This window comes from Cricetulus griseus, chromosome 2 (genome assembly GCF_003668045.3).
Source record: "Cricetulus griseus strain 17A/GY chromosome 2, alternate assembly CriGri-PICRH-1.0, whole genome shotgun sequence".
NCBI lineage: Eukaryota > Metazoa > Chordata > Mammalia > Rodentia > Cricetidae > Cricetulus > Cricetulus griseus.
In genome coordinates, this window is record NC_048595.1 from 150,519,173 (window position 1) to 150,591,261 (window position 72,089).

At 38.4% G+C, this 72,089-nt stretch overlaps 1 protein-coding gene across 2 annotated transcripts; it reads left to right on the top strand.

Moving 5' to 3' along the window:
- The first annotated feature begins 696 nt into the window (after positions 1 to 696).
- On the top strand, positions 697 to 36,605 carry Mybl1 (MYB proto-oncogene like 1). Of its 2 annotated transcripts, XM_027398872.2 has the most exons (16): positions 697 to 1,002; positions 9,919 to 10,024; positions 10,665 to 10,736; positions 12,062 to 12,154; positions 14,175 to 14,395; positions 16,182 to 16,356; positions 18,910 to 18,981; positions 20,153 to 20,257; positions 26,350 to 26,583; positions 27,668 to 28,036; positions 29,245 to 29,387; positions 29,815 to 29,929; positions 31,011 to 31,127; positions 31,358 to 31,462; positions 31,910 to 32,089; positions 33,982 to 36,605. In XM_027398872.2, the coding sequence occupies exons 1-16, from the start codon at positions 983 to 985 to the stop codon at positions 34,108 to 34,110; spliced, it is 2,256 nt and encodes a 751-aa protein (XP_027254673.1). In that variant the 5' UTR covers positions 697 to 982; the 3' UTR covers positions 34,111 to 36,605. The 2 variants fall into 2 exon arrangements, with proteins under 2 accessions (XP_027254673.1, XP_027254674.1); XM_027398873.2 differs by lacking the exon at positions 31,910 to 32,089.
- Positions 36,606 to 72,089: the final 35,484 nt, after the last annotated feature.

The following is a 72,089-nucleotide window of genomic DNA, read 5'->3' on the forward strand; positions in this document are numbered from 1 at the left end:
AAAACAAGTGATGATGCCACAGGGTCTTGGCCACTTTCCTTGTCATTTCTGAGCAAAACTAGTTCACACATGCTTTAAAAATAACGGCTGCGCCAGCTCTCTGGCTAGAAGGTTAAGTGGAAGACCGCGCCCCCTAAGTGGCGCGCGAACGAGGGCCCGCGAGGTCCTCCGCCGCCCAGGACCCCGAGCGTCCGTGTCCCAGGGGTACGACCCGCACCGCTCCGGAGGTGGCGGTGGCGGGATCGGTCCCCGGGCCGCTTCCGGCCCACGCCCCGGAGCGCAGAAACTCGTCTTCCCGGCAACCTCCGCGCGGGGCGTCCCCACCGCCGTGTGGCTCAGACAGCGTTCCGGGTCCTGTCAGCAGCCGGGCCCGCGAACCGGGCCTCGCGCTTCCCTCGGGCTCCGCGGCGCGGCTCCCCGACTCCCGCGAGTTCCAGCCCCGGCTCCCAGCCCGCCCCTCCGGCCCGCCCCTCCGCCCTCCGCCGCGCGCGCGCGCTCCGCCCCGCCCCCCCCCTCGCGCAGCCGCCCCAGCCAATGAGCGTCGGGGCCGCGTGCGCAGATTCAAACGGCGGCTCTTGAGGGAGGCTAGGCGCGAGATTCGGCGGTGCGGACAAAACCCTGCAGGAGGCTGCGAGTGCTGCAGAGCTGCTCGCTGCGGGGAGAGGGCGGGGGTCGGCGCCCGGGACGGACTCCGAGGCGGAGGCGGAGGCGGAGGCGGCGGGAGGGGCGGCGGAGGGCGGGAGCACGCCTCCTGACATGGTGAGGGCATCCCTGGCCGGGCCGGGCCGCGGCTAGGAGCAGCGGGTCTTGGTCCGCCCCTCTGTCCCCCAGTGCCGCCTGGCCCTGACCTGACCGGGCCTGCGTTCCTGAGGGCAGGAGCGGCGGAGGCGGCGGGAGGGTCTAGGAGAGAGAGCATTCGTCTGAGGCTGGAGGAGGCTGACCCGCGTCCCCGCCCAGCCCGCGCCTATGCGGTACTTGAAGGATGGCGAAGAGGTCGCGCAGGTGGGTGGCATCCCCTCGACCCGGGCCTAGCGGCCCTGTCCGGGCTCCCGCCCTCTGTCCTTTCCCGCTGGTCCCCACTCAGGCCCTCTCAGGCCTGGGCACAGGTTTTCCTTCCCGCTGCCCCACTCCCGCTTCGGTCGCGCTGGCCCGAGTCAGGACCGCTGTGTGGGGGGAGAGTGACACATGCTCAGGTTGCTCCTCTGCTTGGGTTCTCCCACAGCGCACAGCCACTCACTCACTCACAGGGAGATTTCCAGTCAGGTAAGTGTGCACTTTTAGGGGATTCGCCACACCAGAAGTGGTTGTGTTTGTCTGGATGACTTGAAACTGGGGTTCTCTCCTCTGACTTGCCGTGCCAATCAAAACAGGATCTCCGTGACAAACCTGGGTGGGCACGGTTCTGGGAAACTCTCCTGAGAGGGGAACCTGCTAAATCTCTTCTGGCATCCCCATACTGCTGTTCTGAGGTTTTTTTTTTTTTTTCTTTTTCTTTCTTTTTTTTTTTTCTTTTTTCTTCTCAGTAGCTTCTGAGAAGATTGTTACGTTGTTACCATCGGCTGGGTAAACTTGATACTAAAACAGTGTGTTGTAGTTACTTTGTGTTCTGAGTGTTCATGGTTGATTCTGACTGTATCTGTGTTGTAACAAGTAGGACACAGTTTTGTTGTTGTTGAAAGATGTACTATGAACCTTTTATTTTAATACCATTGTAATAGCTACTTCTAAGTTGTGTGGAATAATCAGATGACAACAATCCAGTGTATTGATTTTTAGTATTAAGGAAAACTGCAAAGCATTTGGCAGAATTTCCAAATATTTCCGTTTATCTAGATCCGCAGCCTCAAAATCTCAAGAGTTGTATTTCCTGAGTTGAAATTTAGTATTGGGAGTCATTCATTGCAGACTTAGCTTTAAAATAACTACACATAAAATACTTTGTTTTATTCATTTATTATGGTCCTGCAGATATCAACATAAATTTTATTAAGACATAATTGCCTTATCTGTAGCAGTTACAGAATAGATTGGTCATTGAAGTGGAACAAATGTGCATACACCGACAGGCACACAACCTTGACACTGTTATTATTTTGGGTTAGATAGTTGTAGGATTTTTGCAGCATCTTTACCTCTACTCAGTAGAAGACAGTAGCCCTTTTTCCCCAGTCTGGACAACTAACAATATTTACGGATGGTGCCACTTATCTTTTGGGGGATGGAAACAGGAGCATGCAGGTAAGAACTGCTGGTCTTCAACTTCAAGGACATAACATTGCAATCTTTAAAAAAACGTGGTGATTTAAAATAATTAAGATTGCTGGAGTATTGCTTTAGGTTTTTTGAATTTTTAAGTCTAACAGTGTTTTTAAATGATGTAAACTGAAAAGTTAATGTATCAAGCCAGTAAGAGAACCTTGTGTGTATCTACTGTGTGCCATTATCTACTTAGAATCATTGTTAATCTTTCATGAAACAGTATGTTGGCTAATTCTGTCATCATCTTTTAGTGAAAAGTTACTGTTAAATACTGATATATATGAATGCCACATTCTCAGTTTTGTTGTTGTTGTTGTTGTTTTGTCACACAGTTGATCTTGCTTTCTAATAGTAGGCCAAGGAGAAATGACTTAACAATTACTTACTGCAAATTATTTTATTATCAGTCCTGGGAGTTTGTTCTCTAAACATTAATTGTACTGCTGACTTTTATTTCTTGCCAGTTAATTGAAACAATATAGAATGGTGTAAAGAGTTATAAGTCTGGAGTAATTGTGATGCAATGAAACTACACTTCTGCAGGGGGCGGGTATGGGGAGAGGATGTCGTGAAAAATCATCTCTGGTGTGCTTCTTTGGGTTTTCTTCAGTGAGTTTCATGGGCTGTTAAATTTCTTGCATATTTAAAAATGACTCGTGTATATTAGAGGATAATAGAATGAAATGTTTGAGGGTAAAATATTATTCATTGGGCACTCTTCTTTTGGTGAGAATCTTAGTATAGCTGAATTTATAACAGAGAAACAAAGTCATTCAGTATTTTGAGATCTCCAACACACAAACATTTATTAATGTGAATGAAAAATTTTATAAGGATAGAGGCATAAATTCTATAGAAGACACTATGTGATCTGAAAAAAACAGCTAAGATTAGAAAATGTTTACTGTAAATATGAAATAACTGAAAGATATTGGTTCTTTTTATTTTTTTAATAGCTGCAGAGTCTCACTGAGATTTGCATATAGGAAAAGGTCATGTAGTATTGTGACTCAAAATAGCTTTAGAACCCAATGGAGGTTTGAATGATGTAATTTACAGCTAATTCTTATATTGGGATGTCAGTTTACAACACAAATTTGGTTTTTAAGCATTTTTACGTAAAAATAAGTGTAGTTTTATTTTAGTAATTAAAATTTTTATTTTTTCATGTGTGTGCATGCCTGCCTGCCTGCCAAGGTGTGTGCAAGGTAAAAGGGCAGTTATCTGGAATTAGTTCACTCCTTGTGCTATGTGTGTCCTGAGGATCAAATTCAGGTCAACAGGCTTGGCAACAAACACTTGTTGAGCCATCTTTACTGTCCCAGTTTAGTTTTTAAAAGCTAATTAAACACTTAAAAGCAATTATACTTACAGTATTTCTGATGCTGCAAAGCCTGCTTACTAGGTACAGATTAAGATATTTATACTTAAGATGACCAATGATTAAATTAAAACGATAAGATGAAAGCTAGATTCTACACAGAAAGTTTTTCCTTGGTAGTATATATGCATTTGTGTGTGTGTGTGTGGGGGGGGGGGCAACTTCACTTTGTTTCCAGAAACATGAGTAGAAAGAAGTGAATGTATGTAAAACTATGAGAAAGATTTTTTTTTAGTCAAAGCAGATATAATGTATTTCAGTTTTTATTTGTTAATACAAGGGGTTTGGACTTTTTAGTCTGAAAGGTAGCTTATAACATTAATGTGTTTCCTTTTTGAGAAATTTTGTTACCATTTTTTTTTTTTTAGTATATATTTTCTAAATGAATTAGAAATATTGTCCATTGTTTTTGTTTATGGATAGTTACATTGAACTCTTTTCAGTATTCATTTCAGTGTTTATATTACTAATGGTACAGATTATCTGAAGTCAAACTTTGTCCTACTCTAATAATAACTAGTTTTCAGTCTAGAGGTGGAAGCCAGTATTCATGCATGCAGTACAGCATATTAACCACTGGGTGGCCTGATTTCACTTTGTTAAATCAGCTTGGTAAATTCTCATAATTTGAATGCAGTTGAACTGAAAGTAATTATATATTCAGTTGCCCTGACCTCAAAAAGTATAACAAAGATTGACAAGGTCTCTCTATGTAGTACTGGATAGCCTCAAATTCACTATCTCACTATGTAACCTGGGCTGGACTTGAATTCATGAAAATCTTTCAAACTCAGCCTCCCAAGTGTTGAAATTACATATATGAACCATTGCAGATATGAGCTATTATGATCAGCTTTGTATTTTTATTATGATTATTATTTGAGATTTGAGGAAATTTTAATTAAAAATGTAATAAAGTTGAAGCAGGTTTACTAGAACAAATTCTTTAATTTCTCTAATTTCAAACTAGAGGTTCCTTTTTCAGTAAAAATAAATTATATTTTTCTTTGCTTAACTCATCTTTATTAGATTGACTGTTATTCTGTACATCTCCCAAACATTTTATCTTAAAAACCAAGTGTAAATTTATGCACTGATTCAAGTGAAGTCATGGCTCTCAGTATTCTTATCAGTTTATACCCCAATGTAAAATTACTCTAACCCATTTTCCTGGCCTAACATGTTACAGATATTTTTATGCTTCTTTTTGTTGTTTCATCATCTTTATCACTTCATTTAACCATAAAACAGTTTCTAGTCAGTTGTGGCAGTGCACATCTGTAATGCTCGATCTTGGAAGACAGGAAGGAGGATCATTAGTTCAAGGCCAGTCTAGATTACATAGTGAATTCAAGGTTACCTTGAGATAGTCAGAGGTTGTATCAAAAACAAAACAAAACAAAACCAAGCAAAAAGGAAAATAACAACTAAGCATGAAACACTAACTTTAAAAAAAGAATTTCTCTTGGCTTAAATAAGAACAGTAGCTGTGATTATGGAAACCAAATCTTAGGTTAGTGAGACTTTTGGTTTATACCTAGAATAATATTTTACCTACTTCTGTTATCCTCTAGGTTAATCATGCTAGAGTAGAAATAATTAATTTATTTTACTACATAGTAGAAAGCTCAGTTTTACTGAGTCATTACATATCACCAGCACTGATTTCTGCAGTACAAAAACGCCTTTAAATGCTGTAAAACATTGAAAACATTGATTAGCTCTGTCTATAGTTTCTAACGCCTGCTGTTGAGCAGTAGCATCTTTTCACTGTTAAATGGTGAATGTGGAACGACAAGGTTACATGTGAAGATAAATTCTTTTCCTTTAAAATTATTTTTTATACTTGTATATGTATATGTTTGTTTGTATGCATGTGCAGATTCTCTTGTGCTGTGGTCAGAGAGTTGTTCTCAGGAATCAGTTCTTTGCTTCCACCATGTAGGTCTTGAAGATCAAACATAGGTTGTCAGGCCTACACAACTGTCTCTGAATCATCTTGTTGGCTCCATCACTCCCCCCTTTTTCTTAGTAAATTATAAGCAGAGTTAGGCATTTTCTTGTTATAATTAGTAAAGTTGATACATTTATAGACTTGTTATGTTACTAGAAATTGTATCATGCTTTCAACAACCAGGTATACATAGAAATAACTTGGGGCTAGGGATGTAGCTTCATGGTATGATGTTGTCTAGCATAGATGAAGGCTCTGAGTTTAACACTCATCTCTGAAAACAAAATTAAAATAAAAGAAGCCCATGCACAAAAAGTTTAAGCTAAAATTAAAAAGTAGATTAGTCAAATGCTAGGAAAGTTCCAGTGGTAGAGATGATTCTAAGAATCCTACTTTAATGTTCCCTTGTCCTTACCCTCACCCATTCAACCCAGTTTCCTGAGTGCTGAGTGGACTGTATAGCTCAGTATGTGAAACTGATAACCATGTTAGGTGCAAAATAGAATACAACCTTATGAAGAAATAGAAATTTCTCACTGAGTATGCAGGCAAAAAATAAAGAACATAGTTTTAAAGTTAACAAAGTTTTAGAAAAATTACACCTTGGTGACTAGTCTTTTTGACAAAAGTAACACTTTTGTAATCCTTAAAATATTTTGCTAAGAACCTTAAGGTGGATTTTGTACAGATAAGATATGATACAGGTATTTTTTGTGATTATTAAAGATCTATACTGACACATTTCTAAATTACAATTTGTTTTGGCATAGAGATAGCCTAGTTAAAAAGTTTTGTTGTGATGGAAGCTCTTGAGACCAGAGAGGAATAAGGACTAAGAGAACTTGTGAGAAGCATGCCTGACAGCTTTTTGGGGTGTCAGGAAGTGGTAGTACTGTTGGGGCATTTCCAGGAAAGGTTAGGCTAGATTTAGATACCTTCAATTAACCCCTTGTGTGCTGAATTTCCTTTAAGAGTTTGTTTTAGCAGGCTCTGCTTCTTAAAACTCTACCACTTGGAGGTACATTTGTATTTTAACAAAAAGAATATCTTCCTCGTCTTTCTAGAGCAGTGATTCTCAACTTTCCTAATGCTGCAAACCTTTAATACCCCAACCATAAAATTATTTTGTTGCTACTTCATAACTGTAATATTGATATTGTTGTGAATATTTACTGTTGTAAATATCTGATATGTTACCCCCAAAGGGGTCATGACTCTCAGGTTGAGAGTTCTAGAGTTCGTCCCCTGCCCAACCCTTTCTTGTATCTACTTTGAGATATTGGTATTAAGGAAGGCAAACATTTTTTCCTTTTTTAAAATTTAAATTAGAAACAATCTTATTTTATATATCAATCCCTGTTCCTTCTCCCTCCTATTCTCCCATGCCCCCCACCGGCCCCCATTCCATCCCTCTTCTGATCCATAGAAAGGGTGAGGCCTTCAATGGGGAAATCATCAAAGTCTGTCATATCATTTGGGACAGGGCCTAGGCCCTCCCCCTTGTGTCTAGGCTGAGAGAGTATCCCTCTCTATGGGGAATGGGTTCCCAGTGTCCATCGGTACACTAGATATAAATGCTGTTCCATTACCAGGGGCCCCATAGACTGCCCAGGCCTCCTGACACCCACGTGCAGGGGGGAAGGCAGGCATTTTTGGATGGGTTGAAATGGAATTCTGCAAATTTTTTAGTATAAAGCAGTTAGAGGAGGAGGAAGAATAAGGAAATCATTCATTGATCTTACAGATATTTGAATGGCAGGTATTGTGCTTGGTTTGGGAGATGAACATGGTAACCTTGGTCTTTACATTGTTGAGCTGTTGAGCTTACTGTTTGGTTTGGAAGTTTGGCAAATGTGATTAGCATTAAGATAAGAAAAGAGCAGATACTACAGTATGGAGCATTGTTCAGTTAAGGAGCTTACTTAGAAACTTGAAATCCCTTGACCTTGTATCATCTCCATGTTGTTGTGTGCTCTTGGTTAATCCCATGATATTTCTGATAGTAGATGTTGGCTGCTAGTAGTAGGTATTTTCTTTAATTAAGCCCGTGTGTTGGTTTGAGGCATGGCTCAACAACAATATCAAGGACTAACAGAGTATTATTATAATATAGGCATCACAGAGACTAGAAGAGTTTGATGTTTTATCTGCCCAAATATGAAAAATTTCAGTCAAATGAATTTGACAAGTTGGAGGAAACAAAGGGTATGTTATGTGCTCACGAAATCCAGAGCTTACTTTTAATTTTTTGTAAGATCAAATTTGTATTTAGGCGTGGTGGTGCTCGCCTTTAATCCCAGCACTCAGGAGGCAGAGGTAGGCAGATCTCTGTGAGTTCGAGGCCAGCCTGGTCTCTAGAGCGAGTGCCAGGATAGGCTCCAAAGCTACACAGAGAAACCCTGTCTCGAAAAAAAAAAACCAAAAAAAAAAAAAAGTCATTCATATATTGCACTAAGTATACTCAAATCTTCAGACTTGATATTTAAAATCAGAATGATTTTTTTAGGAGTTAAATTTAGTAAGGAAAAATAGTTTTAAACACCATTAGATGATCTATTTACATAATACTGAATCATCTTTTCTTAAAGGTAGGTGATATTATAGTCGTCTTACAGTCCTGAGGGATTAGTATGTTTAGGGTTATAAAGTTACAACTTGAATCTTGTTCTCATTTCAGAAGGCACTGGAGGTTTGCCTTTGGTAACTTGCAGTTTCTTACTATTCGTTCCCCATTTTTCCAATGGGTTATATATACTGAGTGGACAGTGATCTTTAGAACTCAGCCATGCCTTATTTGGTGAGACTTTGGGAAGAAATTACTTTTTTTTTTTTTACATTTATAAACATAAATTGTATTTCTTTTTTTCTTTTATTTTCTCCCTTTTTTATTTAAATTAGAAACAAGATTGTTAAGAAATTACTCTTCTAAGTCCAAGTTTTTTTTTTTTTTTAACTCCGGAAAATGGCAATAGTGGTAATACTTTCTCTTATAGTAGTGAAATTTGTTTTCTTTTAATGATTTATTTAATTTTTTTTTAAAGACAGAATCTCACTATGTAGCTATACTTGCTCTGTAATTCCCTATTTAGACCAGGCTGGTATCAAACAGAGATCTATCTGTTTCTGCCTCCTGAGGGCTGGGATTAAAGACCTGTGCCATCATGCTTAGCCAGATTTCTTGTGTGTGTGTATGAGTGTTTTCCTGTGCACGTGTGTGTGTAAGCCTGGTGCTTGGGGAGACCAGAAAAGGGTGTTGGGTCCTCTAGAATACACAGTTGTGAACCAACTTGTGGGCTCTGGGACCCAAACCCAGGCCCCCTGTAAGATCTGCAAGTATGAATAACCCTTAAAGGAGCTCTGCAGCCCCTGTTGTGAAATTTTTAGAGGGAAATTTAATAGATTGCCATAATCTTTGGTACTTAAAAAGGTTTTTTTTTTTTTTTTTTTTTTTTTTTTTTGGAGGGGGTGGGGCAGTGTTTCGAGGCAGGGTTTCTCTGTGGCTTTTGAGGTTGTCCTGGAACTAGCTCCTGGAGACCAGGATGGTCTCGAACTCACAGAGATCCTCCTGCTTCTGCCTCCTGAGTGCTGGGATTAAAGGCGTGCACGTGCACCACCACCACCACCACCACCACCACCACCGCCTGGCCATTACTTAGAAAGTTTTAAATAAGTGATAGTGAGTGTTATTTCACATGCTCACTACTTTTTTCAATCCTCTGGCTACTCAGTATCATTTAATTCAGATTATTATGGAGGCTTGCCTCTTTTTGGGGCTTTATTCTTTAAGATTCCCTTTTCTTTTTTTTTTTTTCACTATATAAACTCAGGCTCTGATTTTTTTTCACTATATCAATTTTCTTGGATCATCTCATGTCCTCAAATATTACTTTTAATTTTATTCTCTCTCTCTCTCTCTCTCTCTCTCTCTCTCTCTCTGTGTGTGTGTGTGTGTGTGTGTGTGTGTGTATGCATGTGCTTGTAGAGGCCAGAACACAATCTGGATGTTTTCCTCAGTAAACTCTTATTTTTTGAGATAGTGTCTCTCAGTGAACCTGTAGCTTGCTGATTTACCTTTGCTTATCTTTCCTCACAGGTCTCCTTACTTTCCCCAAATAGTACCTTTTGCTTTCATGTCACACAAATTCCAATAGGGTACTGTTTACATCTTCCGCTTTAGGAGTTAATTTTCTATACTTTGATTAATTTTGAGACTATATTGTTCATTCTGAGTGGCTTCTTTAGTCATGTCTTCATATACAGACTCAGTGCTTGAATTAAATAATTTAAATAAAAAATTGAGCTTGCATATTATGTTCTTTTGTAGTGAGGATGAGGATGACGACCTTCAATATGCTGATCATGATTATGAAGTACCTCAACAAAAAGGACTGAAAAAACTCTGGAACAGAGTAAAATGGACAAGAGATGAGGTAGTTACCTGGCATAATTTACTAATCTCATATTTATCAATTAATATTATTATAGTTATGAATGGTATTATAATAAAAACAGTGTGAGGACAAATTATCTGCTTTTGTACATGCTTTTAAGAAAAAAAAATCAATGACATTGCAAGGCAGTGGTGATGCAGGGAGGAAGAGGCAGGTGGATCTCTGTGTTCAAGGTCACCTTGGTCTACAGAGTGAGTTTCAGGGCTATACAGAGAAACGCTGTCTCATAAAACAAAACGACTTAAAACAACAACACTGACAAAAACCCCTCAAAAACCAAAAAACAAGCCGGGAGGTGGTGGTGCACACTTTTAATCCCAGCACTCGGGAGTTTGAGACCAGCCTGGTCTACAAGAGCTAGTTCCAGGACAGCCTCCAAAGCCATAGAGAAACCCTGCCTCAACCCACTCCCAAAACAAAACAAAAAAACAAAAAACAAATCAATGACACAACTGGTTGTTTAGGATTTACTGAGTTAGTATAGTAAATGGAGGAATTTGTGTAATAGTGACTTTAGTTCTTCTCAAAGTGAGTACCAAATATGACTTGAGAGAATGAGAATATCATCTGTATACCAGAGGTGGGGAAAGAGTTTTAATTTTTCTGCCTCTCTTAATAGGATGACAAGTTAAAGAAGTTGGTTGAACAACATGGAACTGATGATTGGACTCTAATTGCTAGTCATCTTCAAGTAAGTGAGATGTGACATGTATTTCTGTAATAACATGACTCACTTAAGGCATTAGTTTACACATTCTACTTTTTCAGAAATGTGTTTGTACAGTTTTGGTTTCATTCCTTAAAACATCTGGTTAACTTTTTTCTGATATGTTTGTAGTTGTTGCTAATGGTTTAGACAGTAATTTTCTAGTACAGGTTGAGTACCTCAAATCCTGAAATCTGAAGTGCTTCAGAATTCACAACTTTTTTGAGTACTGAGGTAGAGCTACAGTAGAATGTTTTACACTTGACTTAATGTAATATGTCACAGTAAAAATGCCAGGTGTACTTAAGATGTATAAAATTATTAGATTATGTATATAAATGAGTTTCATCTGTAGACTTCTGTCCTGTCTCAAGATGTATCATTATATATATGTAAATGTTTGAAAATTTCAAAAACCCTGAAATCTGAAACATTTTTAGTCTCAAGAATTTTGGATAAAGCATACTCAACCTTTACAGTATTTATCCAGGGGCCTAAAAAGACAACTACTATAAAACAAAAATGCCATTAGGTTTGTATGGGACTTCACAAATATTTGTGATTTTTTTTTTTGTATGTTGGGAATTGAACCTAGGGTTTTGTACATTTAGGCAAACACTTTTCCATTAATCTATATCCTCAACTGTTGTATATGTTAAAATATTTCAAAAGAATTTTACTATTAAGATATTTGACAGATAACCAACAAAATAAAGAAAATTGTTAGATTTATCATCTAATGCATGTTTTTAAATCTTTTTTATTGATTTTTTTTTGAAATGGGAGTGTCACTGTGTATTTCTAGTTATCCTGGAACTCACCATATAAATCAGGCTGGCTTCGGACTCATAGATAGATATCTGCTTGCCTCTTTCTCCTGAGTGATGGGATTAAAGGTGTGCAGTACCACACCTGGTATTTCTGTATTTTTTAAAAATTATGCTTGTTCATCATACCAATATTCACATATCTGTTGGCATAAAATTTTATAAAATATAGAAGTAGTTTTGCATGTACTCTTTTGTTTCTTAGAGCATTGTGGGTAATTAAGTTACCTGTATTTTAAATTTCAGTGTTGCCTACTTTGATTTTAGAAACAATGTTACCTGTGTTTTTTCCATATCATAGTATCTCTCAGTGTAACCTGAAAACTGAGATCAAATAATGGGGGAAGAAAACATATTGTGGAGTTAGTTGAAATTGCATTCAAATGTCAGCTGTGTTAATTTAGAAAAGTTACTTAACCTCTTTGACTAATTTGCTTCCTGGGAGACATTTATTCAGTAATAAAAATGTCCAAATTCTTTCAGAATCGTTCTGATTTTCAATGCCAACATCGATGGCAGAAGGTTTTAAACCCAGAATTGATAAAGGGTCCTTGGACTAAAGAAGAAGACCAGAGGGTAACATGTTCTTTTGAAAAAAAATTTAAGTATTTATTTGTGTGTATGTGTTTGGACACATGTATGTGCATACATGCTCATGCTACAGCTCATATGTGGAGATCAAAGGATAATTTGTAGGAGCTAGTTCTCTCCTTCCGTCCACCATTTGAGTCTTCAGGGATTAAACTCAGTTCATCAGGCTTAATGACAAGAGCTGCTGAGCCATTCACTTGCCCTATGTTCATATTCTTTATGCTCACTATGTATTAGATGAATTAGATTATTTTTTAGAAGATTTATTTTATTTATTTACTGTTTGTTTTTCAAGATGGGGTTTCTCTGTGTAGCCTGGCTGTCCTGGAACTCACTTGATTGCTTGCACTTCCTGTTTACTCTGAGGGAGTTGACGACTAGACAGTATAGTTATAATTTTCATTGTTTAACAGGCTCAGAAAAAAATTCAGTAAAGATGTGTAAAGTGTAAAAGGCTGAGAGACTTTAAAAGATAATTTGATAATAAAAATTAGAATAGAAAGTAAATTAAGTACAAGACTTTGGACTCACTAAGATAGAATAGATAATGGAGTATTTTCTCTGAATTTGTCAAATGCAAATGGACTAGACATTGTTGACTACCTTGTTGCCTGTATATATTATATATACTAATTGTACTTATTGTATACAGTTTTTCTTATTTTAGTTATAGCCTTCTTTTTGTATTAGACAAAAAAGGGGGAATTGTGGTGATATATTATTTATGGTTTAATAAAGATTGCCTGAAGTATCAGAAAGCAAAGCCAGCCATACTAGATAACTGTAGAACTTAGGCAGTGGTGGCACACACGGTTAATCCCAGGACTCAGGATACAGAGGTAGATGGATCTCTCTGTGAGTTCAAGGCCACCCAGATGCACACAAGATTGAATCAAAAGAGAATTAGAGCTCATGGCTTTAATCCCAGCCCTAGAGAGGTATACAAAAGACAGGAGCCCAGCATTCTGAGATTTAGTCTCCAGCCATGCTGAGGAGGAGAGTCAGCAGTCGGAGGCTTTGTGGAGAGCTCATGGAGCTCTTTCAATCTGAGCCCTTTCAATCTGAGGTAGAGGTAAGGGCTAGTGGCTGGGGCTTTGCTTATCTGACCCTCAGCTTTGAACCCAATATCTGTCTCTGGGTCTTTTATTTTTCGTGTTACATCCAGTCTCAAAATAGAAAGCAAGAAAAGAACTGGGAATAGAGTTTGATGATAGAACACTTATTAAACATACCTAGTACCAGGTAAACAACCACAAAACAATAACTGCACATTTAATCTTTAAGGCTTATTTTCCATATATGACAAGTAGATACCTATCATGAAAATATTGATATATGTTAAATAATCCACCAATACAGGATGATTATGATGTGTTATTTAACAGTGGGTTAGAGTAACAGTGAAGTAAGGCAGGGCGAGGAGGTAAACTGTTATTCAAATTTTAGGTAAACTAAAAACAAATTTAAAATGTACAAAAATATATACAAACTGTATTTTTTCAGTTCAATAGGGAGGAAATGAAAAGCCAGTAATTATAGATCTTTTCTGCTTCCTAATGGACTTAGTTGGCTTTTTGTTGAAGCTTTGTTTCTCTCTTTTTTTAGAGATGTAAAAGTAGAAAAGACAAATCTTGAAATTTTTATAGTTAACTTTGCATTAACTTTGTATGAAAATGGTTTAATTTACGAGTTACTTTAATTAGCCCCTTGAATTTTTTGATTCATTGGGAATTGATTTTTGAACTTGCTGAAGGATTAACTATTAGTAAAATTACTTTTTGTGATTTATATTTATAGCTGAAATTTAATGTATTTATTTTAAATGGAATTCTTAATTTAGAGTTTTCCCCTTTTTGTTGTTGTTGCTGAGGTGCTTCAGATCAAACCTAGGGCCTTGTGCACACTCAGCAAATGCTCTGTGACTACCCCAGCCTTGACATGCTTGAGCTACATTTTCCAATTCTCTCATGGTAATGATTTTTCAACCTTTGTTTTTGCTTCTTAGGTTATTGAATTAGTTCAGAAATATGGACCAAAAAGATGGTCTTTAATTGCAAAACATTTAAAAGGAAGAATAGGCAAGCAGTGCAGAGAGAGATGGCATAATCACTTGAATCCTGAAGTAAAGAAATCTTCTTGGACAGAAGAAGAAGACAGGATCATATATGAAGCACATAAGCGGCTGGGAAACCGTTGGGCAGAAATTGCTAAATTGCTTCCTGGAAGGTGCTTATATAGATGAATATACATTGTTTTTCTGCACTTCAACATGTTCTTTACTACTTTACTATTGAATATATTTGCAAGGACCCCCTTTCTTTTATTTATAATTCAAATTTAGACTGCATAATACAAGCAACTATTTGGGACCATTTGTAATAAATTCTGTGGTAAGGAATATGATTAATTTATGCAATAAAATCCTCAGACCTTTAAGTTATGTAAACAGCATTTACTCTACAAGTCATATTTCCATATCATTGCCAGTCAGGCAGAACCTTGTACAAGTTGGTGAAGTGAAATCTAAATTAGAGATCTCTTTCAAATAGGTACTGTGCACTAGTCTAGGGGATTGCAAATACACTGCTTGAAATAAATGATGGTGAAAGTATGTTAAGGAAATTCAGTACTTAAATATGATGTACTTTAAGCTGTGAAAGTAGTACTTCAGTCCATGTAACTGAAGTATAGCATTTTCCTCAAAGGTGTGATGTGCTAAGTACTGTCTTCATTGTATTGCTCAGATACTTTCTGACAGTTGCTAGCAAGTACAGCAGGCCACCTCTACCTTGGGCAACTTCCTATCTCACTCAGAATATACATGCTCTAAAGCTGTAATCTCTATGTAGTACTTCATAGTAACTTATATGCTTTCATATGTATTCCTTCTTCATCTTTGTATACTTTGGAAATATGTAAATGGAAACATTAATGTCTTTGTTTCATAGGAAATTAAGACACAGTATTACATGTTCTTTTATCCAAGTTACTAACTCTGGGCTGTGAACTTCTGATATATTCAGTTTTTAAGCACCTTTTTCTTTGTGTAGAACTTGCCTTAGTGCTTTAGCAGAGTAGGTTTCTAGTGTCTATTTTATGCAGAATGGAACTTAGGCTACAAATAGCTGTAGGTTCATCTTTTTTTTTTTTTCTCCTCTTCTCTTGCTCTTATTGTAGCAGCTCCTCCCCCCGCCCCTCATGCCCCCAATTAGTTCGGGAGTTCATGCCACTTCCATTCCTGGGGACCATTTATTGTAGGTTCATCTTTATAAAAAGAACCTTGGATAAAAAGGGAGCTGATGAACTCATTTGCAATCTGTAATTTGTATTTTTCTTTCTTTCTTTCTTTCTTTCTTTCTTTCTTTCTTTCTTTCTTTCTTTCTTTCTCTCTCTCTCTCTCTGTGTGTGTGTGTGTCTCTCTCTCTTTCTTTCTTTCTTTCTTTCTTTCTTTCTTTCTTTCTTTCTTTCTTTCTTTCTTTCTTTCTTTCTTTGAAATGGAATTGAGGATTGTACTCAGGATCTCATTTATGATAGACTGCTAGGCAAGCACTTTACCACTGAGCTATATCTCTAGCTCTACACTTTTTTTAGTAGTTCCCCCCCCCTTTTCATGCTGTGAGGCTTTTGTACTGTGTATGCCTTTTATCCAGAAAGCTCTTTCTTCTGCTTTTATTTTTGAGCAGGTTCTTGCTGTCTTATCCAGACTATCCTTGAGTTTCTATCCTGCTACCTCAGCCTCCCAAGTACTGAAACTACAGGCTGATGACTCCACTTACTCTCTTCTCATCCTATTTTAGTTATCCACACTGCAATGATAATTTTCCTATTTCTTTGTTTGTCTTCCCAGTTGCCATGCTTTCAGTAAGAATTTAGGCTCTGTGACAGCAGGGACCTTCTAAATACTTATTTTACTAGTTGCAAACATGTGTTTTATGTATTTTGTTCAAGTTAGACAGTGCTAATATTTGTGGAATCCCTTTTCCTTTTAAAATGATATACTTTTATTTCTTAGGACTGATAATTCTATCAAAAATCATTGGAATTCTACGATGCGAAGAAAAGTAGAGCAGGAGGGCTACTTACAAGATGGAATAAAATCAGAGCGATCTTCATCAAAACTTCAACATAAACCTTGTGCGGCTATGGACCATTTGCAAACCCAGAATCAGTTTTACATACCTGTTCAGGCACATAATTTTAATATCTTTATTACTTAAAAACCATGTCTTTAGTTGCTCTATGGGAAAGGATTTTGTTTTTTTTAAACAAGTAAAATTTGTATTGGGCAGTGACACAGATAGACATTTAAGTTTTCAACTGGAAAAGAAAGCCATAAATTTAACAAATATTTCAGTACAAATTTCATTTAAAATTTCCTTTTATATGTGATTTTCACATTAAGAAATGTAGTATGTGTATATCGCAGTACTCTTTAATTCTTTGTAGTTATGGTCCAATGGACATAAGATGTGCTTTCACATCTACTGTAGTTTCTCCTCAAACATTGTTCTGTTTAATTGTAATATTGCCTGTCTCACAGGTGTGTATAAAACATTTAAAGGAGAAATAGTAAGACATTTAAACATTCCTTTGGGGAACAGTAAATAGTTGATTTTTAATGTTGTTCCTTTTTTTTTTTTTTATTTGGGTGATTTCAACCTTCATTAAGAACCCAAGTTCAAATAGTAAAAAATTTGTTTAGGAGTCTTCATAAGACTTGCTTTATCTTTTCCTGTCTGTCTGTCTCTTACATGTTTATGATGAGCAATTCTTAGTTTTTTTTCTCATAAAATATTAAGACTGTTGGGACCAAGTAGTATCTCACAAAAGATAAAATTGGGTATAGTGTTAAAAAGGTTGCTTCTGAGCCTTGGGTTTTATTTCATGTTGCTTTTTATGGGCATCACCAAGTTTTGTTAGACATACTTTAAAAAAAAATCTGTTGGATGTTTGGGGGTTTCACATCATGCACCCCAGTTCTGTTTGTTCTCTCCCCAGTCCCCCCATATTCTCTCCTCATCCCTATTGTATCTCCTCCCTATGAAAGAAAACAAAACAAAGTAAGCAAGCAAGCAAACAAAAGCAAGAACAGAAAAAAAAGGAATAAAGAAAAAAGAAAAAATCCATTAAACCAAAACAACAGCAACAACAAAAAAACCCACACCCGAAAGAGCAAAATCTCTGCTTCTTCTCTCCTGCCTCTCCATCACCTCTTGCATCCTGATGGCATTGGAGGCTATGGTGTGGTTGGACTACTTAAAGTAGTGACATCTTAGTTTATAAATAGGAAAACATGGGGCAGTAGAGTAGTTACCGGTTGACACTTGACTTTAAGGATTTTAATGTTTTGTTTTTTTTTTAAACATCAGAGTCCTGGATTTCAATAGCATAAACTACAAGGTTCTGCTTCTGTCTTAGAAAAATTACCAAAGTTTTTTTGACTTATAGAAAGATAATATTAAAAATTAGTTGTTGCTAAGGGATTGTTTGACAATCTCAATCAGAATATGTTGGAAAGATAAATTTTTTTTAATATTTTAAGAGTTGCTTCTGATTTGATAATTTAGAAAGCTTTATATATTTAAAATGTAAACTATTAAGATAATTATAATTTTTCTTAAGAAGTATGACATGAAGAAAAAAATACTTTGGTTTGAAATACTATAGCATATTTTCATTGAAAAGTTTGAGAAAAATAAGCTTCTGATTTATTGGAGTTACCAAGTTGAGTGATACATGATTCTAATTGAGTATTATCAAAGTTAAGTTCTAGATTAGAGTTAGGTGTAATGATTTTGCATTAGATAATGATTTAGGTAGACTTACACAATATAGACAGATTATATTTATTTGTATTTGATTACCAGATTTTTTACAAACATATCATATATTTTACTAGTGCTCACTAAATTCTAATATAGTTGTACAATTCTTATTACAGATGTTTTAGAAATGAGGCAGATGATAGTATATTGTCAGAGTGTCTGTTAAGAATACATGAGTGATTCTGATTGTTTTTTACGGGTAACAGAAAAATCCTTTTTTTTTTTTTTTTTTTTTTTTTTTTTTTTTTTAACTTAGAGATTGATATTAGGTGGTGATAGGAGTAGAAGGGAAACCCTCAAAAGCTGACTTTTAAAAATATATGGTAGGTAGGTAATGTTGGTAACAGACTGACTGATACTACTAGGCTTAGAAGCCAGGTGTGGTGATATATACCTGCAATTTCAGTTCTGGGGAGGCTGAGGCAGGAGGATCAGAACTATGAGACCAGCCCAGGTACATCGTTAACTCCAGACTGCTTGGGCTACATATCAAAACCCTGTTTCACAAAACAAAAGACAAAACACAAATCTAAAATACAGATTTTTTTCCCCCTACAATTATGGTTTTATCAGTATATTCTAGGGACAGTTGATATAAAAGTAAAACTAAAAAAAAAAAGTAAGTAAAATCTCCAGTTTTTTTTTGGTTTGTTTGTTTTTTGTTTTGTTGTTTTTCTTTTGGGTTTGCTTGCTTGTTTGCTTTTGTTTGATTCTTTTGAGACAGAATCACATCATCTAGCCCTGAGATCTTACACAGATCTGTCTGCCTCTGCCTCCTGAGTGCTGGCATTAAAGGCATGTGCCCCCTGCTCAGTGTTCTACTTTTTATTGTTGCCATTTTATCACAAGCTTTCTTGGCATCAGATTTTTAAAAATTGTATAACCTATAATAGCAATGCTTTACTTACTCTTTAGATCCCTGGTTATCAGTATGTATCACCTGATGGCAATTGTGTTGAACATGTTCAGACATCTGCCTTTATTCAGGTAAGTTTTATTTGTAAACAAAAATACAAAGGAAGATAGTCATCATTGCTTACCTGTAATCTCAGTAGGGAGGATTGCCACAATTTAAGACAAGCAGAGCTACATAGCAAGTATCAAGTCCACCAGGGCTACAGAATAAAACCTGTCTCAAAAAGCAAAAACAGCAAAAATCAAACAAATGAAAACAAAAATAGAGAAATCCTGGTGATATGTGCAGACCTGTGATCCCAGCAATTATAGTTTTAGAAGTTTAGTACTCATTTCCTTATCTATTAAACTAGGATAAAGAACATTATTGGGTTTTTTGTTTTGTTTTTTACTTTGAGTATTATAAAACTAAAGGAAAATGTATAAATGGATTTGAAAATATAAACCATAAAAGTATGAGTTGATCGGTAGCACCAGTGTGGTAATTTGTTCAGTATTGTAGCTTAAATCTTTCAAACAATTGCTGAATTGTATAAAATACATTACAGTGTAATTATCCAAAATATTCCAGATGTACATTTTTGATACATGGCTAATGCAATGTTTTTTTGTTAGTTTTTTTTTTTTTTTTTGCTGTTGTTCATTTGTTTCTGTAACAGTATCATGTAGACCAGACTGTTTTTGATTTGATAAATACCCAAGAATGCCCTTGAACTTGTAGTCCTCCTATCTGCACCTTCCTAGTGTTGGGATTACAGGTGTGGCTAACCATGCATGATTTTAGTTGGTGCTGGAGATACAGCCCAGGTCTTTTCACAGTAGGCAAATTACTAATTGAACTGTATCATTACCCTGTTTCTTTTCTTGTCTTTTTGCTTTGTTGAGATAGGGTGTTATGTAGCCCACGATAGCTTTAAGCTTGAAACCCTTCTCTGTTTCTAGAGTAGGGGAATCACAGGTGTGCACTACCATGCCTGAAATAATGTCTTTTTTTTTGTTCATTTAAGTTTCCCCCATTTTTTTTTTTACAAAGTTGAAAATATTTACCATGTACCTTTTTAAATTCCATACATATTGTGACACATTGATTTAGTAGCATTAAAATGTTAGTAGGACTTGGATTTAATACCATTAAGCTTCATTATAGGTTACATAGAAGAAAATAAAAAGGGAAATACTGTTTTAAAGCATTTGTGATAGTGCCTGTTTTTTTTTTTTTCTTCTTTTATTTAACTTATTTTAGCAACCCTTTGTTGATGAAGATCCTGATAAGGAAAAAAAAATAAAGGAACTTGAGTTGCTTCTTATGTCAGCTGAGAATGAAGTTAGAAGAAAGAGGCTTCCATCTGTAAGAAATGAGCTTATACGTTTGTATTTCATTATTAGTTGTTCATATGAATTTTTTTCTTGTTTATTTATTTTTATTCATTTTACATTCCAAACACAGTTCTCCATCCCACCCCTCTTCCCATCCCCCCTCATTTCCCCTTACTCCCCCCCCCCCCATCCACTCCTCCCAAAGGGTAAGACCTCCCATAGGGAGTCAACAAAGTCTGGCACGTTAAGTTGAGGCAGGACCAAGCCCCTCCCCCCTGCATCAAGGCTGAGCAAGGCATCCCTTCATAGGGAATGTGCTTCCACAAGCTAGATGATGCATAAGGGATGGATCCTGGTCCATCAGGGGCCCATGAGGGGCCCCTGTTAGGGGCCCCTCAGGTAGACCAAGCTATACAACTGTCTCCCACATGCAGAGTCCTAGTTTTGTCATATGAATTCTTTTATACTTTTCCTTAGTTGTAGAGTCTTTTCAGTGTGACTTCATATTTTACTACAAACACTTTTTTCTCATTTTAATTTGCAGTTTTGAGGTTGCTTATGATTTACATCTTTTCCAGAGTGTTTTACAGTGTTCTATATTAGGATACTTAAAAAATGTTTTTTAAATCATAAATGTTAGAGACTTAGAGAAAATCTTTGATATGTATTTTTTTGTATATGTATTGTATTAGGCTTTTAAAAACTTGACATAACATGTAATGATGGATTAAATTGGAAAAGCTTCTAAAATGAGAAATGTAATAAGTAGAGAGATTTATAAGCTATAAAATTACTTTTATTTTCCTTGGAAAAAATTGTTTTAGTTTATTTAGGATATGAATTCAATAAATTGGAAAAAGTAATAATAACAAGCTGGGTGGTGGTGGTGCACACCTTTAATGCCAGCACTCAGGAGGCAGAGGCAGGTGGATCTCAGTGAGTTCGAGGCCAGATTGGTTTACATAGTGAGTTCTAGGACATCTAGAGCTATACAGAGAAACCTTGTCTCCAAAAACAAAATAAAACAACAAGAAAATAATAATAACAGCAGAAGGGAACATTTAGATTTTATATTCTCTAACTCTTTCAAAGGAAGGTTGATATGGATGTCTTCAATTTGGTTAGTCAGAATAACTAGGAGTATTAAATTCATATAAATAATATAAATTCTGGTAGAATTAAACAGGCCATGCTAGATGGATTAGAGAAAAAAGATAGACATTTATACTTGGATGAGAATTTTAGATGTTTAAAGTGATACCTGTAGTATTTTATATTTTGAGAATTGTTTTTCTTAGACTGGGCCTACAGCTCAGTGGTAGAGCATTTGTCTAATATGCATGAGATCTTAGACTGAGTCTCAGCACTGAAAAAAGTTGCTTTTCCTTTTCCTCTCCTTGATTTCAGACTGAATGAGAGGGCAAACATGGTCAGCATCACTCTGATAGAATAAACTGACTCGCTCAACTAGAATCATGAAATAAATGGTATTGTCTTATATAATTTAAGAGGAGATTAAAATAACATGTTAATTATTGTAGGTGAGATTTTTACTGTAAGAAAGGCAGTTTTTGTTTTGAAACTATAAACCATCAGTAAATAGGAAGACTGGAAGTATGCTTATTTTAATGTTAATTTTAGTTTTGCTAAAGAAGTGGCAAACAGTTACACTTAGAGAGTCCTTGTTTATAGATTATTATGTCATGTTTAAGCCATTCTGGACATTTTTGGAGTGTGATATAGCTCAATGGTAGGAACTTTTTCCTATGTTTGACCTCCAGCTTTGTTCCCAGTGCTTCAATACAAAAACTAAAACAATTATGAAAAATTTCAAGTACTTTTAGATTTAAAATTTTTAATTTTTCATTTTATTTTATGTGTACGCAGGTGCTTTGCATGTATGTATATCTGTGTACCACATACATGAGGCCTGAGGAGGCTAGAATAAGGTGTCAGATCCCCTAGAAGTGGGGTTACAAATGGTTACACCCTGCCATATGGGTATAGGAATCAAACTCAGATTCTTTGGAAGAGTAGCCAGTGCTCTTAGCTGCTGAGCCATCATTCCAGTTCAATTATTTATGTATTTATGTATTTATGTATTTATTTATTCATTTATTCATTTTTTGAGACAGGGTTTCTCTGTGTAGCCCTATGTCCTGGAACTTGCTGTGTAGACCAGGCTGACCTCGAACTCACAGAGTTCCGCCTGCCTTTGCCTCTCGAGTACTGGGATTAAGGCGTGTGTACCACCACTGCCTGACCCAATTTTTGTTTTTTAAAAATAATAGTGTTAGAGGCATGTTGGGAGGGTGTGGGGAGATAGAGAGGGGAACAGTGAGTAGAAATGGCCAAGATACATTGTATACATGTATGATGTTATCAAAGAATAAATATATTCTTTTGTTTTGTTTTCAAGATAGGGTTTCTCTGTAGCTTTGGAGATTGTCCTGGAACTTGCTCTGTAGACCAGCTGATCTTGAACTCACAGTGATTCACTTGCCTCTGCCTCCTGAGTGCTGGGATTAAAGGCGTGCACCCCCCCCCAAGAATAAATATTTTAAAACTAATAACAGTACCTTAGTGCGGTGATATATTGTTTATGATCTAATAAAGCCATTGAAGATCAGAAAAGCAAAGCAGCCAGCCACTAGCTTTTACTTCTACCTCACACTGAAATGTGCAATCCTGTCTCCATGAATCCTCAGAGGCAAATGTTCTCCCTGTCTGGAAACTAAATCTCACACGAGATCCATGTTTCTTCCTTTTATACCTCCCTAGTGCAGGGTTTAAAGGTGTGAGCTCTGTTAGTCTTTTTGGCTGATTCACTCAGAGTAAAGCCCTGGGTGGTCTTGAACTCACAGAGATCTGGGATTAAAAGTGTGTGCCACCACCTGGCTTCTATGGTTAACTAGTATGGCTGCTGGAATTAAAGGTGTATATCACCACTGCCTGGCTCTATGGCTGTGACTAGTTTTGCATTTTGATCCCCAAGCAAGCTTTATTAAATCATAGACAATATATCACTACACCTTAGCTCAGGATGCAACATAACCTGTCTCATTTAATAAGAAAAATATACCAGCTAAAGTAATTCACATTTTATATTAAAAGGGAGAAAATTACTTCTTTTTAAAACTTCATAAGATTTCATACACATTTATTTGTTTTTTTTTTAACAGTTGTGTGATAGTAGTGACTACTATTTTACTGAATTCCATTATACTTTGCTTGGCTGAGTAAATTGTAGAGGTCAGAAGTGTGAGATCCTCTGAAAGTGGAAATGTAACTGGTTTGAGCCCACACGTGGCTGAACCAGAGTCCTCTGAGCAGGCAGAGTTTTTCTGTGTCCCAGCAGTCACTCCCAAATAACCATTCAGAGACTTATTACTAATTTTAAATTTTCAACCAATCGCTTAGGCTTGTCTCCAGCCAGCTCTTACAACTTAACCCATTTCTATTAAGCTATGTGCTGCCCTGAAGCTGGTTTACCTCATTTATGAACTTCCCGTTTTGCTTTTTCTGTGTTTGGCAGACTCCACCCTTCTTTTCAGCATTCTTTCAGCCACCAAAATCCTGACTAGCTATCAGCCAATCAGCTTTTTTTAAAAATTATCAATGAAAGCAACACATTTTCACAGTGTACAGAAGGATCATTCCACAGCACCTCTAGAAGATAAGCAAGTACTCTTAACCACTGAGCCATCTCTCCAACCCTGATTTTTAAATAGTAGAAACCAAAATGAGCAATATGTTCTTTTTATTCTTCTATCTATCTATCTATCTATCTATCTATCTATCTATCTATCTATCTATCTATCTATATCTATCTGGTTTTTCAAGACAGGGTTCCTCTGTGTAACAGTCCTGGCTGTCCTGGAACTTACTCTGGTCTCAAACTCACAGAGATCCTCCTTCTTCTGCCTCCCATCAAGTGCTGGGATTAATGGCATGCACCACCATGCCTGGCATGGGCAGTACATTCTTAAAAATATGGTTGCTACTAGCTATATTTAATTTTAAATAAAATTTTAAATTACTCATGTGCACCAGCCATATTTTGCAGATATAACTGCTGGCTCCCATACTGAGTTGCTGAATATATAGAACATTTTCATATTTCAGAAAGTCTATTGAATATTACTGTACATGTTGCAAGTTATCTTTTCTTTGTGACTCTTCAAAATCTCCTTGTTTTATTATTATAACAGCAGGAAACTAGGCTTGCAAGATAAGTAAATTGCTTGGGTTATTTCTAAAGAGAGAAAGAAAACTGGTATAGCCCCTGATATCAGAATATTTAATCTGCAGTGGGAACTGAGATAAGCAATAGAATATAGTAAGATGAAATAAATCTTTTAGTTTTATAAGAACATAGGAAAAATATGTACTTTAGATTCACAGTCAGAATACGTTCTTGGAAGAAGTCCTTTTTGATGTCAGTCTTGAACAGAAGTATATTTTATGTGCATTGGTATTTTGCCTGCATTTATGTCTGTGTGAGGATGTTAGAACCCTTGGAACCGGAGTTACACATGATTTTGGGCTGCCATGTGGGTGCTGAGAGTTAAATAGCCAGTACTCTTAACTACTGAGCTATCTCTCCAGTCCCAAATTCAGTCTTGAAATACAGGAAGATTGTATACTATATATATTAACAAGATAGATGAATTAGTGCAATATTATAAATAGAATGGTGAAAGTACATTATCAGTCACATGGTATACTTCTTAATAATTAAACTGTTTCTTAAATCAAAACTAGCACTTTGTGTGGATGGTGGGTTAGGGAATGCTCTAGATAAAGAGAACCATAGTATGTAAAAAGGCTCTTCAGAGTAAAAGAACATCATTCATTCTTCAGAGTTAAAAGCTTGGTATTCTCAGCTCCATGTCATACAAGCTGTAATTTCAGCAGCTTCTGGAGGAGCATAGAGGAGAGAAGAAGGCAGGCATCTGTCACACAGCAGTAGGCAGCTGCACATGTGTGTTGGTGGGTTGCTTTGGCAAAAAGAAGCTCACAGTGTTAGGGAAAGCATGTTTAGAACACAGACAGAGGAAGAAAAGGAGAAGATACAGTTTACTGGTAATCTGGAAAAGCTGGATGACTTATGAAGCGGTCCGACTGCAGCCTGGTAATCCACTGTACTAGGAGTGAGGATACTGGGAAGGAAAATTATAGTATTTCATTAACCATCTCCTTAGCATGGCAGGAGGTGAGCCCACTTTCCTAGGAGTGACCCTTCAGCCCCTCCTCCACTGAGGCCCAGATAGTATCTTGAGCAAAACTTTTCCCTTAACCATCTTTTAGTTCTATACTTGAAGTGGCCAAAATAATACCATTTTGTCCAGACTCCATGTTGTGTCTGCTTAGATGCTTCTCAGTCCACTACCCCAACAACAGCCATGTCTGTTCTGCCAACACACACTTCTGATTTCCATGATCCTGACCATGGTCCAGACGTATTAATCAAAATAATTAATGTTGGTGTAAGCTAAACATAAACTAAAGTCACTGAAACAGGTGTAAATCAAAGTCAATTGTCATAGCTGACATAACTATGTTTGTCCAGAGACAAATGCCCTGAGGTTAGTTTGACCTTTACCTTAAATCAATGTAAGTTTGGGTTTGCCTTTAAAAATGCTGATTCCTTGAGCTTTGACACTAAGAGGTTTTCCAAGGCATTAGGTCACTCTTGGTTGCTGGAAAAAAAATTAAATGACTCTTATACTATTAAAAAAAGAAAGAAAGAAAAAGAAAAAGAAAGAAAGGAAGGAAGCTTGGTATTCTCATAGAAGGAGGCATAAAAGGAGAGTTGTGAGTGGAATTGTGGATGAAGTTTGAAAAGAAAATGAGGCCAGGTTTCAGGTCTTTGTTATATGTAAGTGCTAATTTTATTAACAGTGACTTTATAGTTAAAATTTATTTAGAAAAAGGAAATCTAGTCAAGGAGTGAGATTTAGTGGAAACATTGTATACTAATATTGAAGAAATGCTGAATTGGGTACTATATCTTTTTAGCTAAAATGATATGAAGTATGTTATTGGAATTTTTTATTTAAAATAAATTCATGACTTTAATGAGAATGGCAAATAATATTTAAATTTCTTTTGTACTTTTAGCAACCCGGAAGCTTTTCTAGCTGGTCTGGTAGTTTCCTCATGGATGATAGCATGTCTAACACACTGAATAACCTTGAGGAACACACTACTGAGTTTTATAGCATGGATGAAAATCAGACTGTTTCTGCTCAGCAGAACTCACCCACAAAGTTTCTAGCTGTAGAAGCAAATGCTGTATTGTCTTCTCTACAGACCATCCCAGAATTTGCAGAGACTCTAGAACTTATTGAATCTGTAAGTTTGAAATTATGAAATTAATAATGTAATCTCATGTTTAGAAGCTTAGTTTAATATTTAATAGACATTTACCAACTTAAATTTTAAGCATTGCCTAAATTTGGTCTCTTTTGTAGAGGTTTCTGGCAAAAAATTAAATGTTTAAGTCCTCCCCAAGTATGTGTCTTAAAAAGATGTTTTAGAATTAAAAACTTAATTCATTCTTTATTAGATGAACTACTTAAGTACATTAGAATATTTTAAACTAGAGAAACTGTAAAGAGGAAAATTTAAATCTATATATTTAGACTTGATCATTTGATGCATAGAAACATACATATAATTCATGTTATATTTTTATTTTATATTATGAGTCTGCCTTTGGTTTCTTAACATACATATAATTTTTAAACAGGGTCTCATTGGAGCTCCATATGTAGAGCAGACTGGCCTTGAATTTACAGAGATCTTTCTGCCTCTGCCTCCTGAGTGCTGGGATTAAAGGCATGTGTCACAATGACTGGATCTTAAATACATTTTTTAAACTTGAGTTTTGAGGCTTTATAGTATTGCATCACATGGCATTCAGTTTATTTACTGAATGTGTTGCCGTTACTGTGTGTTTAGAGAGCATCTAGATTTTCAGTGTCATCAATAAAAATTAGTATGGCTTTGTTGTCAATTCATGACAATTATATACTTGGATAAACTGAATTTCTAAATCAAAGTATATGTTCCATACATATTACCAAATGGTTATATAGACTTTTATAATATTTTCCTATTTAATAGAATGATTTTATGTATAATTAGTTCTTTTTAATAATAGCTTAAAATAATCTTTTTTTTTTTAAGTAAAATTTTCTGCCAGAAATTTTTAGCTACTAAATTAGATGAAACATTATCTTGGAGTATTCCAAATTGATATTATAAAAAATTATAATATTTTCTTCTAATACCCTGCTTAAGTAAATGGAGATGCTTAGACAAAGTTTATTTTTACTGGTAAAAATGAGTAAATTTCTTAGAAAATATCTTCCTGTGTTCAGATCATATTTAATTAGGTTATAGTTTAATGAGTTAAGAATTCAATTTTTTGTAGGATCCCGTAGCATGGAGTGATGTTACCAGTTTTGATCTTTCTGATGCTGCTGCTTCTCCTGTCAAGTCTACTCCAGTTAAACTAATGCGAATTCAACATAATGAAGGAGCCATGGAATGTCAATTTAATGTCAGTCTTGTACTTGAAGGGAAAAAGAACAGCTGTAATGGTGGAGACAGTGAAGCTATTCCTCTAACATCCCCAAATGTGGTCAAGTTTAGCACTCCACCAACCATCCTCAGAAAGAAGAAACGGATCCGAGTGGGTCAGTCTCTAGGCAACGAGCTTGGTGATGGCTCATTCAATGAAGGCAGTAATACAGCATTAAAACACACACCAGTGAAAACACTACCATTTTCTCCTTCACAGGTACTGATGTTTTTATTTATGTTTACAAATGTAGACAAGATGAATTAAGTTAGATCTTTAGTGTCTTTAATAGCAGTTGGTTGCTTTATTAACACAATGATAGACGTTTAAATGTATACATAAGAATGGTGAGCTCAGTATCTCACATGTAGTATCTTCATTATAGCACCCTAGAATTTCAGGAGCTAAAAGATAAGTTTTCTTTGTCATGTAGTCCCATTTCTTTGTAAGTCTCTTCCAGAAACTGGCCCCTAGAAATAAAATGATTTATTCCAAGGAAATGAGGTTTTTCACTTCCAGAGCTTTATACATTATTGATTTTTACTGAAGTAAATTCTATGCTAAGAATCAAAGTTGAAGGTGCTTATATCTCATGTTATGTGGATTTTATCCTTTGAAAGAATTTGATTGCTAATCCTTGGTGAGGTGATTCAAGTATTAGGAGACAGAGTTGATGCAGTTATAAGTGGTACTCTTGACGTAATTTCCACTTCTTCATATTACCACTTCTAGTTTGCTAGTGACAAAAGTATATTAGGATTTCATAATATTATGCAAGTTAAGTTTCAGTTAGTGCACTGTATAATTTAGAGAGTGGACTCTCAGTATCTGCTTTAACTACCCATGCTTCTAGGCAGGCAGATTTGCTGTACACTTAACTTTCAATAGGCAAGCACTGTTCCTTCCTAGGGCTTGTTCTTCCTGAGCAGTTGGAACTACAGCTTCACACACCATGCTCACTCTATTGTTCTAGTCTTAGTTCAAGATACCCTCAAAGAAAAGTACACTTAACATTATTTATGAGTAACAGCTCACAGTTAACTTTCTCAGTTATACTCTTGTACAAACCTGGGAGATGGCATACTGTTTTGTTTTAATTTTTGTACTATTATATAACCTGACCATTTATAAGATGAATGGTCTTACAAATGTTTCTTTCTTTTCTTTTTCTTTTTCTTTTTCTTTTTCTTTCTTTCTTTTTTTTTTTTTTTTTGCTAACCTCTTCGAAGTGGTTTAAGTTCTGGGAGGCAGCAGTGAACAAAACAAATGTCTTGCCTTTAGGGAGCTTAATTTCCATGAAGTAGAAAGTATATGTAATATTATTGAAAATCTTTTCCTAAAGCAATAGAGAAGTCTTACCAGTTTGATATTTGTATAGGAATTTTGATGTTCCAAAATATTGTGTGTGAATTCTCTTCCCCTTTTAGTTTTTTAACACATGTCCTGGAAATGAACAACTTAATATAGAAAACCCTTCGTTTACATCAACCCCAATTTGTGGGCAAAAAGTTCTGATTACAACTCCTCTTCAGAAGGAAGCAACTCCCAAAGACCAAAAAGAAAATGTAGGGTGAGTCTGCATTAAATAATTACGTTAGGGAGAGCAGGAAGCATAATGTCAAAGGTGTGTTAGCATTTTGTTCAAGTAAATGGCATATCACATAATCTCTATGTCTATAGAACTTGGAAGTTTGTTGTTACTGTTTTTAAAGTCACAACTTCTTGTTTTATTCCTGTAGAATACTGAAAACTGGCTAAATGTGGCATAAAGTTTTTATTTCAAGCAAAATATTCTTAGTACTTTTTCTAAGTAATTTTTTCTCTTACAAATTATTAGAGTATAAATGACTTTAGGCAACCATATTTTAAATATCTCTGTAATGCTTTTAAAAACATATATGTAAAAATGTAGTTTATGATTTTGCATGGCTTTGCCTTCCTTAACATATGTATACTCATATTATGATAATAATTCAAATATCTGAATGATTGACTAGGTTTAGAACACCTACTATTAGAAGATCTATATTGGGTACAACGCCAAGAACTCCTACTCCATTTAAGAATGCACTTGCTGCTCAGGAAAAGAAATATGGCCCTCTTAAAATTGTGGTATGTGTACTCTTTACTCTCAAGCACTTTCCTAGTTTCAATTAAAGAAAAAGTGGTTTTTACCATCTTGAATTTTTAGCATTAAAAAGTGCTCAGTGAAACTGAAACAAAATTTTATCTCTTAATTTTTGAATATAAATTTGTGTTAATCTTTCTTGGCCTGTAAATAACCCTTTGTTTGACTCATTTTAAGTTTGTATGTTCTCATGTTAACTAGAAGAAAGCAGTTGTTAATGGCATGCTTTTTTTTCTTAATGTTACAACATATATTTAGTAGCTTCACTGCAGTAGAATTAATGTTTTGATATATCTAATCACTTCATGCTGCTTAGGAAACTAAAGGGTCAGGGATCCTTCTTGAAGTTCAGTTTTCTCTTCTATGTACAAGTTATTAAGCATACCCTGGTTCTTTATTGTGAACTAAAAGACAATACAACTTAAGGGGCTTGTCTCTAGTTTCCATATAGTGAGTACTTAGTTGTTACTGCTATTATTCTTGTAGCTGTGGTAGCAATAGTTCATGACTTAATACATCTGTAAAGTACTTTACATATTTGTATTCTCATACATATTGTTATATTTAAAATACCTCAGAAAAGCTCAGAACATTCTAGACATATGCAGATATTTTATAAGTTTATTAGGCATAAAAATGTGACTTAAATTTGGTTTCTTCGATGATGCTTTAAATTTTGTTCTATTTTTAGTAAATTTAGGGGGTGGCTCATTAAAATTAATATTCACTAATATTTTAAACAATTATTTTTGCTATAAACTGATTAGGTAATTTATATATTTATAACATGTAGAAGATAATTTTGTTAATATTGGAAAAGTATAAAAGACAGTTAAAAAACAAAGCCCAACTATTTATTATTATTGTGGGTGTACACATGCGATGATGCTCTTGAGGACAGCTTTGGGGAATTAATTCTCTTCTTCCACCATGGACTCCAGGGATGGAACGTAGGTTGTCAGGCTTCTTGTCTTGAGAGGCCAAAAAGACAGATTTTTATATACAGAGAGAGAAAAAAGCAATTTCTGGCAATTGCCTTTTAAAACCTTTAAAAAAATAATTTAGTCCCAGCCACTTGCCTTCTTGGAAGAAGACATTCGAGAAGTTTTAAAAGAAGAAACTGGAACAGACATATTCCTCAAAGAGGAAGATGAACCTGCTTACAAAAGCTGCAAGCAAGAGGTAATCTTGAGCATTGTTTATATATTTATTTTCATAGTTAGTTAGAGGAGGGTCTTTATGTAACTCTAGCTGTCCTCAAACTTGCAAATCTCCTGCCTGCGCTTTCTGAGAGCTGTGATTGTGGGTGTGTTTTTCCATGTCAGCTTTTTCAGTATTACTGTTAATGAAAGTCTTTTTATCATGTTCAAGAGACTTGGATATAAAGTTACCTTGTAAATTATTTTTCTTAGCATTCTGCATCTGTGAAGAAAGTCAGAAAATCACTAGCCTTAGATAGCTGGGACAAAGAAGAACCAGGCACTCAGCTGCTAACTGAAGACATTTCAGACATGCAGGTTTGTAAAGAATTCATACATGGTTTTAAATGGCTGTCTTAAGTCATGGTGGTTCATAGTCATTGCATATCATAGTCATTGCATGGCCAGATCATTTAAAGGAGAGTCACAGAAAATTTAGGATTATTTTGCCTAATTCAGAGAGAATCTATTATCTATGAAGGATATATTATTTTTAAACGTATTTTAATTTGAGAGAAGTTAGTCTTCTATATGATGTCAAAAAATGGTGGTTCACAAAGCTTTAAATTTTAATTGCCAAAATAGTACTATAGCACTAGAGATTTATTTTGTGTAATTACCAAGATATTACTATAGCACTAGATATTTCATCAGAGCCAAATGCTTCTTAAGAGGAAAATTAACAGGACTTCCATTACCACTTACTCAGTAGTCTCTTGTCTCTACTTTTGAATTAGTTATTTTCCTCTTTCTTTTTTCTCTTAGTCAGAAAATATACTTACAACATCTTTATTAATGATACCATTATTGGAAATACATGACAATAGGTGCAACTTGACTCCTGAAAAACAAGATATAAATTCAGCCAACAAAACATATACACTTACTAAAAAGAAAACAAACCCTAACACTTCTAAAGTTGTCAAATTGGAAAAGAATCTTCAGGTATGGATTTATAAGTTTTTTTTTTTAGTGATTTTTGTTGTTGTTTAGTCAATGATCACTTTAAACTTACCGATCACAAGTTATACTTTTTCTTTTAGAGTTTAAAATTGACAAATGCAATGAAAAAAATCATTATTTTGTCACTGAAAGCAGGTTTGGGTTTGAGAGAGACACATCATCAGTGCACATACCAGCTATACAATTGGAGTTGTAGTCAGAGATTTTTAGGGTTTTGTTGTTGTTGTTGCTGTTTTAAGACAGGATCTCATCTCATTATGTAGCTGACCTTGAAATCATAGTCCTGTAGTTTCGGATTCCTAAATCCTGGATACAGACTTGTGCCATCATGCCTGGCCCTTTCATGATTCCTTAATCAATATATATATGTATGTGTATATGTATATGTAATGATACTTAAATTCACTTCTAGAACTTCTTTACCTGTAAAATAAAAATGAATAGCCACATTTGTTATTCTGAAATGGTAAGTAGTTGGAAGCATTTTCAGAGAAATTTTGTAATGGCTCCCAATAAACTATGTAGACCAGAAGCTATAAAACAAAAAAAAATTCCGCCATTTCTCTATGGCCAGTAAGTAGATGTAAATGAAGGCTGGTGAAATTCTTATCCTGTTATCTTAGGAGTTTGCCCAAAGAATATGAATTGTGGAGAGGAAGATTTCTTCTTTATGCTGAACTGACTGCAGAATAGTTTCCCTGACATTCAAGCATTCCTTGAGAATATCTTTGGCAATCAGATATAGCCACCTGTCTGTCTTGAGCCATAGCTTTCAGAGAGTGACACAATGCATTCCCTTAATTGATTTAAAATGCTTTGAATTCTCAGTGTTTAATGTAGGGCTTCTTAGGAAAGTTCATTATGTAGTAATTCTTACATATAATATAGATATCTTTATCCTTTGACAAGGAAGAAAACAAAAAGGGTACACACGTAGTTCACTTTTTGACATTACATCTTCCCTCTAAGTCTTTTCTTTTTTTCTTGGTACTGGGGACCAAACTCTAGTCTCTCACATGCTAGATAAATACTCTACCAATGAACTACACCTCCAGCTCCTCTTTTTAAAACTTTTGCAAAATTTGGGGACAAAAGAGATTAATTATATCTTTTCCTGTTATGATTCATTTGATTTGTGGGGAGATGTTGGGAACATAACTATTATACTGAGCCAGGTGTTGGTGGTGCACACCTTTAGTCCCAGCACTAGGGAGGCAGAGGCAATCGGATCTCTATGAGTTCGAGGCCAGCGTGGTCTGTAGAGTGAGTGCCAGGATAGGCTCTAAAGCTACACAGAGAAACCAAACCCTGTCTTGAAAAACAAACAAACAAACAAGCAAATAAACAAAAAGGAAACAAAACTATTATACTGTCACCATAGGCCAGTGAGCAATCAATATATGTAATTACAATAATTATACAAAATTGATCATAAACATTTTAGTATGTGTTTAAAATATAGCATCTCATTTTAAAAGTTATAATATTGTTATCAAAACATTTTATAGCACTTACTTATAAAATTCCTAGTCAAAATAATTGATTTGTAAAAGTCTAGTTATGCAGACTGACAATATGGCTCAGTGGATAAAGGTGTTGCTACCAACCTAGGTTTGGTTCTGCAGTCCACATGGTAAAGTGTGAGGACCGACTCCTGAAATTTGTCCTTTGATTCTTCCACATATGTTGTGCTGCATGCTATGTCCATGCATACGCACATGGGCACACACACACACACACACACACACACACACACACACACACACACACACACATGCACTCATACATATACTCATGTACATGTTCTAATTATGAAGTGGTTTGGGTAGTTAATTTTACTAATTTTTGCATCACTATTGATATTTCCTTCATAGTCAAACTGTGAATGGGAAACAGTGGTATATGGGAAGACAGAAGACCAACTTATCATGACTGAACAAGCAAGAAGATACCTGAGCACTTACACAGCTGCCAGCAGCACTTCAAGAGCTCTAATACTCTAATTGTTACTAACGCTGAAAAAAATGACCTACCACCCCTACTGTGTTCTCTGCCAAATTAGGTTGCAGTGAAATTTGTCTCAGTTAATTCTTTTAAAGGATTTAATACATCCCTAAAATGGTTCGCATTTTTTTCTGTATTGGTCAGGCAAAAAAACCTAATAAGCCACTTAAAGTAAGGGGTAGGAAAATTTATTATTTACTTTTTAAGAAATGAGAGTTTTAAAATTTGTTTTTAAAGAACAAAGTGGGAAAATAAGGATGTTCATGGGTATTCCAAAGCAAATTTTCACACAATTTCTTTACAGGATATATGTCGCTACTTTCTCCAGGCTGTAGTCGTTATAAACAAGTTAGTCTCTGTTTAGGACACATGGGGGCTTATGAGTACTTTTGCATGCGTGCTGATTTACTTAGATGACCGTTTATAAAGAAACTCATGAGAAGCAGTCTCGAGGAAGCTAGAAAGTTGCACTACTAATTTTTGGTATTTTTCAGAAACAATGAAATTAACTACAGTGTTAAGAATATTTATTTGAGCATAGTAATAAAAAAGCATTGAAAGTGGTCTTTTTTTACTAGTAAAGAGTCAGTATTTCTTCATAAGTCTCAGAAGAGCTGAGAATTCTGTTGAATGTATTGTACAGTATGTAGGAGCAGGAAAACTGTGTAAATTAGAAAGATGTCTGTTTTTATAATTTATTTTCATTTTTAAAGCTTAAATGTAGATATTTATATATATATATATATATACTTATGTGTGTGTGTATATATATATATATATATACAGGGTGTCTAGAAGCCAGTGTTGTTCCTTGTCATTACAGCTAACATAGTCAAGAATAAGTTTGACTTTCAAGTATGAAATAGTTAAGTTATAGCTGCAAAGAATACAATATCTATACTGTATGTCACATCTACCTAAATATTGCACTATATCCTTTAAATCATGTTGGTTATAAAGTAGTTCTAAAATGTACTAAATAATAATTTAATATTTTCTTTTTAAATTATATTGGAGGTCATAAATTAATCTGGTGATTTGTGTATGTGTTTGAAATTTTCATTTTGTTTAAAAGACAATATGGTACCCTGCTCCCTAAAACAGTCTGCACTTAGAAAGTTTATTGTATTTACTCAATGTTTCAGAATTAGAAAATATTATCTTTTATTTATACAAATACTTTGTCCTTTTATAAATGTTTTGTGTTTCCAGGTTACAACAGTTGCTTCAGTTGCCTGTTTAGGTGTTTGCACTTATTTTATTTCTTTTTGAAAGAATGTCTTTGCTTATGTGGTAGAGATTTTATCTAATTTTTGAGACATATAATGGTGTTCTGTCAACCTAAACACTGACAGGCAAATAGAATTGTACACTGTAGTTTGAATTATTTATAATTGACACACTCTCTCCCTCTCCACTCCTGAAGTATGCTGCTATAGTAAGTAGCAGAATCGGCTTGCTGCTATGAGAGATGGAAAGAGCGACCACCACTTGCACTGTGTGAAAAGATAAGCAAATGATGGCAAGTTCTCAAGTTAACTTAATGGATTCAACTATTACCAAGCAGATTCTTACAAAGACCAAAACACTACTCTATGCCTCAAGACCAAACCAAACAAAACAGCTTAAGATTTTAAAAAATCTATTTATCTGTTAATAGAAATGGGACTACTGAATATTTTAATGTCTAATTCTTCAACAGTAGACCTAATAAGGTTTTAAGCTTTAAATCCAATTGCTAGTTTTTGCATACTATATGTTAGTGAGAAGTAAAGAATATGTGTGGTGGTACTAAGATTATGCCTTCTTGATAACTAATAGGTAAGGAAATTTGAATCTTCTTAGCATGTTAAATATGTTGATTTTTTCTAATTAATGAACTTCTCACAGAAATGTTTGTAAAACCAATGATTGTGAAAAATCATATATATCATTTCAGTTACTTTGGGGTGATAATAGCACATAATTCCTTTAAAAAATGTAGTCTTTAGCTGCATTGGATACAATAGTCCCCCATTGCCAAAGTAAAGTATCTCAGATATGCTACATATTTTGAAACATAATTTTTCTTGAGCATTAAGTTAACACAAATGTTAATATATTGTATATAAGCCTGGACTTATGGAATGTAGTACATATTTGGGTTGGTGTTGGTTGAATCCTCAAGTTAACTGCTTTGTTGCTTTTTTTTTTTTTTTTGCAAGATTTGTAATCATAAACATGTCAGGCATCTTAAGTCATCTTTTTTACTGTTCATTTGGATTCTTCAGTTTTCTGAAGATGCCAGGCATACAGGTAGCAGCCATACATGCATGGAAACTGACTACACACATACCATACTGCATTTTATTGTAAGGTTTTCACATTAATACGGCAATTACACTGACTAAATTGAGTTTTTTTAATATATGAGAAAACTTGGCATTGTAAGAGAATCTTGCAGACAATGTTGAAATCTATTGACATCCAAATAAAGCATCTGTGTACAAGCTGATGTAGTGTTGCTCATTCACTTTGGTTCTGTGTAATAGATTTGATTGAACCCTTAAGACCTGAGTCCAACATTGAGTTCTTACCCTAGTACTCTTAGAACTCCCTTTGCAGGTAATTTCCTCCATTAACAATGTGGCTTCTCCACTAGGCTTCAAAATATTTCAACTTCCTTTTAAAAACTTCCATGTAACTTTATTATTATTTTTTTTCAGATTTTTTATTTGAATTAGAAACAAGATTGTTTTACATGTCAATCCCAGTTCCCTCTCCCTTCCCCCCCACCCCCCAACTAAAACCCTTACCTATCACATATCCTTTCTGCTCCCCAGGTAGGGTAAGGCCTTCCATAGGGGATCATCAGAATCTGTCATATCCTTTGGGATAGGGCCTAGGCCCACCCCCGTGTGTCTTGGCTCAGGGAGTATCCCTCTATGTGGAATGGGCTCCCAAAGTCCACACCTATGCTAGGGATAAGTACTGATCTACTACAAGAGGCCCCATAGATTTCTGAGGTCTCATTGACACCTGAGTTCCTGGGGTCTGGATCAGTCCCATGCTGGTTTCCCAGCTATCAGTCTGGGGAGCAAGAGTTCCCCGATGTTCAGGTCAGCTGTTTCTGTGGGTTTCACCAGCCTGCTCTGGACCCCTTTGCTCTTCACTCGTCCTTCTCTGCAACTGGATTCCAGTTCAGTTCAGTGATTAGTTGTGGGTGTCTACTTCTACTTCCACCAGCTGCTGGATGAAGGCTATAGGATGGCATATAAATCAATCATCAATCTCATTATCAGGGGAGGGCATTTAAGGTAGCCTCTCCTCTGTTGCTTAGATTGTTAGTTGGTGTCATCTTTGTAGATCTCCAGACATTTCCCTAGTGCCTGATTTCTCTTTAAACCTAAAATGTCTCCCTCTATTATGGTATCTCCTTTCTCATTTTCTTTTATTCTTCACTTGACTCAACCTTTCTGATCCCTCATGTCTTCCTTACCCCTCCCCTTCTCCCCTTCTCATTCTCCTAGCTCCCTCCTCCCTCCCCCATGATCCCAATTTGCTCAGGAGATCTTGTCCCTTTTCCCCTTCTCCAGGGGACTATGTATGTCTCTCTTAAGGTCCTCTTTGTTTACTAGCTTCTCTGGCAGTGTGGATTGTAGGCTGGTAATCTTTTACTCTATGTCTAAAATCCACATATGAGTGAGTACATACCATGTTTGTCTTTTTGGTTACCTTGCTCAGAATGTTTTCTTCTAGTTCCATCCATTTGCCTGCGAATTTCAAGATTCCACTGTTTTGTTTTGTTTTTTTCCTTCTGAGTAGTACTCCATTGTGTAAATGTACCACATTTTATCTATCCATTCTTTGGTTGAGGGGCATCGAGGATGCTTCCAGGTTCTGGCTATTACAAATAGTGCTGCTATGAACATTGTTGAACAGATGTCCTTGTTGTATGAATGTACTTGTTTTGGGTAGATGAAAAAAAATAGACAGGTAGACCAATGGAATAGAGTTGAAAACCCACACACCTACGAACACCTGATTTTTGACAAAGAAGATAAATTTATATGATGGAATAAAAAAGCATCTTCAACAAATGGTGCTGGAAAAACTGGATGCTGGCATGTAGAAGACTACAGATAGATCCATGTCTATTGCCATGCACAAAATTTAAGTCCAAATGGATAAAAGACCTCAACATAAATCCAGCCACACAAAACCTATTTGAAGACAAAGTGGGAAATATCCTTGAATTAATTGGTACAGGAGATCGCTTCCTGACCAGTAGCATAGACATTGAGATCAACAATTGATAAATGGGACCTCCTGAAACTGAGAAGCTTCTGTAAGGCAAAGGACACAGTCAGCAAGACAAAACACCAGCCCACAGACTGGGAAACGATATTCACCAACCCCACATCTGACAGAGGGCTGATTTCCAAAATATACAAAGAACTCAAGAAGCTAGTCTTCAAAACACCAAACAATCCAATTAAAAAGTGGAGTACAGAACTAAATAGACAATTCTCAATAGAGGAATCTAAAATGGCTGAAAGACACATAAAGTGTTCAAGATCCGTAGCCATCGGGAAATGCAAATCAAAACAACTCTGAGGTACCATCTTGCTCCTGTCAGAATGGCTAAAATAAAAAACACCAATGACAGTTTCTGCTGGAGAGGATGTGGAGAAAGGGGAACACTCTTTCACTGCTGGTGGGAGTGCCAACTTGTACAGCCACTTTGGAAATCAGTATGGCTACTCCTCAGGAAAATGGCAATCAGTCTACCACAAGATCAGCAATTCCACTCGTAGGCACATACCCAAAAGAAGCATATATCCATGTAACTTTTATTTACATTGGTAATAGAACATCCAAAGCAGATTTCTTCTTCCCCACCTGGACCTGCCCTTTGTCATGTTTTTAAATGCAATTGCTTTTCCTTTGTTCATCCACTGAATAATTTCTTAGCTTCTTTCAACCTCCATATTGAAGTCTGTCATAAAGACTCCCTGTATAAGGCCACTTTTATCTCTTTATTTGAATTATTACACATTGCACTGAACTCATTCTGTAGGAATAGCAAGAAACTGCTCTTGCATTAGAGTGTTACCTGGGAAAGGCCAAGCAGCCACCAGTCAGGTATTGGTAATAATATTGTGTTATCTTAGTGAGTTCATCACTATTACTTAGTTTTCTAGGCCTAGAAATCTGTTGGAATTAACTCACTGAAAATGAGTTTATCTCTCAGTAAAAGGCTTACATAGTTTTTTTTTAAGCTTGATATATGAAACCAGAATTCTATTCATTTATATGTAACATCAAGCTGCAGAGGACTAGGTACATTCTCACCTTAGAAGTAAATAGAAAGAAATGATAACCACATGTAGATGTGATCAAATCTCTGAGGTTGCCTAAATAATGGTGATTCTTATTTATTTTCTACTTGGGACCATTTTCCACACTTCATTTTCAATCCTACTGGTGACTTAGCTCTCCCAAGAACATCTACATAATCTATTTTTTTCATGTCTGTGTTTGCAATTTTACTTTCTTTTCCTGCTGTCTCTTTAGAATGTTAAAATGTCAGCCATATAGCATTGGCCTGTGAAGCATTTCCTGAGTGCTTCATAAAATGTTAACACTATCGTTCATGCTTCTAAAGTGTAAGAGTTGCTGCTTATGATTATTTCATTTATAAGACTTATCAATGGGCTAGAAAATCTTGGTAAATGTTGAAAGACTTTCAATAATTAGATTTTTCCAGGAAATACTAGCTATACTCACATAACAGGTTTATAAATAGTTTTGATTTCTTAGTCATTAATATAAGTTTTGCCTTACAACTAAGAAACTCTGAGAATCTTTAAGTTCACTTTTTATAACCATGTAATTTACTGCTTGATTTATCAGTTACAGAATGATAAGCTAGCCAAGTAATGAGATCTTTAATTTCTAATATAAAACAGATGATAGTATTTGAACAGATACTTATTCTCTGAGAAATGAAAATGTCTTAGGTAGTGGAGGTTAAGTTGAATCAAGAGAGAGACTTTGGGATATTAACTTTCCACTGTTTGGTTTTTGAAATGAGTACAGATATACTCAACAAGAATATGTGAGATAGAAAGGCAAGACAAAGTACACTTGGGAAAGAAATTATGTGGCCAGTGTGATAGAAGACTTTGAAAACTTGGTATCTTGGTGCAAGTACTTTTAAAGCTACTGGGTTTGAGGGCAACTTAGTTTCATGGTGTATATAGTGCACTGCCTTCTGAAATTCCTAAAACTAGTCTGATTATTCAAGGGCCAAGTACTCAATGTGTTTGAATCACATGGATTCCAGGGATGGAATTCAGGCAACCATCTTTTACCTACTGAGCCATCTTGTCACTGTTCAGTTTTAACTACTATAATTTTGCCTACCATAGCTCAAAGGTTTAAGTATTCTGACAATTTCTTTTTTTTAAAATAAAATTTATTTAAATTTAAAACAATCTTATTTTACATACCAATCCCAGTTCCCTCTCCCTCCCATCCTCCCCTGTCCCCCACCAACCCCTATCCCACCCTCTATCCACTCCCCAGGGAGGGTGAGGCCTCCCATGGGGGAATCATCAAAGTCTGGTATTCTGACAATTTCTTAAGTCCTAATACAGTACTTGCATGCTCCCCTGCTAGGTTCTGGGGATACTCTGAGAAGGCAGTGTATGGCAGTCATAATGGTGTTTCATTAAGGTCACCAGTAACAGAGAAGCTGATATTGTAGATGAAGGAGAAAATATGTAACAGAAATACTTCTCCTTTGGTCACAAAAGTGAGCTAGATCCAGCAGCCAAGTTTGCTGTTACCTGTGAGTGGAATGTTAGGGCTCAACCAAGAGAGTGATCACCCCACCCCCCAGCCCACCAAACAGAACTAGGGTTCCTTGGAATATGGTTCCTTAGAGGCTTGCACAGACTAAAATTTTGAGTTCAGAATAGCAGCTGCAGGCACATGCCTGTTACTATTCTAAACCCTTATGTACTTAATCTCATTTTAATCCTTACAGCACTCCTTTGAGATAAACACTCTTATAATCTTATAATGGATATGGGGTAGGCTTATGTTAAGACACTTGTCCAAACACGATGCTGAAGCTGGGCTTCAATTGGCCATGATTTAGCCTGATTCTTTACAATTCAGCACAAGGTGCAAAAGATTATATGGTATATGATTCCATTTATATAAAAGTTTAAAGCCAGGCAAAGCTAATGTATGCTGTTAGAAGTTGGGATGATGGTCGCTCTGTGTGAGTGGGTCTGTAGAGAGCCACAGTGCTCTCTGTTGCTGTAGATACTGATTTCATGGATATGCTCACAGCTTGTAAAACTACAAGCTGCAGTATTAACAATAGGGAAACTACTCTCTTTGTACATTATGCTTCAGTAAGTAGTAAAAATCCTAAGCCGGATAATAATAAAAAATAAACAAAAATAAAAATGTTGAGGAAGAGCAAAATGTAATGAAGTATTCCTGGTACTATTCTACCTGGTACTATTCTACCTGGTACTATTCTACTTACATGCAACTCAGAACTTAATGTCATTACTCCCCAGCATATGACAGGCTCATTTCTCCTGCTAAACTAATCTTAAGCTTCTGCATGGTATGAATGACTTCCTCCTGTGTAATTTCGTATCACATTTTTATGAGTAGGAACTTATTCTGTTCCACTAACCTTTGAAAGACCCCCATCCCTTGTAAATATCTGCAGTTTCTGCAGTTGCCCATCTGCTAACTTTTCCCAGCCTTTCCTCTCAATTTGAAGTATATGCTTTCCTTCCCACCACCACAGAAATGTCCACACTCACCAAATCTCTGGTCACCAAATAGTCATCTATCTAGCATGTAATACTGCATGTCCTCTAATTCCTTGTACTCTGACAGCTGCATTTATTTATAACACCATGTGCTATATCTTGTTTATTTGGAGTTGACATTCTCTATCAATATCACTTAATTCACTCACCTAATTAACCCTTAGTCTTTGTTTCTAAGGTCTCTGTTCACTTAGGGCTGAGTAGAAAGTAGGTCTCTTACTGCTTGATTGCAGACTTTTGCTCTTACCTAAGCCCCAATAAAAGAGGAGATATCTAATTTTTACATTTTAATAATAATATATTTTATTTAAATCAATTTATTGAAAAGATTAACATGGGACTGCTTCACAAAATTACAAATTGTGTATTTTTCTTTTCCTTTCTAAGTCTTGGAAATTCAATGTTTATCACATTTCAAGCAAGGACCAGTATCCAGAATTTACAAAGAATTGCAGAAATTAAATACCAAGGGAATAAAACAGCCAATCAACAAATGGGCAAATGAACTGAGTAGACAGTTAAGAAAGAAAGACAAATGGCCAGTAATTATTTTAAGGAGTGTTCAGTATCCCTAGCCATCAGGGAAATGCAAATTAAAATTACTTTGAGACAGCACCTCACCCCAGTTAGAATGGCTACTGTGAACTAGTCTGACAAAAGTTTTAGAGGATGTGGTGAGAAAGGAATCCTTATTCACCGTTGATGGGGGTGCAAACTGATACAGCTATTGTGATTTATAAAAATTTTGAAATCAAAAAAATTTGAATATAACTACCATATGACTTGCTGTTTTCACTCTTGGTCATACACCCAGAGAATTCCATAGCCTACCATAGAGATATTTGTACTCCCATGTTTGTTGCTGCTTTATTTACAATAGCAAAGAAGTGGAATGAAACTAGTTGTCTATCAAAAGATGAAGAGATAATGAAAATTTGTATATATAAAAAATAGAATACTTACTTAGCTCCAAATGGAAAAAATTTGCGGGAAAATTGATGACCAAAGAATGTGTAATACTAAGTGAAGTCACACAATTTCAGAAAGAAACCTGCGTGTTCTCTCTCACGTACAGAATCTAACTAGTGTGTGTGTGTAAACAAATGTACACGTGGGTGCAGCATAACATTAAGAAAAACAAAGCTAAAGGGCTGGAGAGATGGCTCAGAGGTTAGGGGCCCTGGTGGCTCTTCCAGAGGTCCTGAGTTTGATTCCCAGTTACCACATGGTGGCTCACAACCATATAACACTGTATACATAATAAATAAATCTTAAAAAAACAAAGCTAAATATAAAGGGACAAGGAAGGACTTAATACAGGTAATAGACATGAATTATAGAAGAGAATATAAAGTTAATTGCTCTTTTAGCTCTAATTCTGTGATAGATTTTGTTTTGAGTGATGGATAAGTGTATAAAATACTGAAAGTGAAATTTAATTCATAGCTCCTCCACTTCCATTCCAAATGTCTATTCTAATTGTATAGAAATTCATAGAATTGTATAGACTTTGGTTCTGGTTACTTTTAATATATGATGTTTTTATTTATTTGTAAGTTTTTTTTATAATGAAGCTTATACAATTTGTAAAAAATAAAAAAGTCTTTTTCACATAAGAAATTCAGATCAGCCACATTTCATGGACTTGAAGGCCACATATAGTAAGTGACTATTGTATACCTCTCAGTACATTCACAGTTCTGGCAATTCTAGAATACTGGTATTCACAGAAGAGACGACTGTAATTCAGAAAAAATATTGCCTACTTTAGGTCACAACAGATAATTTAGTAAGTTATGGACAGTGTCTTCTCTCCCTTCCTGAATCTTTTGAGTTTATTGTGAATTCTCGTCTTTCTTGCCTATGACCTTGTGCAAGTCACTGGCTTAGGTTTCTCCATTATGAAAATAGAGAACTATCACATTTTGAACCCTCTTCTTCTCCCAGTAGATTGTAAGGTCCCTGAAGCTAGAAGTTTGTCTTGCTCACCAGCAGACAGCCAAGAATGGCAGTGATGAGCAGATGTGACAAGCATTCCTGGGAAAGCAGACAGACAGAAACCTGAGTGCTATGCAGGAAATAATTGGTGTTTCATATGAGGTTGTGCAAAAGAAAGGATCTATTTTTCTGGGGAGAAAATTATGTTTGAAGTGGTGAGTCTCAGACAGATTGGCCTGAGGCAAATGGGTTAACAGATTGGGGAACACCAGGTAAAGACTTGGAAAACAAAAAAGGAGTCAGTTCCATATTTAAAGGCCCTATGGCAAACCAGATGTAGTGGTGCATACCTTTAATCCCAGCACTTGGGAAACAGATGCAGGCAGATCTACAGAGTGAGTTCCAGGACAACAAGGGCTTCATAGAGAAACCTTGTCTCAAACCCCCCAAATAAAATAAAAAACCCAAGGTTAGGGGGGAGGGAGTGGAGGGATTGATGGAGGATGGGATGGTAGAGAAGAGTTTCCTGAAGTAGGCCTACCCTGGTACATTCTATGGGAAGCAGACTGGAGACCAAAATTAGCATACAGGCCAGCATAAGGGGTTCTCAAGTCATCTAGAAGTGTAGTACAAATTCTATTTGTATTAGTAATAAAAACTCAGACACACATACTGGATTAAAGCTGGACATCAGAAAAGCAAAGCAGCCAGCCACTAGCTCTTACCTCTACCTCAGACAGATATGGGTGATCCTGTCTCCACCAAACCTCAGAGTGCCTAAACTGCTCCTGTCTCCTCCCACCTTATATTCCTCTCTAGTGCTGGGATCAAACGTGTGAGCTCTGTTTCTCTTTTAGACTCATTCTCTCTCCTGTAGCCCAGGGTAGCCTTGAACTCACAGAGTCTATCTGCCTCTGTCTTCTCCTGAGTGCTGGGATTAAAGGTGTGGCTACCACCACCTCTCCTTTCTGACTAACTAGTGGCTTAGTTCTGCACTCTGGTCTTCAGGCAAGCTTCATTAAATCATAAACCGAGTATCATCACATAGGAGAAACAATTGACAGAGAAAAAGCGGGCTATAGTGGGTCTCTGCGAAGGCCTCTGCTAACTCTGTGGAAGATCTCTGGTCTCAATGGCTCTTCTAGTTATACAAGTTGAAGTGAAGAGACCAGGTCTTCATTGCATGTAAGCTGTCTAGGAATCAGATTTACTCTTGGGTGAGGACACATGTCAGAAGATGCAATTCCTTAAAATGCCCATGTGTTCATTAAAAAGAAGGCTGAATCGCCAGTTGCAAGGAAAGGGGTAACTAAGACATTGTCAGTGATCTCAGAATAAAGACTGTTAGGTGCTTAGCCCTAAATGGGACATTGATGCCCTCCCCTCCGAGGTCCAGAGAGCATTATAGTGTGTGTGTGTGTGTATACATGTACATGTCTGTGTGAAAGATATTTTTGTGTGTGTGTGTGTGTGTGTGTGTGTGTGTGTGTGTGTGTATACGTGGGTGTGGGTATCTGCTCCCCTTCTAGGACTCCTGCTGAAAGAATGCAATCAGGCCAGAGGCCACAGCTGCAGCAGGCACAGATGCATACCTGGGTATGATCTTCCAAAGTCTACCATATCTCATTTTTATTCCTTTGGATGTAGTCCTAGGAGTAGTTTACCTGGGTCATAAGATAGTTCAAGTTTCAGTGACTTTTGAAAGACTCCTCATCTGGTTTCTGTAGTGGTCACACACTAATTCACACCCCTTCCCACAACGTGTAAAGATTCCTTCTCCTAACATTTCTCTCAGGGTTTATGAAGCAGTCATTTTGCTTCCTTGATGATGACCCTTCTAATGGGGATAGGGTGAAATTGTAATCGCATTTGAAATTGCCTTTGATGACTAAAGATTTTGAACATTTTCCATATATTTATTAGCCACTTCTTTTGAGAAATGTCTACTTAGTCTATTTGCTATCTATTGATGGAATTACTAGTCCTTTGGCTATTAAAATTCCTAGGATTTTTAACAGAATCTGGGTAATAATTCTTTATTGGAAGAGTAGCTGGACAGAATTTTCCCCATTTGTAGGAAATATTTATTTATTTGCTTTCATGAAGGTTCTGTGCATATAAAGCAAGTATCCTATCGCTGACTATACACTTTTTAGTTTGATAGAATCTAGTGTGTCAGTTTGTGTCTAGTATCTCAAGAGGTAAAATCTAAGGTTTACCATAGCATTAAAAGATAACCAATCAAGCAGGTGTCTTTTCTACTTTCACAGATTTTAAATTTTAGGATTCACAAATCTTAAATTTAAGATTTAGATAAGGTCAGCTGGGCATTGGTGGCGCATGCCTTTAATCCCAGCACTCAGGAGTCAGAGGCAGGCAGATCTCTGTGAGTTCGAGGCCAGCCTGGTCTCCAGAGCGAGTGCCAGGATAGGCTCCAAAGCTACACAGAGAAATCCTGTCTTGAGAAAACCAAAAAAAAAAAAAAAAAAAAATTAGATAAGGTCTCTGTCTTCTTTGTTTTGTTTGTGTTTTTCATATGAAAATATGTTTTTACAACAGTCACTGGAGGGAAGTATGTTTCTGATGAGGAAGATGATATGGCTTATTAAGTCTTTATGGGTTAAGCTCAGAACATGGTATCCCAGCAGGAAGGAAAAACTGTACAGCTCAAGCTGGATTTCTCTGTAGTGACTGTAAAAACAGCTCAGAGTCCTGAGTCCCTCTGATGACTTCAGGCCACCAGAGAGGCCGGTCCTGGGCAATGTATACCTCCAACGGGGCGTGAAACAATGTGTCTCCAGGCTTTTGTTCAATATGCAGACCAGCTTGGGTAGGAAATTCACTAGAGATGGTTCTGAATTAGATACTACAAAGTTATGAATGGCCCGTCTGCTCACAGGCCAGAGCCGTTGAATCTCTTGGGTCCTCTAACCTGGTTTCTAGATGCTTCAATGCTCTGGGGGCTTGGGGTGAGGATCAGATCTTATTAGGTATTATTTTCAGAAGGAATAATCAAGGGGGAAAACCCAGATAAAGCATTGCTTTATTGAATTCCAATGTGCCATTCATTGCTGGTGATGCACTGATGAAAATGCACAATACCTGCTATTCTAAAAAATCCATGTAAAGTAATATACGAAAGGAAGGTGGAGATTGTTTACTGAAAGCTGGCAATACTATATCAGAAAGGAGCTGGTCTCTCCAAGGAGCGGGACACACTCCTGGGTGTTTCTGAGACAGTATTCACCACCTGGCCTCTGGTACTGGAGAATACTAACTGGCCTCAGTGGAGTTGCAAGCTTTCCAATACTACTTTCTGATTTGCATATGCATAACTGTAACTTCTGAGTCCTCTGATGAATGAGCAAACTGAAGACTGGAAGTTATTCCACCTGCTCAAGATCATACTAGTGGAGGTGAATTTATTATTAACTGATGCTTAAATGTTAAGGCCATCACTTGCACAAGTCCCTGTGAATGCTGGGAGTCTCAGGGTGTGGAAGGCAAATCAGACTGCAGTCAATGAGAGGATCTAGCTAAGTATTTCTGGTAAGTTGCCTAAAGAAATCTTAGAGAAGGAGATCTTAAATCTTGGTATCTCCAGATGTGTTTTAATTCTCTTTGCCATTGAAAAGCAATAGTCAATCCTACCTTTCCTTTTATATCCTTGAAAGGGAGCTCCCACACTATAATAATGTTGGGCTCCACAAAGCTATCCCATGTCTGAAGTAAGATACAGAGATAGGTTTGGATTTGGGTCTTCTGATTCAGAAACCTAACTTACAGACTTTGTAAAAAAAAAAAAGAAAAGTATAAATAGGACATTTTGTCGAAAGTATGAAGGTGGAGTGTGGGAATTGCAACAAAACTCCCACAGAACTGTATCCAGTCAGAGATAAAAAGAGAATATTTTCAAGCTTAGAGCAGTATTCTAGAATTTTTGGATTAGTGATTGTTCTGCCTTTCCTATACTGAAATGCTAAATTACTTTAATTGTATAGACTAGCTTGGAGATACAAATGACTTACATTTAAAATGTTTACCATCATAACAAATTATAATGATAATTTTAAAAGATTTAAGTGATTACAAAACAAATCCCAATAAACCTTGTGAACTTCAGATGTTGATATCTTTTAGATTTATATTATCTTGGTCAAAGCAATAAAACATTTATTTCCACTGGTTTCAATTATTTCAACATGTCTCTGACAGCTATCTATAATTTTTTTCTTTTAGAGAGTAGAGCTAACGTCATCTATCCTTCATTCATATCAAGCTCCCTTTGCATATGAGGGAGATGGTGAAATTGAAGGAGGAGTAGAAAAAGCCAGGAAACTTACCCTTGATCTGACACCAGTCTAAGTTGGTCAACTTAACTCCAAGGATGTCAGACCCTCCATTTATAAAAAGGAAACACACAAATTTTGGAATTAGGGTGAAATGAAATAATGATACCTATAAACTATGGACTTGTGCACAGAGGTGAAGCATTATTATTGGCCAAATGTATTAATTCATTGGGAAAACAGGATATTGTAAATAGATATCCAACTCAAATTGTTTGAACAGGTGGTCTAATTAGTATTGACAAGGATGATTAAAAGGACAAGAAAACGTGTTTTATTTGCAACTGTTGCTCAAACACATATACTGTACCTTGCATGTAGCGGGTGTTCTGTTGATAATTGTAATGGATAAATATATATAGGATATATCGGATAAATGTATACATGAATTCATGCTCTTGTGATCAAGATTTGGCTCTACTCCAATACTGGTTTCTGATGTTAGGGTAATTTTGATCAGTAGAGGCAGTGGAATTGCATTTTAGCCAGCAAGAATGGGTAAAAGCTAGAGAATGGAAAATTAAGGAGTCACTGAGAATGACAAGTGGCCAACTTTGCCTTGAAGAAGCAATACTGTGAACATGTCCATGGGAGACAGAACCTAAAGGGTCTTTAAAATTCTTTTAAGAGGTTGAACTTTTACCCTAAAAGTACACAGGAATCTATATGACTTTAACCATGATACGAAAATTATTTTTAAGAACTAGGGCATATGTATCAATGCAATGGGTATGAGTGATTACTTCAACTGTAAAACAGGCAAGTTGGTCCTGGCCACAGGGAGGCAAACCATGGAATGATGGCATTCTTTAGGACCCTGGGCTCCAAAGTAATGCAACAGTTAAAGTTACTTTCCATTCAGTTAATCATGAAGAGTCACTGAGTATCTTCAGTGTGTAGACCATGGATACTTATTGTAGGAGAAACTGCGGCCAGCCGACCCAAGCAGCAGGTGCCCAGGCCAGCCTGCATGAGCATGTGCGACAGACACTTCCTCCCTGAGCCAAGCCTGCCTCTACCCCAGAGACCGTTGACACCTGACCCAGAGATACCAATGAGGAAAGGACAATGAAGCAGAGTCATCCACCTGAGTCAATGGGACCTTGGGAGGGTGTTTAAAGGCAGGTCTAACTTCCTTATTAAAGTAGTCTGCAGCATGCTTACTGATTCCCAGTGCCTGAGTCCTTGGTGCTGTGTCTTCTCACCCCCTCTCCCAAGGGGTGTCTGAGCAGGGTAACCCAAAACAAATTGTCGCAGCAGCTAATGAGAAAGCTGGAATTCCGTGTTTAAAGCTTCCTCTAAAAGACATACACATGAACATTTATTAAAAAAACCTTGGCAAACGTATGCAGTCAGAGTATATAGGAGGTTGGGTGAGATGGCTGAAAGAAAACCAAAGGAAATAGCTGGGCAGATAGAAAAGGAGGCACTGATTGGGAGCTCATTCCCCATAGAGGGATACTCTCTCAGTCTAGACACATGGAGGGCCTAGGCCCTGCCTGAAATGATGGGGAGCAGAAGGGGAATGGGATGGGGGTAGGTGAGGGTATGGGAGGATGGGAGGCAGAGGGAACTGAGATTAATATGGAAAATAAAATTGTTTCTAATTTAAATAAAAAATAGAAAAAATAAGAAAAGGGGGCACTGGGAGGAGTGGTGAAGGATTGGAAATGGTTTAAAAACAAAAACAAAAACAAAAAACACTCCTGGCATGAAATTCTCAAAGAACTAAAGTTTTTAAAAAGGAGTTTGAGTGAGGATGTAATCTTATGAATGAAAGTGAATGGTTGATGGGCATAATTTGAAAAAATAGATACATACCTTTTGTTTTATAAAGGTACTAAAGGTACTATAGGTTATAAAGGTACTAAAATTCCTAATGCAGACACTCAAGTCATACCCAAGATCACACAGATATAAAGTGACATATAAAAAAGTGCAAAAACTTGTATTTCTTGATACAAAATCTGTTAGTTTTTTTCTTTTTAAAGTTCTATTAGTGTATCTTGGTTATGCACAATGGAGGACATTACAGAGGAAGAGCGAAGGAAGGGTAAGAGAGGGAGGGATAGCTAAAACTAAGAACCACTTGAGGGGTTGTATGAAAACCTACTACAGTATAGGCCTCTTAAAATATATACATGTATGAAAGAAACCTAAATGGAATCACCAAATAATGGGCAGACAAAGCTCCAACTAGACACCACTTGCCACCAAATGAAACCTTCAGGTCTGGCAACAGATTACATTTCATCAAGCTGTTGGCCAAAGGGGTCTCATGGGACCCTCAAACAACCCAGGCAATTGTTAAAACTATTGATTGCTCTCCACATACTGATGATAAGGCCTGATTGCCAAAAACAACATCTCCATATCTCATTGAACATGGAGAAGTTGAGCTAGTGTCTAACTAGTGCCTTGACCCCTACTGACTAAAATGTTCACGGTACTGAAAGGTACTCTGCATGCTACCAGAGAAGAAAAGTAAGCATCAGCCCAGCTACACACCCTGTGATCTACTATGGTGTTCTACCTACAAGAAGCACGAGTACAATAGTGGTATAGAAGTTATGGCATTAACCAACTACTATCTAATTGGATTTAAGACCCACTTCATGAGATGGAACTCATATTGAACACTGCCTGGGTGGCCAAGAATCTGAGACTAGACAGGCCATAGACTAATTGCTACTGTTCTGCTAAAGGAACATAGTAATAAAATTACTCCTAATGACATTCTGCTATACTCAGAGATCAGTCTTTTGCTCAGCCATTGTCAGAGAAGCTTCCTCCTCCGTAGACTGGAACAAATAAACTCACAACTGGACAATGTATAGCGAGCGAGAGACCTCTAAAGGTCTAAAAGGAAAAATTACTTTTCTCATATGGACTCTGTCTTAGGTAGGGTTACTATTGCTATAATGAAACACCATAACCAAAAGCAAGTTGCAGAAGAGTTTATAAGGCTTACACTTCCATATCATTGTTTATCATCCAAGAAAGTCAGTACAGGAATTCAAACAGAGCCCAAAACTAAGGCAGGAGCATGGAGGGGTGCTGCGTACTGGATTACTCCCTGCTTTCTTATACCACCCAGGGGTGGCACTACCCAGGATTAGGTTGGGCCCTCCCCCATCAACCACTAATTGCAAAAATGCCCTACAGGCCTGCCTCTAGCCTGATCTTATTGAGGCATTTTCTCAATTTAGGCTCCCTCCTCTCTAGTGACCCTAGCTGTGTCAAGTTGACATAAGACTGCCAGCACAGACTAAACCACACTTAAGGGCAGGCCCCATACCCAACAGTAGATGGCTAACACAAAGTGAACTCAATGGTATTTTTGGTTTTTGTCTCATAATGATATGCTTTGTGTGGGCTTATTTATTTATTTACCTTACAAATCTTTTGCTTACATATTATGTGTTCCAATTTTTTTATGGATTATTTTTGTGTACGTGAATGAATTAGGTGTGCCTCGGAGTCTGTATGTATTTCTTGTACTTTTTCTTTGTCTCTTTTGTCTTATCCTGGGCTTTTTTTTTCTTTTATATCATCATTATCATCATCATTAGATTCCTGTTTTCTTTCTTGATTTTTCAAGACAGGGTTTCTCTGTGTAGCTTTGGAGCCTGTCCTGGAACTCACTCTGTAGACCATTCTGGCCTTGAACTCACAGAGATCCACCTGCCTCTGCTTCCCATGTGCTGGGATTAAAGGTGTGTGCCACCACTGCCCAGCCTAGATGCCTGTTTTCTAATGAGAGAAAGAAAGGGTTTGGATTTGAGTGGGTGGGGAAGTGGGGAGGATCTAGGAGAGTTGGAGAAACCATAATCAGAATATATTGTATTAAAATCTGTTTTCAATAAAATTTTATTTGCATATATTGACTGTGCATATTGGGATTTATTGTGGTATTTTCATGCATACATATAATGCATTTTTATTATCATTATCCCTGTTAGCCTCTCCTGTTCTTTTTCATTGACCCCCTTCCTCTTCTCAACTAGTCTATCTTTTACTGACCCCCCCACTTCTGTCTTTCTGATGACCCAGTGAGTTTCATTAGGGTTTCTTACAGGATTCTGGGTGAGGGTTATTCATCAGAGTATAAACACCTTACTAGTGACTACGCTACTGAAGAAATTATATCCCCTCCCCAGTGACAATTAACTACCCATAGATACTCAGGACAGGGCTGGGACTCAAGAACCCTTCCCTCAATCTACCATTATTGTTCTATAGGTTTTAGGAAAGGTGGTAGCTCAAGGACCCTTCTGTCTCCCATGAGGGAATGCTGATAATTCAAATCTTGTGTGACAACTGTATAAGATCAAAAACACAATAATCATGTCATGTCCTAGTGACTGTGTTTGACCTCACTCTGCTTCCTCTAACTTTTACATTCTTTCTCATCTATCTTCTATGATGCTCCCTGAACCTTGGAAGTGACGATGTAGAAGCCCTACACATGACTGAGTCCCTCATTGTGGCTGTTCAGATGGCCTAGTAGCTAAAAGCACTTGCTGTGCCAGCCTGATAGCCTGAGTTTAGACTTCTACAACCATGTAAAAGCCAGACATGGTGGTGTGTGTCTGCAGTCTGAGCACTTCTACTGTGAAGTGGAGCTCAGTGGCCAGCTATATTGGAATACACAGTGTGGGGTCAGAAACAAGAGAGACCCTGTCTCACACAAGATGGAAGGCAAGGACTGACACCCACACACACACACACACACACACACACACACACACACACACACACACACTGTGGCATGTATATGCCCTCACACATGAACTTATATATATACATATTGTATGTACAAATATATACATAAGTAAACAAATGAGTATTTTTAAAAACCAATCCCTTATTCTCAGCTCTTAGACCAGTTTTAAGTCACTGTAGTTATTTCTGCCCACCACAAAAAAAAAAAAATGAGATTCTCTGACAGATGATGGTACCAGTAATCTATGGGTATAAACATAATTATTTAGAAGGCAATTTAATGGGCATATCAAGTCCATTTAGTGAAACAATAGCAGTAACTTCTTCCCTAGGGTCCATGAGGTCCCCGGCCACAGGTTTTTGACCAGGTTTACAGTACCAGCTGTGGAGTGGGCCTGCATTCTAATCAGAGCAGTTGGTAACCCCCACCCCATTACTTGCCACTATTGCACCAGCGGGCACATTTTTCCTGGCTAGTTGGTAGTGTAGTTCTCAGTGTTTGCAGCCAAGTAGGACTCCAGAAAATTTCCCAAGCTGTCCTAGACCTCTTATGTCTCTAAGTCCCTAGATTTTTTAATTTGTGTTTTGTGTGCATACACACACACACACACACACACACACACACACACACACACACACACACACACACAGAGAGAGAGAGAGAGAGAGAGAGAGAGAGAGAGAGAGAGAGAGAGAGAGAGAGAGAGAGAGCGCATTTGTATGTGCTTGCCATGGAACAAGTATGGAGGTTGGAACACAACTTTTAGAGTCAGTGTTTCCTTCCACTTTTCGTCAGGGACTGTTGTTTTTCTGCTGGGTACCAGGCTAGCTAGCCTGTGAGCTTCCAGGAGTTCTCTTGTCTCTGCTTCCCACTTCCACATAGGAAACTGCGATGGCAGACACTCCTGTTGTGCTTCTCGCTTTTCTGTAAGTTCTGGGGATTTGAACTTAGGTTTTCATGATTGCACAGCAAGTGCTCTTAACCTCAGAGCCATCTTCTCAATATGTTTTTGAAATCATAAAATGAAATCCAAAATTTTGGATACCACTCAAGCTTCTTTGAAAAGAGACTTTATCCATATAGCTTTTTGCTAGAGGGATCTTTGCTTAGAAAGATCTTTTATTTCTTTCTGGGTACATTCTTGTATTGTTATATTGTTCTTGAATGGTATGTCATGAAACTTGATGAGATTAGCCTTTGTTTTCATTCTTTCCTTGGGAAATTGATATGAGAAAATATCCTAGTCAGTTCCACAATATTAAGTACATACAAACATGGCAATGCTATATTTCAATTAAAATTATTGGCACTGCAGCCAGGATGGTGTTTCATTAAGGTCACTGGTGAAAGAGAAGGAGGCTGGTGTTTTAAGATCTGGGATTTTCCTACAGAACACAGAGCCATGGTGAAGGTCAAGGGAACACAGGGCCTATTGCATTCCCAACAGCTGCACAGATTTTTGTCTTATAATCCAGAGAAAATAGCTTTAAATGACAAGGTGGGATGTCTAAGGAAAAACCACAAGGCTAGTGGAGGAGATGTGATGCTGGTATTAGGATAGGAGGAGCCCTGGGGCAGCATGGCTCTGGGCTACCAATTAAATCATCCGATGTCAGCTATCAGCTTTCTCCTGCAGTATAAGGAGCCATCTCCTCATTATGACTATGTTCCCTCCTTTCATTAAAATATAAGGTGGCGTGTGTCCTGGAAAGAGCTATCACAGTGGCATCACTCTCAAGAACACGGCTATTGTGTAATTCCTATTTATTTTCCTAAAATTTGAAATTGTTTCCTGAAACTGAAGTAAGTTATTCAACAATAAAGTGTTGAGAAAAAAAAGAGTTAGGACATGCATCTTTGGGGATAGAGTTATAGGCAATTCATTTCATTAAAGAAACTAATGATATGCCTGACTTTAATTACATGGATACAATTAGTACAAAACCTGTGGTGTTGTGGGACAACTGTAAGTTTACTGAAAATTGTTGAACACTTAAAGTTAATGAAATTTATGAAATATAATCACCTTTTAATAGAGTTATTAAAATAATTGTTTGTGGAGCTGCTTCGGTAGCCCAGCAGCAGAGCTCTTGCCTAATGTAGAAAAAAATCTTGGTTTATAATTCTCAGTAACCAAACACCCTCCTCCTTCTCTTGCTCTTGTTCTTCCTCTTTCTTCTCCTCTTAGTGTTGGTTGGTAAATATTTTAGCTAATGAAATTGTAACAGAAGAAAATACAATAAGAAAATTAAGATACACAATTCATAGCCTGCCATGGTGGCTCAATCTCCAGTTCCAACTCTTGTGGGCCAGAGACAGGAGGATTGCTGTGAATTCAAGGCCAGACTGGGTTACATCTTGAGTTCCAGGTCAGTCTGGGCTATAGACTCAAAGCAAAAATTAGTACATATAAATCAACTTCCACTCATGTGTAATATTGCAGAGCTGTGCAGAGATAGCTAAAAGCAAGAGCAGTAAAGACTATTCTGAATATTTGGACCAATATAACTATCCCATCCCTATTCAGTACTCAGATCACTGACAATTCCATCTGGGTGCCGAGGTATCTAGGGGACCTGTTTTTGTGGGAGAATGACTCACTTTGAACACATAATTCATGATCTAAAATGGGTACAGTTTGGTGCTCAAATGTTGTTCTATTAATAATGATGCTGGAACAACAAACATAAACAAATCATACGCAGTCTCTCTAATTCCAAATTGTGTTTAATAATAAAGCAAATGTTTGTTTGCAACTCTTGGCTTATAAGCAAGATTTGTAACCAGAAATACAGCTTCATGGCAGGGCACTTGCCTGGCACCCATGAGGCCTCAAGTTCTGATCTTGGCACGACAAAACCCAGGACCTGTTTGACTTTTTCAGTTTCAAAAAACAGAGCTTCTCTCCTCCTCTCAACCCTTCTTCATGAAACACAGATTTATTGAACACCACACTAAGAAGCCAAGGGATAACAATAAAGACAGTGCATTGTGGGGACCTCAAGGAACTCTGGGTATTATTTTAGAAACAAATGCCCTTCTATGGTTGCAATTCCTGTCCTCAGTGGCAGTCAATGTCATACAGTCCATGGCTTTATGTGACATCTACACGAAAACTTAATAGTCCCCAGAGTTTATGCCTTAAATTTTTCCTTTTCTGTTATACAAACAACACAGAAATATGTAAAAGTCATGAGCCACAGATAACCAAAGCCAGAGAGTGAACCCAAGTTCACTACCTAGAAATAATGACTATGAGTATCTTGATGTTATACTTTTGGTACATTCACACATATATACAGGTATGTGTATATAAATGTGGCATATACTATAACAAATGCTTTCTTTTGTAGCGATGTGCCCTGGTGCATATCCTTTGATACCAACACTCCTCCAGTATCATCTCTGATCACATAGACTCTATTTTACAGGGGTAATTGCTCCATGATTTGTGACCGGAACTATTTTCTCCTTAAGCCCTTGTTTCACACTCATTCTTCCCACTCCTTTCTATTTTAAGGATAGAATGCAGGGTGTGGCTCATAACTAGGTGGGTGCTCTATCACTGAGATGGGTCCCTAGCCCAACCCTTATTTATTTATTTATTTATTTATTTATTTATTTATTATTTGTGTTTTTGGTTTCTGAAACAGGGTCTCCTCTCCAGCACAGACTGGCCTGGAACTCACTATGCCGCCCAAGATGACCTCAAACTCTTCCCTCAAATACTTGGATTTCAGGCAAGAACTACCACAGCTGGCTCCCTCATTCTTAGTTTTTACTGTGTTTTCAAAGTTTTGCTACTACACACAAAAAAGGGCAGTGCTGCGCACACTTGACACCACTCTGTAGGCCATTATGTGATCTATGCCAGGAAATTCCTAGATTGAACCTCTTAGCCAAAGGTGCACATTAGAGTGCCAATGCCAGAGAGGGTCCTAGAGCCCCTAAATCGCCTACCCGTTGCTTAAGGCCAGTCAAACAAACGATGTCCCCTGGTCAGGCCTGAGGCTGACCAGCTGTCTTCAGTGCAGCCAAGGACAGGGGCGGGGCCCGAGGTCTTTGTCTGCTTGGCCCATTGCTCCCATCCGGCGCACGCCTGCCAGAAGGGTGTCGCGTCCTCCTGGCGAGAGGCGGCTGTGGCCCGTGTGGCACAAATGCGCAGCCCGCCCGGTGCAGCGGCCGCCAGCCTTTGTGATTGCCAGACACCAGATGGGGAGGAATTAGGAATGGCACCCGCGGGTCAGATGGCAGGTGTCCCCGCGGACCCGCTGCTGCTGCCGCTACAAGCATTTTGGCGGGAAAAGAAAATTAAAAATGAATAAAGAAGTAAAAGAACTATTTTCTCTGTGACAGGCCCTTTGGACTAATGTCTTTTTGACTTTGTGTATGCTTGCGGGGAGGAGTTGTGGCTCAGGACCGGCATCTTCCCTTCTGAGATAAAAGCCAATTGCTTGGCTATCTGGGCCAACGAATATGGGGGGAGTTTCCATCTGGCCTTTGAGGGCAGAGACCAGGGCGATGTTTGCACTCCAGCGAGCACCAAGAACCGGCTGGTCCCACCCGCCATTGTTAAGACCCTGAATGTAAGGGTGTCAGGGATGATAGATTACAGATTCACGCTGAGTCCAGGGCTGCCCCATGAGCTCCGAGGGTGTGCGCTTGTGCAGACAAGCAGGACTCTGGCGAGAAGGGAGAGACACTGAGATCTGCAAGTTTTCCCCAAGTACAGGAGATTTTGGCCAGAACAAGACTCGGCAGGAAGGGGAGATAGGCATCTCTTATGCGGGCTCCTGGTATGGCTGGAGCAGTGGGTAGGGCAGCCAGGAGAACGCTGGTGTCTGTAGCCATGTACTCTGATTTTAGTGAATATGACTTACCTGGGCTTGGAGGTGACCCTGGTTTGGACAGAAAGGGCAATGCAGCATTTGGATTTGAACAGCAACAGTCAACTCTAGAACACGTCTACCCTAGGGGCAGAAACTTTTTCTTTTATGAACTCTGTCTCATTGACTTGCTCTCATCAGGCAGCCATTCCCTCTAGAAGGCCCATTATACATATACAAAGATGATCTGGTCATTATAGCAAGCCTCATCTTCCCCCTCTGTTTCTCTCCAGTCCTCATCCTCCATGCTGTTGATGTGTTTATTGTTATTGGAGAGTAACACCCAGTTTGGGTGATACAGGTTTTGGTGTTCAGCACCAAATCACTCCTGGTGCATGAGACCTGGAAGAGAGCTGAGTTGCTATGAGAGAGAGGACTAGGATACCAAGGTGAGTCCCCAGAAGAGGGTTCCTACTATAAAGCTAGCTAAGAGAGGTCCCAGCAGGGGACCTGAAAAGCTGTTTCGGGAAGATTTATCCACAGTTAGTCAGTCTGCTTGGCTTCTGCCTGCCCTACTGTGATTATGAGACACTATCCCAGATTACATGAACAGGTGTCTGTGTGTGTCTGGGTGGCATCACTGATCTTCTAAGATGGTAAAAATCTGGACATGGTGGCTCCCAGCTCTTGGGAGGCTTAGGTAGGAGGGTTCTGTGAGTTTGAGGCAACCCTGGGCCTCAGAGTGAGACTGCATCAAAAACAAACAAACAACCCTCCCAGAGTGAAATCTGTGTGAGAAGAGATACAACAATGTCACAGAGGTGTGTTGGGACTTTAGGGGACTGAATTCTGCACACACTGTATCCCACATTAACTGCTATGTGATATGACCTTGGATAAGTCTTTAGTCTGCTTCCACTCTGTTCCTCCTCCTCACTCTCCCTCTCCTCCTCTTCATTCCCATCCTCTGTTTGAGGTACTTCTGTATCTTTATTGGTGATTAGAAATGGTTCATACTCAATGCACAGGGTTGGGTTAAAGATGGAAGAAGGTCTGTAAAGATCACAGCAGCATGGAATAAAGATACGACCATGACAATGGTGACCATGGCCGTCTCAGGACTTCCCAGAAGATTGGCCACTCTCTTCGGTCTTTCCCTCCTGAAATAGGCAGTCATTTTTTTTTTTTAATCCCTCAGAATACTGATACCTTAGGTTATCTTTCCCATTCATGTTGACTTCTCCAACTCTGAAAGATTCAGCAGTAATCACTCACCAGCAGTAGTCACTCAAAATGAGGCTGGTTTGAAATAGAATGTTCTCTATATGCAGAAACCACACTATACCAGATTTCCAAGATTTTTTTAAAAAAGTTACACATCTTAACATATATTGAAATGATCATGTTTTATACATGTTTAGGTAAATTAAATAAATTTTTCTCTTTCCCTTTAAAGAATGTGGCTTCTAAACAATTAAGCTTACATGTGAAATGTGTTAGAAACAGATGCAACTACAAAAGTTAAAAAAACAAACTACCTGTTTAATGTCCAGCACTCATTAATGTCCACCCTCAGGAGCTGGCTGGGGACAGTAGCAGGGTTGGGGACAGTGACAGAATGCTCTTATCTGTCTTTGCCTTGCTCTTGAGGAGACCCGTCCTTCTGGCAGCAGTGTTTTCTGGGGAACCACAGTAAGGCCCTGAGCTCAGGTGAGCCAAAACTGTTCTGAAGTGGAGGCTCTGGCTCCATGCCTGTTCTTCTTAGCAAGGGGTTATTGGAGAAAGCCCAGATCAAAAGGTGGATCTGACATCTGTTGTTCTTGATTTGAACAACAAAACAATTAGGCTCTTACTGTACAGTCTAAGGTGGCCTCAGCTTCACCGTTCTCCTGTCTTGGTGTCCTGGGTACTGGGTTGCAGGGCACACCACCATTCCTGGCTCTGCCAATGACTTCTAATTGGAAAGATTAGATTATTGAATCTAATTGTCACCTAACTTAACTGGCACTTTGTCTCTTTATTGACATCAAAGCAGAATGAGGCTAAAGCCTTGAAGGGCGTTTGGCAGGGGGAGACCTGAGGCCATGTGGGGAAGGAGGTGTCCTTACTTCTCTTCCTGTGCAGAGATAAGCCCTATATCCCTCAGCAGGAAGGTCCTACCTCCCACATACAGCGATGCTCTGTCAGAATTATGAAAAGGGAGGGAGATCTCCTCACCTCCACTGGGAAGTGACTGAATGTGTCTCACTTCATTCTCATCCAGGAAGTGATTTCACACCAATCTCTTTGTACTTTGGTCTAGGCCAAGTGGAATAAATGTCATTTTCTTTATTTAAAACTTTCTTCTAAATAGTTGACTATCTCACTGTGTTTGTTTCTAGGAGTGAAAAGAGGCATCCTGAGGTTTAGGAAGGGGCCAGGGTGCCCAGATGGCATCACAGGTGGTCATAAGTGCTACCTGCTCTGGCACTCTGTGTAAGCCCATTTGCAGCTGGCCTGCAGCCCACAACGCGGCCAGAGCTGGCCATTCCTAGAAATGGTCACAGCCTTTCAGGTATGGGTGACAAAGAACTTCCACTTTCAAGGGTGGGAGGATGTCAGACATTCTCTTCCAGTTTCATATTTGGTATATATTTTTACAAAGGCCTACTGCAATCAATAGTTCATTTGTGTTACATATTAAGGAAGCCAATAGAACAGCTCATTGTACAGTTCTGTCCAGATGTCAAATTCTGTCACCTACATTGAATGGCAAGCATATTACCTTGTGGATCTTCCCAGAGCTACAACCAGACTCTCTCAGCTCCTCACCTTTCCTTCCTCAATTTTTGGTATAAATTCCCTTTTAATTTTAATTATTTAGGTGTTATACATAGAACTCAAGGCTTTACACATTCCAGGCAAGTGCTCTCCTCCTGAGTTACATCCCCAGCTCCATACACCATTAAAAAATGCTCGGGGGGGGGGGTGCAGGAGAGATGGCTCAGAGGTTAAGAGTGCTTGGAGCTCTTGCAGAGGACCTAAGTTCAATTCCCAACACCTGTATCAGGCAGCTCTAGGGGATCTGGCACCTTCTTCTGGGTTCCATGTGAACCTGTATATACATGGCACACACACTCATAAACATACTTAAAAGTAAAAATAAAAATAAATTGTTAAAAAATGCTCTAGACCAGTCAGTGGTTCTCAACAAGGATTGCATATCGGATACTTACATTATGATTCATGAAAGTATCAAAATTACAGTTGTGAAATAGCAACAAAAATAACATGGTCAGGGGTCACACAACATGAGACAACGTATTAAAGGGTTGAAGCATCAGGAAGGTTTGGGAATCACTGCTCTAGACTCTGCCACTTCCAATATTCACCATTGAGTCAAGGATTAGCCACTCTGTTTCCTTCATGAAGCCTGTCAGGATCTCTTGAGCCAGGACTCTGGTATCTGAAAGTCTCCCCTTTGCTTTGTATTTCCCTTTTGCTATTACTTCCTTTCTCTTTGTTCTGAATTACAAACAACTTTCTCTTTGTCCTTACAATGATCTCTGCAGACACTCTGTCCTTACAGTGATCTCTGCATACACTCGATGACGTCTTTAGATGCCCTGGAGTAACAGCTCATGCAATGGACTTAGCTGCTGTCTAGTTATTGCTTGGTGGACATGTGCACTGGAGTTTGCACATGACTTTGTATTCCAGTGCTGATGTGGGCAGGCAGCAGGGCAGCTGCCAGACAGGTGAAACAGCAATCTGAGCTCCCAAGGTTCCTCCCACCTCAAAGCAGTGGAGTCAGTTTCCAGCACTAGATCTGCTGGTGGCTTGCCAGCCCGATCTGCTTCCTGGGGGGGCCAATTTTTCTCTTCTCTTTTCATCTTTGCACACCCCACACCTGCATCTCTCTTAGGGGAGGTAATATATGAATTAGAAATACAAGATGGACCAGAGGGAAAGAACTACTAATTTTGAAGGATTATATGGTGGTTAGACTAATCTTACCATATGAGCAATTTGGTTTTGATCACTTTCTGCTTACTTAATTTTTTTTTAAGGACTACATTTAAAATGAATTTTAGTATCTCATGAGCTTACTACCCGCACACCTCCAGCTTGAATGTGAACGCACACCACCAGATAGGTCTCAGGAAAAATGCAGATCCCAATGTGGTAGCTCTGGGCAGACACTGTAATTCTGCATTTCTAACAGACTCTGGTCCCTGGACTATAACTCAAGAAGCAAAGACTTTAGGCAGTTTTTAAATTGTATGTGGTTACTACATTTTCCTCATTTTAAATTTCTATAGTATCTTGTCTGTGTTGTTGTGAAGGCCCATGTGGCTGATTTTATCTTGTTGGAGCTATGTCACACCCTAGAAAAACTCTTGGTTGGAATGGAAGCCATTTTTTTCTTGTTTCCTCTGTATTCTTATCACCTTTAGGTTGCTAGAACACAGGAGGTCTTGACAAATGTCAGTCCTCTGAGTGAGGTAACAGGCAAAACAAAACTGCAAGATTCTCCTCCAGAGGAGCCTTGGCCAGCAAAGGAGACCACCCCTCCTCAGGAACTGAGCTCCCATCTAATAGGTAGCCATTTTTTATTAGTAATTTAATTGGACCACATGTCATTTTGGATTATGAGAGTTTCTAGTCACACTTCAGAATGTGTCACCAGATATACTATGCCATTTAGCATATGTCAGCCTACTCTATAAAGGGTCCTAGTATTATATGCTCCTGCAAGTTTTCTCACTGTAATCTTTATAGTTATTGAAGGCTGATTGGAGGACCCATGAAGTACCCAGATTCAGTTTTGCTTTCCTGTTTCTTCATTCTTGGTCCCTTTTGGTTACTATAACATCTTGACACCACCTATCATGTTGCTCATGATAGACGTGACCTACTGATAGTCATTCAGAGTGCTCTCTCTAGGTAATGTGCTCAGTCATGTGGGCTTCCCATGACTCCCCACTGCCAATCACAGAAAAATACAAGGCTTAGCATGGCACTCTGGGCTTTGCCTTCAGTGTTTCTACTATATACTCTTCTAGTTTTTTCAGGGAAAACTGATTTGTTTTAGCCAATCAATACTCTTATTCTATTCGATGCACCATTCCCCTAAGCTCGTTCTCAGGCCTCAGTAGCTTTGTTTTGCTCGTTGTTTTGTGTAAAACTCTTTCCATTTTGTTACCAAGCAATCTCCTTCTCCTGGTACTTCACCATCCCAGCCTCCCCTGGGTGAATGAGCAAGCCAGTCCTCCTCTACCGCCCTGCCTCAGCTCCTCCTGTGTCCCTGCATACATCACACTGCACTGTCACCAAAGCCTCATCTCTGTCCCATCTGCTTTTCCCCTGTGTCCTCAGCATCCAGTGGGTATTCAATTCACAGAGAATGAAGTCAACATGGATGTACTTTAGCGTAATACTCTATTTATGACAATATTTTCTCCCTTCTTCTGACAACCAAGAAAGAACTAGAATTGATTTGACACCTGTTATGGTCAACTTCATGACTTCCATAACTTATTTATGCTATCCTAGTTTCTTCTCTATTGCTGTGATAAAGAACTCTAACAAAAGCAATTCAAAGGAGAAATGGCTTATTCTGGCTCACAGTTCAAGGCACAATCCATCCTGGTGGAGCAATCAAGAAACAGAACAATTAATGCTTGCTAGTGTTCAGCTGGATTTCTCCATTTTGTACAGACCAGGATCCTCTACCCAGGAAATAGTCACATCCATAGTCTAGATGGCTCTATCACACCAACTAATGTCATCTACATAATGCCTCACAGACAAGGAAAGAGGAAATCCTAGGTTCAGTCAAGTTGATAGCTAACACTAATCATCAAAGTGCAATTCTCCTTGGACAAGTATTACATATACTCTGGTCCACACTCGACCCATCTGCTAAAAGCTGAAGTTCTGGAAGCCCAAGACCTGCTGTTCTGTTCTGACTGTGTGTGCATTCTTAGTAGGGGTGGCAGGTTGCCAAAGACGCTTGAGTCACCCATTCTTGAACTAAGATTTTGTACTCAATGGAATCCCCCTTTCTCTTGTTCCTGCCACACTGACATGACTCAAGTGGAGGGCACAGTAAGTTGGGAGGACACTTACTCCAAAGGTATGACATCGAGGGCGGGGCAGCATTTCTAAACCACAAGCAGCCAAATTATTTCCTTCCTCATAGGGGTTATTACCAGTCATGCTCATGTAGCCAACAAGGGAAAGCATTTTCAAAAGGTTTCTGTTTTTTTTTTTTTTTTCTCTTCCCATTAGAACTAAACTCAAGTGATTTACGCTTGCTTGCTTGTGTTTCAGAGACACTGCAGCTGTTAGGTAACCAGCCATCCAGGATCAGAGCAGATGCAAACACACTTCACTTCTTATATCCTTGAGCAAGTGGTTGAGCCTCTCCAAGCCTCCAGTTTCTCACCAGAAATATACCTGCTGGGTGCATTTCATGAAATTGTGATAAAAACAAAACAAAACAAAACAAAAAACCACAAGCCACTCTTTGCAGTCTGTTAGGTTCTGCATCTTTTTTTCCCTCTAAAGTCACTTCTCATTGCAGACCTGCTCCAACAGTTCTGGAAACAGATCGGGTGTAAGAGACAAGGCAAGAGTCAATGATGTATGGGGTATTCAAGAGTACTGTTTAGGATTCTTTTCTCTCTGCAGGAAAGCCTAGGCTGGGGGAACATTCAGGGGAAGGGAATGGTAGTGGAGAAACCCACTAAGGAGGTAGTGCCAATTGGCCCACTAGCACCTGGATCCCCAGAGGTTTCATTGTAGCTGTTACCCTTTAAAATGTTGTTCCCAAGTCTATCATAGTGTCTGGGTGAGAAGCCTAGGAGGGAGCCTCTGCACAAACTCAGTACATGGCTCTAGGTGAAGATTAAGAATTTAAGGTGACTTGGATGCTTTTCTTAGAAGTCACTATCAAAAAGTGCTTTACTGGATGGCCAGCCTCCTTGCTGTGCCCCTCCTGTCCTGAGATCCCAGGCCCTTGTCTTGACCTTGTTTGACACTTGTCATGCCCCCTGTTGATTTCTGCAAAGAAACTGTGGCTAGTGGGTGGTTAAGTGACAAGGAAGACTGGAGACATCTGAGTTGAACCACTATTACTGCTTCAGCACCACAGTTAACCAATCACTGCTTACAGTCAAGCAGTAAGCAATCTAAGTTGATTTGGATAATTGAGAAATTCTGGGAGTTTCTAGTGTAATAAAACGAAGGAACCAGATCTATCATGGTGGAAAAGGATTTAGACCTGGGAAACTGGTCTGTGAAACACATCAGATATGGGGGTGGGGCAGAGCGCATCTGGGTGAGCATTTCTTTCGGCACGGCATGCTTGGCCTTGATGGCTTCAAATGGTTTTTCCTCTTGTGCCTACTTTTGTCTCCCGTCCAAGTGAGGTGGGCTGGCACCTCATTCAGGATATCCTGATTTTTGTCATCCCTGTTTTGCACATGTACTTTTGATATAGATGTTTAAAAGAAGCCTAAAAAGTTGAAGGGGAAAAAGAACCCCACATTTTCATTTTTAAAGCTGGTTTTACACCAAGTGAAACAAGAGGTTCATCCGTCTCAAGTCCTACTCAGTTCCCCAACCTCTGTCCTGATGCTCCTGAGTGTCCCAGAGGTGGGGTGGGGCTAAGGAATGGACCACAGATTAAGATTAAAATTACTCAAGTTTTTTCGAGTACAAGGCAAGTGCTTTAGCCCCTGTCCAGGTTGCATGGTTATATCAGCTGAACTAATTTTTAGACACTAGACACAACCACTGAGTGTCTAGAAAGCACTCAACCATATCACAACAGTTTTCTTGACATGTTTTTATTAGCATTAGTTAACATTGCTAAATCCATTTATGGAAATGGTTTAGAGGGACTCCCTGAGAGGCTAATTAAGTTAAATTAGACTTGGCTTTTTTAGATGTATTTATTTTGTGTATGTGAGTGTCTGGCCTGTATGTATGCATGTGCACCACATGCCTGCCTGGTACCTATGGAGATTAGATGAGGCATTGGATCTGCTGAAACTGGCAGTTACAGATGAGCTACCATGTGGGGGCTGGGAACAGAACCTGGGTCCCCTGCAAGGGCAGCAAGTGCTCTTAACCACTGAGCCATCTCTTCAGCACCCGAAAAATATTTTACAGTTAAAAACCTTTAAAATAAGTAAAGATGCAGTTCATAGGGGGAAAAAAACCCAAAACAATAACAAAGGCAAGGCTGTAACATCCAACAACAGCAACAGCTAAACTAGTACCTAAACAAACAAAGGAACACACAAAGAAAGAAAAAGCCCTAGATGTTTCCAGGGTCTTTAGAGGAAGGAGGGGAGATGTTTAGGCATGTGAGACTATTCTGAGATGCCAATCAATGGTGGTTGTATGTCTTCACACACTGCCAGACTAACGGAAGGTGCCTTACTAGAAGGGAGAGCTAAGGTAAGTCATGGCCTTAGTTATTAGGACACTGATTGCTGATAACAGAGGCACACTGAGACTGGAGTGGGGAGGGAGGCTATGGGAGGTCACCACATGCTGCCCATTTTAATTTTTAGAAGTTTCAAAAATTTAAAAGTATTCGAAAATAAATCTTAAAAACAGCTTAAAAATTAAGATACACTTTTTTTTTTAAGAGTTCAAAAGGCATGAGACATGAACTGCCATTTGTTCCCCTCAGTCCCAATCCCAGAGGGAATTTCAATTTCTAAAGTGTCCTCCCAGAAATATTCTGTCCAAGCACAAGCCCATATGCACACAATAGCCTATCTTCCCTTACAAGATTGGGTGTTATACATGTGTTTGATTTAAAATTATAAGTCTAATACAGTCCTTTTTCTTTGGTCTGTGGCACTGGCAGGATGGACTACTGTCATAGTTTTTGTATTGTCAGGAACCTCTGTGGATCCTGACAGGAGCATACATGGCATGAGATAATCCACACAAGAAAGTATATCTGGGAACAGCCCCGAGGCTGGCCCTTCTGAAGGTGCTTTTCATTCAAAGGTACTGCCCAAAGTAGGGTTGAGGATAAACAGCCAAATTCAGCCATCAGAAGGTGCATCAGGGTCCAGTTGACCAGCAATGGCAAGAAAATCACAGCTTTTTTTATTGGTCCATGATTGTGGAAGCTTTAATGAGATACAGACGAAGGTCTGGTTTCTGGATTGGCTTGAGAAGCTGACACTGTTGGTCATATTTCCTGCATTCCCTTGAAGGTAGTTAACGTAGGCAGGGAGTCTCTTCTTGGTGGAAAGACCAAGATCATACATTTCGATGGATAGAAACAAAGTAATAATAAATTTTTGTGGCCTCATACCACCACACAAGATATATACAAGAAGAAGAAATACAGAGCAAGAGCAATGGAGAGGCAGGCCCCCACCCCCAGTGGTATTGGCTGAGGATGGAACCAACACCAGGATGTGCGTAGGGTTTGCTGTTACCTGTGGCCAGCAGTCAGTGTGCTCATGCAGTGACATCATCTCCCAAACATCTTTGGATCGTTTCTTTTCCTAGTTTCTCTTTGGTCTGCAGGACAATTTGTTTCTTGTGCTTTTTAATACGGAACCTTCTGAGCTCCTGGTAGCTGCTTGTACACAGGCTTTTACCAGTCAGCCCACAACCCTTCTTACTTCCACTCTCTGCACTGTGATTCAACTGGTTTCTGCACATCTGAGAAAATAGCTGCTAACACGGCAGCTTGATTTGTTGCTGACATTCTGTTTTTCAGAGTAAATTAAGTGAAATTCAGTAACTGAAGACACCGGACTTGTATTGTCTAGGATGATAGCTCTAGTTACATGATGTGGGATGCTTAACATTTTGTAATAGACTACATACAATGTACTTGTCAGTTTGTGGTTCTTTTATTGCTCTCCCTTTCTTGTCCTCCCCTCCCACTCCACTAAATAATCTCCACAAAGACAGGTACCCTTGCTTTCTGAAAGCATCTGCACATGGTAGGTATTCAGTCAATATTTGCTGCAGGAAGGAAGGAAAAGAGAAAGGGAGGGAGGGAGGGAGGGAGGGAGGAAGGAAGGGAGGGAGGAAGGAAGGAAGGAAAGAAGGAACTTTTTACTTGAACATTGACTGTAGTGAGGAAAGGAGCAAAGGCACAGCTGTCAATATGTAGGCAAGAACTCAGGGATAAATAAAGTTGAATTTTAGATTGCGGGGTATAGTTCATAAACACTATTGGAATTCACAGGAAGGAAATAAGGGTGAGGTCTGGGGACAGACTTGGTCTGAAACTTGAAGCAAGTGTGATTCAGGGCTGCAGTCTGGTAGATGCCAAGAAAGGAGCTGTAACTTTGGTCAGTGGGTGGATGTAGTTCTCATGCTACTGGATTTCTTTACAAATGGGAGCTTTAGTGTTTCCATTCCCAGAATCATGTCACTTTGTCTTTTCTTCAGTATTTCTCTTTACTGAATTCCATTTTCACATCTTGCTTTGACTTCCTTACTTCTGTCAACAGCTTGTCGGTGTTCCATTGGATCCATTGTTTGTTTGCTTTTTTCCTCTTTCATTTCTTTGAGCAGTTATGTCATCATTGTTTTGAATTCTTTGGAACTTCTCATTTCCATGGAGACCATTACTATGGGATTGGTAGTTTTGGAGGGATATGTTACGTTTTTTTTTTTTTAGTACTACTTGTGCTGGGACTTATATATCAGGAATTGGCTCATTGGTTTAATGTTTTGTGTTTGCAGTGTTGAGAATGGGTAGGCTGCAATAGGGTTGAGGTGTTATTTCCTGTGAAACTGGTTTTCAGTGTCCTACACTCTATTCCTAGTCCTGAAGTAACAGTTACTATTCATGGTAGACCTACTATGACAATAGAGTAATAGTCAACTATACAACAACCACCCTTCAAACACTATCATACGAGGGAATAAAGGAATGTTGACAGCTCTGTGTATGCTGGCAATATATTAGCGATCATAGATAATAATGGAAAGGAAAAGAAAAAACAAAAAAGGAAAAACAGTAAAGACTACTGATTAGTATTGGAATGATTGAAGGAAAAGAAGGATGCTTAAGTAGGAAAGTGAAGCATAGTGGCAAAAAATGGGGAGATATGAAGGATTTTGGCTAAAAGACTGAAGAGAGAAGGTCAAAGATAGGCATCCAGATAACACAGAATAGTAACCTCAGGAGACTGAGGCACAGAACCCTGCGAACCAAGACAGACTGTTCTTCAGGACAGGAAAAAGCAAATGGAAAGGACAAGGAGGGAAGGAAAATAAAGAAAAAGAAAGCTGAAGCAATATATAGTAAGAATAGAGCAGGGCTGAAGTGGATGGACTTTAAACACAGATAAGACGAGATGTAGGAGAGAGGGAGCCAGGCAGAGGATGTGAAAACCTGGACTCTCTCATTCCTTCCCTACACTGGGAAGTCTCTCTCTCTCTCTCTCTCTCTCTCTCTCTCTCTCTCTCTCTGTGTGTGTGTGTGTGTGTGTGTGTGTGTGCTAGGATTACAAGTGTATGCCGCCATGCCTGGATTTATGCAGTGCTGTGGATTGAACCCAGGACTTTGTGTGTGCCAGGAAAGGACTCTATTTACTAAGCTATGGCCCTTGCCCAGTCAAGCAAGGGACAACTCCTTACTTTTGAGTGATAGTTACTTATGGGACCAAGAAGGGAGTTGGGAGCTAGAAAAGCAAAGATCAAGAGATAAAGAGAACCCAAGATTGCTAGGGACCAGAAGCTTAGGGAGAAGAGAGGAGAGAAAGGGAGGTAACCGCTTGTTCCTACTTAACAGCTTTTGAATTGTCTTGATGTTTCCAAGGATAGCAGTTGAGACTGGGTAGTTGCCAGTGGAGGTGTTGCCTTGCTGAGGCTTAATTGACTTGTAACAGATTTTGAATCACCCAGTGATCCAGTCTTCTTTGAACATTTTCTTCCTCCAACACGTCTTCTTTGTGAAATAAGCTATTATTAATTTCTGCTCATAAAGAAAGGAATGTGTAAGTTTGAATTGATGAATGTGGGCTACCTTCTATTGTTGTCAGACTCAATTGTTTTTAGTCACGGCTTTCCTAGATGTTGGCTTTCCTTATGACATAATGGAAATGTTAAAATTGGTTTCGTTTCCTAGAGTGATAGTATAGGATTGCTTTTAGCCATCCCTGATGGTGCTGCTTATTCTTGCACTCTCTGGCATCCTGTTTGGATTAACATTTGCCTAGTATTTTCAAAGGAGGCATTTTTATTGCTGCTCTGGTGATAATCATGGATGTACTTGGTGGGCTCTACTTTCAGCTGCCTGTCCTGGTGAGCAGGATGAGTGTGGTACCTGGAGTTCTCTCTTCGTTTCCTGGTTCTATCTGAAGTGCTGCTGGGAGGATCTGTCACATCCCTTGTCAGGGACAACAGGAAGGCATTTACTGATAAGGCCAAGTGCTTTGTGACAGGAGCAGTGGGACAGCTGACTTCTGGCCATGGATAGTCAGTGGCTGCTGCTGTTCTTGTTGTCCATCGCTGCTGGTGACTTGGTATGAAAGACCCCCGATGGCTTAGGCCCCCAGGATTTCGGCCCTTGGTGACCCCAATTACCAGGTGGAGGCAAAGGCTTGATGCAAACAGCAAGAGGCTTTATTGCAGTTGTTTAACAAGCTAACCCCATTAGCTTGGGCCTTTCGTCCACCTACCGGCTCGGATGGCTGGGGAAAGACCCTGAGAAACCATGAGACAGAGATCTTATAGGGCAGTGTAAGGGGAGCGTCTAGGGGTACACACAGGCTCAGGATTGATGTGCCTCCAGTCTTGGAGGACCTGTCTTGTGTTGATTGGCCAACTGGTTGTTATGGCCTAGAGGACCACTCAGGGTGGTTGCTATGCTCTGCATGTCATTGCTGTGCACTTGTCTGTAAAGCACACCCAAGCTGTAAAACACAGCACCCCAGCTAACTTCTGATTGGTTCCTTGCCACAATCCTACCCCCTAGTGACCAAGGCAAGGCCAGGCAAGCATATGTTAGGCTGTTATGGCTGCCAAAATGGGGAGCTGGGCCCTTTAGGTTCACCATCTAGTTAATGGTGACTAATGCTTTGGGCTGTGTGATGTCAACTGCTCAAAGTGCCAGGCTGCCAGTCAATGGGTCATTGTAAATTGTTGGAAAGTAGAGGTTAGAAATACATTCAGTGGGCTGGAGAGGTGGCTACTACATCTAATTCTCCACTTCTTTTAAGGTTTCCTGATGTGCTCACTCTCTTTCAGCTCCCTCTTGGAGCTTATAAAAATTCTCTCCAATGGAATCTCACTTTTCAACCCTTTCTTTCTTCTTCCAGGGACTCAGATTTTATTACCACGGCTTGGCCTCAGTACAGATCAATGGCACAACATTGGTGCACTTGATTTCCTGGTTCTTGCAGACTGTAACAAGTTCTGCCATAAAAGCAAATGATCCCAAAGTCTCTTATCTCTAAGGCTCTATAACTTTCCACTCTTAAATCTTTTATCTCTAGGATTCCTCTGCTCTCAAAAAATCTCTTAAGACTATCTGTAAACTCTCATTCAGGATTTGTAAGTTCATTGTGTGCAGTTTAAAATCTATAAAATCTGTAACAAAATTTGGCTTAAACTTATAACTAAGGGCTTATAATTAAAATCTGTACATGAATATAAATGTGATTTAGCCTCTTGTCTAGAATACACTGTATATGTAACTTAGAGTCAACTCTTGTTTAGGAAAATAGATGTTTTTAAATAGCAACCACATAGCTTGTTTGGCTGATGACCTCATCAAGATATAAGCAACAACATGACTGGCAGCCATCTTTACTAAGGTTAAAGAGTATTTGCCATGTGACTTCAACATCTTAAGATGGTCACATGATATAAAGCAACAGTTATAAAACTTCTTCCCTGAATGCAAGTGGCAGTGGATGGCTGAGGCAGTTTGTGGGGCCACTGACTATGGGACCAGGATCTATCTCTAGTGCATGAATGGACTTTTTGGAGCCCATTTCCTGTAGAGAGATACCTTGCTCAGCCTAGACACAGTGGGGAGAACCTTGGTCCTGTCTCAACATGGTGGTGGGACAGACTTTGTTAACTTCCTATGGGAGGCCTCACCCTCTCTGAGGAGCAGATATGGGGTGGAGTGGGAGGGAGGTGGGAGGAACACGAGGTGGGAGGGAGGGAGGGGGAACTGGGATTGGTATGTAAAACAAATAAATAAATAAAACTTCTCAGTCCTACTGAGCCCTCTATTTGTCACTGTATGTCCTTTTTAAACTTGGGAAACAACAGTAAGTCTCCAACATATTTTGAATTGGT

What these genes read in the sequence shown, in the direction of transcription:
- Mybl1 (XM_027398872.2), top strand. Translation starts at nt 983, where the DNA reads ATGGCGAAGAGGTCGCGCAG. An exon ending in AGTTTTACATACCTGTTCAG is followed by an intron (nt 16,357 to 18,909) that starts GCACATAATTTT and finishes CTTACTCTTTAG; the next exon opens with ATCCCTGGTTATCAGTATGT. An exon ending in ACAAAAGCTGCAAGCAAGAG is followed by an intron (nt 31,128 to 31,357) that starts GTAATCTTGAGC and finishes TATTTTTCTTAG; the next exon opens with CATTCTGCATCTGTGAAGAA.